General features: G+C 46.2%; 1 protein-coding gene across 1 annotated transcript; it reads left to right on the top strand.

Moving 5' to 3' along the window:
- The first annotated feature begins 11905 nt into the window (after positions 1-11905).
- LOC118771861 (receptor-type tyrosine-protein phosphatase R-like) lies at positions 11906-71295 on the top strand. Its single transcript, XM_036519987.1, is given in 15 exon segments — positions 11906-12186; positions 15559-15863; positions 36108-36221; positions 36903-37052; positions 41291-41401; positions 46385-46477; positions 46479-46678; positions 57833-58022; positions 58531-58615; positions 60508-60587; positions 64288-64425; positions 65745-65855; positions 67814-67971; positions 68349-68462; positions 70777-71295. Coding segments are annotated over 15 exon segments (2004 nt in total). The 5' UTR covers positions 11906-12125; the 3' UTR covers positions 70871-71295.
- The last annotated feature ends 794 nt before the right edge of the window (positions 71296-72089 follow it).

The following is a 72089-nucleotide window of genomic DNA, read 5'->3' as shown; positions in this document are numbered from 1 at the left end:
CATGGAACAAGTTAATGGTTATCCAGGGTCGTTCCCATGGCAACGTATCTCAGCTCCTTAGTGGATTGACTATTGGGCTCAGACCTGATTTTCTCCTTACAAAGAAATATAAATGATGTTAAATGTGATGCACTTCTGTTTTCTGACTGTATATTCCATTTTGACATTACATTACATGCACTTAGCAGACATTCTTAACCAGAGTGATGCTTTGAGAACAGGCCAGGGGTTGTGGGTTAAACCCCTAGACATGGCACTGCTGTGGTATTTTTGGGAAAGGTATAGTACTTTACCTAAATTACTTCAGAAATATACTCTTTAGGAATGGGTAATATGTAAGCAGTGTAAGTCTGGATAAGGGAATCTGTCCAGTCAATGAGTAATGAAAGCTATGTTTCCCAATTTGTTTGACATAATAATTACCACATTTAACACCCCTCCATGTAATTGTAGCTTAGCCATTAACTCAAAGCAGGGTGAAGCTTCCACTTCCATTTCCAGGAGCTTTCTGGAATGCATGCTACAGTCTAAAGTCTGCATTTGTGTCGACTCTTATTGCACACATAGCATGTTCATAAGTGCACCAACTACATCACAGCCACTTAAAATAATCATCATGTGCTGATACATGCTACAAAGGGTACATGGTGAATGATGTTTGGTAAACTTGATAGGTAGATGATTTAATGCATGCATAGTCCATTGTAGGAGTGCACTGAATTAAATTGTTGCTACAATGCTTCATATTTTAGTGGGGAGATTTTCAGTTAGTTTGGTGCATTACCACTACATGTTGTGGTACCACAGGGTTTGGAATGTTTGAAATTTTATGTGACATATTTTAGGTATGGTTTTTGCTTAAAAGATGTCCTTATCTTTAATAGTTTACCTTTACCTCTTGTGCAGAGGCAGCCCCTCACCTGAGAATCAAACTTGCAACCACACAGTGACACAGCCCAGTTCCTGATCGGCTATCCCACAATGTCATCCGCATACATGTGTGTACATATTCATTAGCATTTATTCGTTTTCAGTTTGCCTATGCCGTCGGAGCAACCACCATGGTCTTGTCAACTCTTGGGATGTACGGTGCACACGGAGAGAAGAAATGGGCGTTGGTTGCGGTGAGCTTTTTTTAAACCGCAGTAGTGAAGGGAAGGCAACAGCTGGCCAAAATAATGTGCAGCAGCGAGCAGCAATTTTAGCTCTGTTAAGAAGGACTTTAATTTACAAGTAATTCCCTCTGGAGCAGCTGTAACACAGCAGTCCTCATTTAACCAAACCAGTCTACCGCCACGACAACCTAACAAAATTACACACAGCTGGAAACTCAAACTGTGTGAATCTTGTCTTGCATCCTGTTTCAGCTGTTCAGCTGTCCCTTGACATAGACATTGAGGAAGAAGGGTGTTTTATGTACATGAATATGAATATGCTTTCTATACATGAATATGAATCACATCTATGACCTGGGGAAGAGGCATGGGTGTAGAAACTAACCTGTTCCTGTCTGTAGTTTTTAATAGGGATGTCACTGCTAAGTGTCGCCCTCCTGGCTCTAACAGTGCCTTTGGCTGTCATGCATCCCAAGGTATGTAGCACGTATTTACCCATTTATAGCCGTTTATATCCTTTATCTATGTACATTGAAGCATTCACTTTTTTCTCCAGTGGCAGACATGGTTATAGCGGCCATGTTGCAGTTCAGAGCGCAGAGGCATTATTTTTGGGGAATCTTGTGCGTGTGGGTGAAGATGGCTAGGCTAAACTGCATTGTGGTTCTCCTGCAGGTCAGCGCAGCTGTGAGCGCATTCATGCACACGCCGCTGCCACTGGGCGCAGCTGATCCCTACGGCCAGCAGGTGGCAGACATGCTCCAGTCTGAGGTGCCTACCGGATCCCTACCGATACCCTCACACCTTTCCCTACGCACTTGCTGTTGACTGCCGCTCACAACACAAAAAATGGTACACACAGGAAGACAGAGATTTTAATGATGATTTTCTCCGCCTTATTTAACCCTAGTATGGAATCACCGTTTGTATTCACTGGTTGGCTCCTCTCACTGCAGAGGTCTGTGCACTCACACAAGGGCCATGAGGTGAGATGAATGCAATCCACCAATACACTCGCTTACAGCCAATGGCTGTTCTCCACAAGTCACAACATACGGGGGGGTCGGCGCTCATTGGAGGGAAGAGCCCTGCTCCACTGATGTCATCTGAGTAACACCCAGGTGCCATTGACCTGCAGTCAAGGGGAGCACCTTAACCACTGGGCTACTTTTTGCCTTTTTTTTGGCTCATGCCAAAGTAAATGTGTGCTCAGGGAGGGATAAATAATGCATTGGATAAATTTAGACACAGCCCAACTCAAATGACCTGATGAACTGGGGAAGGCTAATTCCATCAGTCTTAGCTATTTAAGGCTGTTTATATACAATACAGGTCCCAGCTTGGATTCTTTATTCGGCTCTCATCTATCACTCTCTCCTTCTCCTCCAATTTGCATATGAAAAATGGATGGAGTACGGTTCTGCTTGGAGGAGAAGTGTTCTTTATTCCTGACAACCATTAAAAAAAGATTCAGCGCTAACCCTAATAATGATGACAAATGGTCGCAAGATGCGTGGGTGTAAGATGAAGAACATCTGTCTTCAGCAATTCACAAAATCGAATGGAAGCGTTCATTTTTCCCAAGGTCTCGAGTTTTCCTTGAGTTCTATAAAAATCTAATGAAAAGCTGTGCTTTAATTGAAGTGAGTGGCACTTGCATTCGTTTGACGGCTATTACCAGTGGGTTTGTTTTAACAGCTGGAGTGCTGTGGGTTGCACGACGGCCCCCGGGACTGGGGGGAGCACATTCCAGACTCATGCCTCTGTCCTGAACGTTACAGAAACTCCTCTAAATGTGTGAGTATGATGGTCTGCCTGGCCACCGTCATGCTCACTGCAGCATGGCCGGCAAATGTGTTAATAATGTGAGCCAACGGCCATCAAAAGGTGATAATCCATTTTTAAACTACAGAAGGGTAACAGTAATAGAGTTGCGTTTATCTCCGTCACTACTTTAGCTGGTATGTTAATAGCGGCGCGTGATGAAGTAGCTAGCATAATGATGAGTATGACTGGTTAAGGAAGAAGCCCCCATGATGTACCTCAGAGATTCTGTCAAGTAAAAGTTAACCTTAGGCTGTGTTTCTGTGCCTCCTTTCACACAACAATATATCACGGTAACACTTACTGTTGTGAGCTATGTAGTAAAATGAAAAAAAAAAAGGTTCTGTAATGTTACAATTGTTACAGGTATTTTCTGGGAGAAATGCACATGTAATTTCTGTGTCCTCAACTACAGAGCATGTTTGTGGTTTGTCCTTCTTCAGGTCGAGCTGGATTTGCTGAACAGTGAAAATGGCTCTGAAAAGCTGGTGTACAAACAGGTACATCCCTTTCTGTGGGCCAAATTCCATAGGTGGAAATAGGCAGAAAATAGTAAAACTCACATTCAAAACTGACATTTTATGCTAATGAACCCCTGCTTTTCATAGGACAATTGCAGTAAGCCAACACCTTATATTGACTTCAACCATGTACAATTGCCACTCAGTTTCTTCAGCAGGCTGATTAACCTGTATTGCCCAAAAAATGTCCAGATTTGTAAATAGATCATGTAAAATGTGTTAGTTCTGTAAGTTACTCTGGATAAGCGTGCCTGCTAATGTGATGGAATCTAACGTAGCTGTGCTCGACTGTATGTTCCTGATAAACAGCATATGTGTCCTCACTCGAGGTGACAATATTCCTTTCAGCCTTGTTCACCCGTCGTCATGCGTCATGTGATTGAGGTGCTCAACGTGCTTGTGGGAGCGGGCCTTGGATTTTCTGTCTTGGCGGTATGTGTCCATCTGTGGTTGTCATTCTGTAGCCCCGCTACTGTGACTCCCACTGTAAGGGACACATGCAATGAATATTCAAAAGTCTCTAGTAGTCATCATTGAGAAAAAAAGGGAAGAATCAGAGAAAGAGTTTGATAATATGTACTGTGCCTCTGTAAGCCTAATTTAAAGGGGCGTTTGATTGGTGGCAGTTCTGTACGTTCAGGTAATGAGCTTTTCATGTGGAAAGCGTTTTCGACATACTGACATACTGACAACTTCAAACTGATTTTAAGCTCCAATTACTTATTTAAATATAAAATTGTAAGCTGTAAGAGACACATCTTTTGCACAGAACAGCTTAAATGGATTTTTAGTGGAGGGATGTGTTTTGTGGATTAAAGTCAGAATAGTGCAGAATGTGTGTAAATCCTGTGGATTCAAGGACTTCAAATCAACAGAATGTTCAGGTGGAGATAATTATGTCACAAATTTTAGAAGAGTTTTCTTCCATGTGTTTGATGAAAGGTCGCTGGATTGGTTGGCATGGGCAGCCTTCCACGGTGATCACAGTGTTCATTTCCTTTCTTTCAGCTGATTGGGATGGGGTTGTCCATGGCCCTGCTTTGCCACGGCAGAAGACAGCCCCGGCGGTTATTTTCAGTGTGAATACCGGAGCGCCCAAGCACACTGAGCTCCGCCGCCCTTCCGCACACCAGTGAAGGGGTGCCACGGCCACTGCGGAGGTGATTGGCTGTTAGAATGCCTCTGTGAAAAGCGAGCATTCTGCTGCAGCACGGTTCTGAAGCCTTCATTGTGTTCTGATCTGTGCTGTTAAAGTGCAGGATGACCCCCTGTTTGTGTCTCCTACAGTATCTTTCAATGTTTTTTTTTTTTGTTGGATTCTATTGGTTCATTGTTCCGCAGTGTTTGTCCACTGAACAAAGTTTACAATACACTATACAATATACTGGCTGCCAAACTGTTATCCATTTCTAAACAACCAGTTCAGATGATTGATGTTGCCCATTCTCTACCAGCACTGTAAGGACTATGTGAATGGTCTTTTCACGATGTTCCTTTACAGGTATCAAGATTGTACTGTATAGGCGTTGTGCTTGTAGCATTCTGTGAGAGAATCGTTTAGTGCTGAATTGTGGTATTTTATCAGTGTTGTTATTACCTTTCTACAGAACATGATAACCACTCCCAGCAATGTGCCAAGTACTTTAATTTAGAGATTACTGCCCCTGAAAAAAGAAATGAGATTAATTTGTTTTCGTTTCATTTCGTTTCATTGCCTTCGTTTCATGAAAGGAAAATGGAAAAATGCATGCCATAAAGAAGACTAACCTTGAAATATGTTGGTGAGCATTGTCTTACTGGAAGAACCACCTGTGAAAAGAACTGAAAGTGAAATGAAACTGCACAACATAAGGGTACAGGTGAAAACTAGTCTTTTATCCCAGCAAACATCCCATGAAAAATGGTCCAGAAGTAGATTATATCACTCCCAGTGCATCAGTTTTCTGAGATCTGGATACACAATGCACAGTGAAATCAGTGGAGGACAAGGAGCACGACACCATTCCAGCCCTACCACAAGATGACTTCCGCTAAGCACTGAGGAGGGAAGAGAATGTAAAAAACAGTCTGTGTAGGTTAGATAGTGAGTTTTGAATTTTGGATTCGTAAAAGGAAGCCTTATCAGAAGTCACACGTGAACAGAATGCAGACAGGGAGTGCTTGATAGTTCAGCAGATCGGCGGAGGAGCTGGATTTTCTCCTCTTCTGAAGCTTGGCCCTGTTCTTACAGAGTGAATGCATTGGCCATAGGCAAGGCGGAGTGGGCCGTACGGGTCTAGAAGTAAGAGGACAAAGAGAATCAAAGGAAAGAGAGAGAGAGGAGAGAAAAGTGGATGCAGCAAACTCGGTAGAAGGTTTTGTGAAGGAATTAAGAGGTGGGAGAGAAGCGAGAGCTGCAGAAAAGAGAGCCGCAGGTGAGAAGCTATGTATGTTAAGGCAAGAACTGAGAGAGGCAGGCACAGAAAGGGTCTCTTTCTGTAACTTATTTTTATTTCATTTTTTTTTTTACAGGTGCCACTTCGTAGTGCAAATTGGCACAGATCTGACAAGAGCTCTTTCAAGCAGGTGTACAAGAATGTAAGCAAACATCACTGTAGATTGCTTAGCAGTCTAATGGCGTTGGTGCATAAATGTGAGAGCAAACAGCATAAGTGGTGTAAACTGAGAAGCTACCAGTAGGGTAGTAGCGTAGCATACAAAACTGGGACTCTCCTTTTCACTGTTTTTCTCTATGTATGAAGTGTAGTAATAACTGACCTTTCTTCCTTACAGCCTTGCTTTCCCATCTATGCAGAAAACATATATTGGGCATTTGGCCTTCTTAAGTATATCTTCATTGGATTAGTGACGATGACGGTATGCACCCTTTAGTTTTTTTCCACAGCTCTACCCCTTTGTCTTCTGGCACATGAAACAACATGCAGAAATATTCAGAGTGGCAAAACTGGCAGAGCTATATATAAGTGTTTAAAAACATTTGACGCAATCGTTTGTGTCGTGCATAAGGAGTAGAACATTTTAGAATAACGAGTATTACTCTGATGCTCATCTTACATGACCGCTGCTGACTGGTTTCATTGTTGCTGGTTCTGTGGTTTAGTGAATTGTAAACTTTCCCTACAGGTCATTGTGATGGTGATAACCAAGATTCTGCTGCACCAAATCAGCTGACCTCCTGTAGCCCTACAATGACCTTCCACTAAATCCCAGACCATGATTTTTCTGACATCTATTCTGTAGTCATTCTTGGGGGGACTCACTGTTGGTTGAATGAGTCAAGGTGTTGCAATACCTTCAACACACACTAGATGGAGCAAAATAGACAATAAAAATCACACCCATCTTCCAGAGCTAAATGTTAGCTTGAACTGCATACTGCTAAAATGTCTCTCTGAAATGTTTTCAAAAATTACTATAAACATATAGTCATACGCCGAAGTACACAAAGGACACAGCAACACAATCAACAACATAAGTATATACTGAAGCTTTTATTTTTGTACCCAATCTACTTTGAAAAATCAGAAAAGTGACATTTTTTACTGCTTCCTTCTGACATTCCACTAATTAAAAGTCAGTATTCTTAATAGCTGAAATGAATTTATATGCATCTAACTTCTATATATTATTCAATTACTGTAATTAAAGAGTGTGCTAAATGGGATTTCCAATATGTGTGATTTATGAGCATATTTTACTTTATAATGTATTGTTTATTCTATTTTTTTTTGTGGGGGGAGGGGTTATATTTGTATGTTAATAAACTGAAAAATGAGACTTTCAAAAATATCCATTAGAAACATGAATGCCATCCGTCCCCAGTTTATACCATATAGCAGCCTCTGAGGGCTCAGAGTCCAGGAACCACAGAAGCACGCATGGGTTATGCATGGCCGGAACAGGATGCGTTTATGCAAATGCACGCAGCGCTCCGGCGGGGGCATGCTAATTCCTGCGTGTGCGCTGCGGACGGGTTATTAAACCAGCAGGTAGGAGACAGAGGGCCCGCATCGACCCGGCGCTGTGGTGAGAGGCCGTATTAAAACCTGTCCTCGGCAGTTCCTGCTCATTACCGTACCGCGGTCTCGCAGGATCGCCGGGGGCCCCTCCGGCGTCAGGTGTGCATTATACCCCCGCTGCAGCATCGCTGCCATATTGATTTAACACTTCTTACTGGGGAGGTGCAGCACATTAAGGCACGCCATTCTTGTATTAAGAAGATTTTGTCTTCTAAGGGGTCGTTAATTTTTAATGGAGTGAAACACGGCTGTAAGTTATCCCTAACGGGGGGGGGGGGGGGGGGGCTAGTGTACAGTAATCTGTTATTGCAATGTCTTATGCTTTTTATGGTTACACTGCAGTAGCTGTAATCCATTATTTACCTTATGGTTAAAAACCATGCTCTGATAATCCATATTTGGAGGTGCAGGGCATGACAGTTTGATTGGAAATGAATGGAAAGAAACCAAATCTAAACCAGACGAGAACACTTGGTAACATGGTCTCAGTCTTTTTGACTTGGGAATTGGGCATCTTTTGAGTGTGAGAGTGTGAAAAGGACTTGGCTCCTGTACAAGCCGCCACTGTGAGCAGAGATTAGAGCTCTTCTCTTTGTGTGCGAGAGGCTTCAGACAGCTCGGTAGATGCCGTAGCTAGGTAACTGGATTTGTGATATTCTGGTAAACAGCAGCATACTGCACAGTGACAAAGGCATGAAAAAGCAAGTGCATGGCTTTGCAAACTGCTCTGTCACTTGGAAAATCAGGCTGCACATTTGTGTAATTGTGTGATTGGTTTGAGCTCACGTTTAGAATGGGGGCAATAGTAATTGCCTTGCTTTCAAAACAGTGACCCCCCCCCCCAGTGGCAGGGTGAGCATATTACCTCTACTCACCTGCAAGGTATTTCCAAAGAGCACTTGTGCCTATGGAAAGACCACTATGCCTTACTTTTTCTGTGTGTTATTTGGTGCCTTTGCCAATGACATACATATGAAATGGTACATTTCACATGCCCTGGGTCTGACTAAGATTCTTAAAGAGAAAGAAAGGCAAACCTCTCTAAGATCTTGGCTTTTCATTGTCTGGTACAGTATATAGGTACTGTAGTATACAGTACACAGTATATGGGTTATATGATATATGAGTATATGGTTTGTTGATATTATTCATTTGAACTTAATTATAAATAATAATGAAAAAATACAACAGCTTTATTAGGTACTTTCAAGATCTTCACCAAGAGTAGCAGAGGCATTTAGCATCTGAGGGGTGAGCATATTCTCTGCGACACCTGAAATTGCATAATGAATGTGGCATGATGTTTGTGGGTCAATTACTGATATCAGCTAACGAAAAAAGGAGTGACAGTGTTAACTTCAGGACAGCTGAAAGGGGTTTCATGATTCTGAGCACGTAGTCGTGAATGCATTCTGGATGGACAGACCAGTTTCCCGGGGGTGGTATCCGGCAAGGAAGTGTGAGTCAGCCCTAAGAGCCTCTCTCTCCGTCTCTCTCCCTCTCTCTCTCTCTCCCTCTCTCCCTCTCCTGGTCAGCGTTTTTTTTTTTTGGCAGGGAGGAGTGTGCCGTCGGCGATCCTAACAGAAGTAGGTCAGACCGGTCTGATCGGTGGTCCTCCTCACACTCCTGCCTGATTCTGCCCGCGCAAAACTCACCTCTCTCCTCTCCCCCGACAAAGAGAGCACATCTTCTAGAGTAGGGCAGAGTGAGGGCTCATCATGTCGGGATGGGAGGGGAATCCTTGCATGGCATTCACGGGGTTAAATAATTACACTGGTTTCTGTTGAAACCCTCTGTGAGTTTGGTCATCTTGCGCATCAATAACCAGGCTCAGACTTCTGTTAGTTTTCTCCTTTTCCATTCCCTGTGGAAAACATACTCTGTCCAGCACTTTGTGACAATGCACTTTGCAGATATGTGAGACAAAAAAATTTTTTTTCAATGTGCAACCAGTAAATACACAAGAGTTTTGGCATTTCGGTGAGGTGCAATAGGCAATATGAACACGGGTTACGGCTGCAAGCCTGTGCTTGGTGGCAAATGAGTGCTGTGCCTTGTGTTTATTTGGCCGGTAATCTGAAACCGGACGGTGAGCAGACAAGCCTCTCTCATGACATCACTCACGAATGTCCAGAGGAACTAATTAGTTATCGATCTAGCGCATGAAAACGGACCCGCCCTGTCATTTATATTGATATTGACTTTAATTAGAGATGCCACCGCCAGTAATGAGATGACATAGTGTCCCATCAAAGTGCAACGAAAATATTAACAGTGCCAAGAATGGAACTTTAATGAGACAATGCTGTGAAGCATGTGGCAGAGAGAACCTTGACACTTAACTCGTCCGGTCTTGCTTTGAATAGCCAGTGCCCGGCGTGATTGTGAGCTCTTGTTGAATTAGAAGCTCTTTTAAAAGCGGGAAGGACTTAATTAAGATCGTGCTCATTAGCATAGTCATTATGGGGGTTCTTTTGTGTGCTGGAACCAAGCCCTGCTAAAGCTTCCAAATGGCTGAAATACTTGTGTTAGGTATGCTATATCTGGAGAACAATAGCATTTTCTGTGAGAGTTAAGCAACCACATGATATTGCAGGAGGGGTTTTTTAAGCAGATGTGATCCTTTTATTTGTAATCTTCAGATTTATTAGTTATTTTTGTAATTTAATATGGCTCCCGCAATCTGTTTTTACAGTATGCCAAATACTCTTGACTGCAGTAGTGCTCTGGCAAATTCCATGTAATAGCCGAACATTAATGTTTTGTCTGGGCGAGCACTGAACTGTTACTGAAATATCATCACATGGTATCCTTCATTCCTGACCACTGCTCTGTAGGACCATGGCCAAAGTTTATCATAAGGGCTGATTTGGTCTTGAAGACCATGAAAACACAGTCTGGCTTAAGGATTTCAACTTCCATCATCACAGTTGAACTTACCCCTCATCTATACTATACCCTCTGATATTACTACCTTATCAGTGCTGTACAGACTCGCGTTTTTATAACAGCAATAATTATCCTCGCACACAGCCGTCCAAAATAACGGGACAGCGCTTCACCATCAGGGTTGAAAAAGTGCCAGCCAGTCACAGCTATGATGCGCTGCGCGGAAGCTTGAGGGAAACTGCCGCGAAGCTCCGGCTTGCCAAAGTTACCATTAGCTCAGATCCCATATATCACAGTGACGGCTTCATCTGTAGATAACGCGGACAAAACGCATATACGGGGAGATAATTAGCGGCGCTGTCTCTGGACCGGCGCGAGACCCTTACTCTCCGTGCCATAATGGCATTTTAATGAGGGCTGCTTCCTTAATAGCAACACAAACGCGTCCGGGGGAGTTATGCGCTGCCTTCGTTTCTGCGCCGTTAAATGTTGTTACTCCTCTGGCGCGCAGATCTATATTTGCAGCTCCGTAGGAGGATACGGTTGCACAGCAAACAGGGGAGAATGAAAGCAGTGCCTCTCGGATCCTGCACTGGATCTACGGTCTACAGCAGCGCTGCAGGACTGTTCTAGTTTTAACCTAAATCCTGCAGTATATTGCAGCCCTACAAATGCATGAAAATGCATATTATTATCGACTTAATAGCAATATATTCAACTTCCTGCAACCAAAGTTGCGTTGGCCTAATGACCCTTGGGCTCAAATAGCAGGTTGTATGTAAGCATTGTACAGCAGAGTTAGATACTTCACCTGTCGTGAATCCCAGGGCATCTGCAGCATAGAATAGACAGCAAGGTAAGCTGCCTTGAGTGTAGGTGGCGGCTGAACACATAATCTCGTTGTGTCTCGCAAGTGTTTGTGCGTTGGGCCGCACCTTGCGGGAAACTTGAAGCTTGGAAAGCTGTCGCATTCCTCATGAGCAGATTTCGGACGTGTCTGTTGTTGCTACCGGTCCCCACTCATTCAGTCTTCTCTTGGAGAAAAAAAACTTCAGACTGCAAAGTGCAAAAGAGAGGTTTGCATATTTCACTATAATACTCATAACGCCAGTTTCAGCCGCAGCTATGAATGGCCTGGGTTCCTTGGGGAGCCCATGTGTTGCTCAATCAATAGCCTATCGTTCCTATGAAATTGCATTCAAATACTCACGAAATGCATATTCCCCCTCAAAGTACAACGAGGATTAATTATTTGCTAGTTTGCAGTGATGGAATGTTATCATCACATACCTAAACTTTATAAACCTCAATAACATGCATTTATAATCGTATATGTAATGAGACTGATTTGATTTTGATGTAACCTAATTAAGAGTTTAGCAAACAAAATTGACTAAAAGGGCAGACGCACACCAAATGTTGAGAAAGCCCTGCGTCTAGAGGAATCTTGGAGTGTGCATATGTGTGTGTGTGTGTGTGTGTGTGTTCAGTCTACCCCCGTATTAATTATGCAGCAGTCCTAGCCCTCCCAGACTAGACTCTCCAAGTAGCTGCGCGAGCCACTATAAACCGATATGACTGATACGTAGCGGAAACGCCATTTCGAAATATAGCAGCAGCATCGCTGGAATTCGCGCAGCAGACAGCGGCACACAGCCCAAAATATCAGTCCTTCATCAGAAACTCTGATCGGAAAACCCAAACGTTCTTTCATCGTATTTTAATGTGAACGTGGAAGGGGCTAGCCTCACTGAAACATGCGAGGGAGAGGCGGCTTCTTGGTGGTTGTTTACGCGTTGCTCCAGCTCCAGACTGCAGGTAAGGCTTCGCAATTGATAACAGGTGCAGATGCAACCGTATATCTGCATTTTGTGTCCTAAAATCTCTAAGGCGTTGATATGAGTCATAGTTACCGGCGTGCTCGTTTTATTGACATGAATGGCATACGATGCAAATACGAGGAGTCTATTGCCATTTTCGTGCATAATTACAAAAACCGATGGCTTGCAGTTTGACCGTTTTCGGTGCCTAGAATCAATAGGCAGGTTATATACAATACGTGCTGTTCAATATACGCATTTCTTTACGTGTCAATATATGATATGTCAATATATGATATGTGTTTCTGATCCTGTATCATTAAATCAGCGTAGAAATATGACAGTGTAATTTCCTTTGTGAAGTCAATTCAGTGAAACAGATTGCATTTCAACCTGTGATTCGCGTTATTATAAACGCACTTAAAACACACAGCTAAACGAAGGTTAAAACGCCCACTGCCAAGACAAACAAGGAAGAAGCGAAGTTTTTTGCCTATTTTTGTTCTGCATTAATGGGAGATTACGGTTGCCAATCATATCCCTTCTTCCAATCCAATAAGAAGGCTTTCTTCAGCACCAAGGCTAGCAACCGTCCGAAAACAACGCTGTCGCTGGGGGAAAACGTGGAGTCGCTCCCCTGGAAAAGGAACTATTTCGTAAATCGCTGAAAAATAAATCATATTGAAGATACCTACATCAGGCACACACAGCACGTAACTTGTTAATATGATAATGTCTTGCAGATATTATTGTATTCAAAATGACTCTGGCAGCCAGTAGTTTCGATTACCTCTTTGCTAATTAGTTATAAATTCACATAGTTGGTACACCGATAAATTAATATTGCCTACAGTTGATTTATTTTATCAGTGTGATGCTGATTCTGCCCCAGCCATTCGTCAGTTTGCTGTTACTTGTTAATATGTCCGTCAACTGTAGCACTGAAATGATGACGACGCTTGTTTTTCTTATTATTATTGTTATGATTATACTCTTATATAAAGGGTGCTAACTAAATAAGCATTCATCTTGGATAGTCACTGCACTTTAACTGCAGAATAAGACTACACTACACTATAATCACAAAACTGATGTACCAGAACTACTTCTAATACTTGTCATTGTGATGGCCATCACTATCACCTTTGTCATTGTCATCATCATCATCATCATCAATATCACAGTCACACAAACTTGTTCTTCTTAACTGGTGTATATGGACCAGAGATCATCCATTAGAGAAAGCAAAGTGCTTTGTCTTTGCAGAGTCCCTGGAGTCCGTTGTGCCTCAGAGATAGGCTGCAGAGCGTAGACATATTTAGGTCATGATACCAGTAGTCCACTCATCTTCCTTTGGCTCTAATCCCTCTCACACCCACTTTCTCTTTTGAACCACCCCTGGCTAAAGGTCAGATAAAATCCTTATTTTGAGGTTTTGTCTGCTGCTTCTTCAGTACAGACAAAGGGGGCTCGAGCATACCCCCGCTTGCATAGATTAGAATGGAGGCCAGGGAACATCGATGGGCGTATTGACGTGCGATATCGGTCTGGCTGAGTGATAGCTCTTGGCGTTAGCGTAGCAGAGGGCTGCTTGGTATGGATAGAGACTGTCTCTCCCTGTCACTGTGGGGGCAGCAGATTTCAGGCATTGGGGGCTCTGTGTGCTGCCAGGAGTCTGCTCGGAGAGGGGGGCGGGGCGCCCTCACTCGATGGACGGTTATTTGAATGATTTTGGCCTACCTGCCTTTCCAGGTATAAATGACCTCCAAATTCAAAGGTGACTAAAATGTGTAGGAGTCATGTCTCCCTTGGTGACAGGCTTTGGCATATTTTATTATTGCTTGCAATGTCTCTTTAATGCTTTTTAACTACCTGTCTGGGGACTGCAGATGCAAACTAGCCTTTCTGGCTAATTCTGGCACATTTATTGAAATGTTGATTACAGTGCACTGTTCCTGTCAAATGAAGCCAATGAAGTAAATCAAAGATGCCTGTCTGTCCTTTGAAACTGGCCTGCTTTCAGCCAGTATTTCACAGAGACCTGCATAGGAGTGAATGGGTGGAAGATTCTGGAAGAAGCCTCATTCATATTTACACAGTTTATTTAATTTTAATCTGTTGCTGGTTCTCTTTTTTGATGTCTCAGTAGTTTCTCATGAGGCTAATCACAGAAGTCAGACGCTGATGGAAACCGATGCCTCATTGGTTGAGCACGCCCATGTGACCACTATGCTTTGAGTCTCTCGATTTCACATTCAAAAGGCTCATGCAGCACTCAGCAGAGGAAAAAGGGGACAGGTTTCATTGCTCTGGGCATGAGTGCATGAATGAGCAAGTTAATTAAATAGAAATACCAGAATGCGCACTCTCTCTCCCTCTCTCTCTCTCTCTCTCACTCTCCCTCTAAGTACATATATTGTTTGCTAAGTTCCTCCCAAGCACACAGCAACAGATAAGAGCTTCGCTCAAAGTGGTTTAATGGCCTCTTGTTCACAGGCCAGAGCCAGCTGCTGAAATGAACGTGGGCCCACATAGTTGCTCAGTGGAATTGAAACTGTGACACCTGTGTGCCAGGCTTCCTCCATGTGTTCTTGTAGCTTAGTGAGGAACGGCAGCAACATCGCTCCAGTGGTTGTTCGTAGGCTGTTTTTTCCTTCCACATGAGGGCCATTTTAGAGGTGCTGGTGCTGGCTTTTGAGACTGTGTATCTGTGATTCTGTGAGAGAGATAAGCAGTGCTTTGAAAATAATGTCTTCGTGTGCAATGCGAACACACTCTGTTTAGCAAAATGCAGGCGTTGGGTATAAACCTCAAAGGGCCTTGCTTCACAAAGGTGTGTAGTTTTTAGATAACTGTGGTGAATCAGATTTCTTTTCCAAACCTGCTCCCCAATTTTGGGACAGCTCTGGGATATTTTTGCAAATTTAGGAGCAAAGCAGATGATGTTGTGCCCTGTCTTGGTGCTTGCCTTTCTGTGAAACTGCCTGAGAAAGATGTGCACTGAATCAGGAACTGATGGAGAGATGAAAGTACTCCTCAGATTTCATATTTTCTCTTCTGAGGACCTGAAACATCCTTGTCCACCCATTCACAAGTCAATGTTCAACTTGCTTATAACATTGTGAATGTGAATACATTCATCAAGACCATTTCTTCATGAGCCAACTTTGCCTTAGTAATTCAAAAATCATGAAACTGAATCCATTGGACTGTGTGGGAATACTTGTAAGATAAAAATCTGAAAGGCTCCATTTTGTGTCATAGTCCCACCTTCAGTATTAAAGCAGGCCTCAACTAGATGTGCATATGTTTGCCTTTGCAGTAATGCTGGGCTGTGTGCTTACCATGACCGTGCTTACCTCTCCACCAGGCTCTTTCTCTGGAGACCATGACCGCTTCATGCCCGTGCAGCGTAGACGGTCGGAGTGGCCGTTCGCGGTGCGCAGGCACGCAGACAGCCCGGACAGGAGCTTGGACGGGGGATCCAGAGAGCAGCACAGGGGCCCCTTCCATGCCCCGTCCCACGCCAGGATGGCCAAGCTGCGTCCCGCAGCCATTCTTCAGTCCCGCTTTCTCCAGGCCCCCGGCGACCAGGGCATCAGCCTGCTGGCCAGCACCGACCACGAGCTGCATGTGGAGAACGCCCCGGTCTCCGCCCGCCACATCGTCACTGTGGTAGGTGCAGGAGTCTTCTGCTGAGCTGGACTGTAAATGCTTCATACACAATTACACATGGACGTATCAGCATTAATTACTGGGGAGCAATGTATACAAATATGTAGCTACACATTCAAAGTAATTATGTGTTCATTTCTACTATTGCAATATGCATATTTGTGTGCATATATAGGTGTATTAAATGTTCTGATCTTAGCTGTGCTATCTGTAGATGTAAACTTAAACTGGGTGTGTGTGCACCCCTCTACAGCCCGTAAAATTGCTTTTTAAAGGGATCAGTAATAAAGCAAAGGGTCATATCAGCTTCTGGCTACTCACACCTGCTCCCAGCTCCCAGCAGGGTGCGGTGTTCATGAGATTTGACACGCCCTCCACCACATTATTCAGCATTATGCACACACACACACACACACACACACACACACACACACAGAGCTACAGGCTGTTCACACCCTTCTCCCAGGAGAACCTGTGTACCTTTCTGACTGGCTTTCAGCCATGCGTGCAGACGTTGGGTGCGGTGCCGGAGGAGGTTTCGGCACGCCGGTTGGGCGCGCATCTCCAGCATCTGCTATCTCTGTCTGAGCACCGATACTCCCACAGAGCCCTGCTGCCCATCTCAGAGCTCCAGAGACGTGAGACGAATGCCCTCCGCCTCTCAGAGACGGAGCGCCCGCCTCGGGCTCCGACCAACACCCAGAGCTGTTTTCTGTCAGGACACAGAGATACGTGATTCATCTTTCAGCAGAGAATCAGAGGGCATTATGGGACAGCAGGACCACATCAAACTATTCTTCCAATAATGTGCTTTACCTCAAGGGGTGGCAGGATGGAGAGGGAGGCTGTTTGACCTTGGATGTGTAGTTGGATTGAATGAGTATGAAACAGAAGAAGATAATGTCGTACAGATTGAAAAAAACACACAGTCTCGCAGGTTTTAGTTTTGATGAGTCTAAGAGCACACTCGGGGTAGCACACTTAGCTCTACAGTGGGTTTTCACGCTGGTTATGTAAGCATTCTGACCTTGAGTATTCCTACTGTAAATAACAGATGTAGTTCACTGCAGGGCCGGTTGCTTTGTCATGCTCCTGCGATGCCGTCTTCTCCCCTAGCTGTGGCACAGCATTTCTGCCCTTTCTTATTAAACAGGAAAAAAAACAGACGTTTTAATGGGCCGTGAGATATCCGATGACTGAGTGCGTGGGCCATAAACCTCTGTTGTTGCAGCCTCCCAAAATATGGCGAGGCAATTAGGGTAATGCATTCGCTGAGAGGTATTCTGGAAGGCGCTTCTCTCTTGGGCGAAGGAGGTAATCAATCACTGCAAATGCAACACAAGGGAGCGTGCAGCCCCAGGGCAGCGCTATGGACGCACTTGTCAACACTGAGCTGGGTGGATTTCCCTAATTTGCCCACTGACCCGCAGAGAGAGTGGAAATGGAAGAAAGTGCTCTCTGGACTTCTTATTGGCCGCTGATGTCTGTCTGCGGCCTTCCCATTGGTAGATTGAGCTCAAGCAAATCGATGGAGGTTGATGCACTTTTATGTTTGCTTCAAGTGGCCAAAGGCAATTTTGGATGTCAGTCAGCAAGTGAAATAGGAGTTGTGAGGTTTGAAGTTGCGGGTTTCGCGCATTTGTTGTAAGGGTTCCCCTGTTATACCACAGAGTCATCACACGGCTGTGCAGTTTGACCACTTGTGTGTTCTTGGATCAATCAGAAAATATGACTTTAATCAAACAGTTTAAGAAAAGGGTTGGTGCACTTTTTTCATACACTGAGCATATGCAATAGTAAAAGATGCCTGCAGTGAAGGTCTAATTGTTAAATTCTGATAATGCACACGTGAGCTTGGCAGTCTTACAGAGCATATGATTCATAGTCACTTAGTCACTTAACCATAGCTGTCCCAGAATTAAACAATATCCACGTATCAACCTGTCACTTTGCGTTTTTTTCCTCAGGTCTGATTAATATTATTGTCATAATTTAAATTCAATTCATTTCACTCTCTCCAGTAAGAGAGGTCTATATTTTCCCAGCACTGTTTTACCGTGAAAGCTTTACAGAGACGGGGAGAGCCAAAATCGTTAAACTCTGACTTTTTCACAAATTGCATTGATGGCTCCGATTGACGAAACGTCCCCCCCGAAAGAGAATTAGGAGCTAACAAGCCTCCAGATTTCAGACGTGTGTCTGGATCTGGTTTCCAATCGATGAACCAGGGCCAGAGCACACCCCTGCTTTTCCGCGGTGTTCATCCGCCCAAGGTCAGTGAGGAGGGGCTGATTATGATGTCAAGGTAAATGGATGTCTGAACCATTTCCAAAATCCAGACCTGCTATTTGCTGGCAAATTGAAATATTAATGCCATTGATCTTGTGATCTGGGTGGTGCTTCCAGCACTTTGCCTAAGCAAAAACGGGAGATGTCCGAAATATTTTAACAGCGGGATGTCTGCTGTGCTTCAGAATAATGTTATCAGAGCGTATGCCTACTGCAAAGAGTGTTTGCAGTGGTTGAATCTGTGGCTGCTGTGCTGTCTCTAAAGACTAATGCACTATAAATGGAACTGTTTAAATCAGTGATTTCTCCAAGAAAATTCAGAGAGCTTGACTTTCACGGGGGAGTCACAGTGTATCCTGCAGAATTGTTGTTATGCTTCTAGAATATTCTGCACATTCATATTTATATCTTTGGCTGCGCCTAGCTGATCACAGTGGTAAATATATTTTGCTACAATAAGGGCTTGCTTTGTCCCCATCAGACTCACTGTCCACCCAGTGTATCAATGCACACAGTTCAAAGGCTATAACTAAAATGTCACCCATGTTTGTTTGGAGAGATACATTTACTTTTACATTTATTCATTTGGCAGACGCTTTAATCCAAAGCGATTTACAAGTCAGGTACAATACAACACAAGCGAAAAACATATAGACTCAACAATATTAGAAGCAGTGCATGACAAAGTTCCAAAAGTTGGCCAGGCAAGGTACAAACTAACAGGTAAAGCTAACAAGTGCATTCAATATTGTGGCTTGGCTCAGAGGGATAGTGCTGGACTGTCTGAGGTTTAGACCTTCCAGGGACCTGTTTTCATAAGAGCTCACCAGAAAATTAAATGGCAGATTGTCGTTTTAAGAAAGGACTCCAGTCAAACCTTTAGAATGAAAACAAGTCTCCATGCATAGGTCCATGTGCATTGTGGGTTTTCATATCGGTTTGCATTGCGGGGCTTAACAATCTATCTACATTGTTTGTTCATAGACATGTCTGCATCATGGTTTGATATCTACGTATCTGCCGGGGAGTTTTATTTCCGTTTGCATCAGCCATTTCCGGCTCCGTGTGCATTATGGGATTTCGTTTACCTGCCTGCCGTTGGTCCAGACTGATTCCTATCACCCACAGCTGTCCATTGATGTTTTGTAATCTGCAGGAAAGCACTTTCATTACGGGAGCAGGAAATGAAGAGGGATTATCTCACCCGGCTCTTATCTCTCTGTGAGGCCAGGTGGGAAGTGGCTGGCAGGAGGCGCCTTTCCTTCTGAATTAGTGAAGAGCTGCCACTGTTAGCATCCCATCTCCCCTCCCATACACTTGCGAAACACCATGTTCTTTCAAGGGCTGGAGTGAGAGACTCGAACCTGGACATTCTTGGTTGTCTTTTTGGGGGTTGCGGAATATATACTGTACAGGGCTGAACGGCCCCTGTGTCGACAGAGAAGGGGAGATTTTGGGTTTGTGCTCCTCAGATCACCGCCTCCATGTGAGGACACAGTCACATACCCCAGGGACAGCTGTGGTCATGCTGCAGATCCTTTAATTTCCTGTCTGAAAGGTCAGAAAAGGTGAGGATGATGATACAGTTTGTTATTTAATGAGTATCATACCTCGACCGAGGAAGCCAACACTGGCCCTATGGTGCAAGATAAGCAAGGAGTATTAAAAAAGGACCTAACTAGGATAAAAAATCGGTGATTGTGGGACACATAATGTCAGTGTTGGAACTTATTCATCATAAAACACACAGGTGCCCTTTGACCTTGGGGCGTGATTGACCACACCTTATTCAGGGTGTATTCTCCTGAAGAATAATTTGGGAGAATTCTGTGTGCATAAAGGGTGTGTGAGGCCCTGGCTGCTGAAGCGACGCTCAGCCAGTGAACTCTGGCAGCATTCAGAACCATGGATAGCTCCTCCCAGCAGCTCACCGCAGTGTGTGTGAAACATGCATACGCGCCTGAGACCCATGTGTGTAGAGACACGTAGCTCCTTCACTTCACTGTCAGATGTTCGGTCTGCATGGTAAGTACCATCGGTGCTACACCAGAGGAGTGGATTGCTCTAATCCCTTGCAGCAGAATGGGGTTGACGAAGTAAGTCTCAGTGATAGCGGTGACTACTTTAAGACTCGCTCTTGGTTCAGTGGGGATTAATGTACATGGGAGAGAAATGACACTCCACCTCGTGCTTTTTTAATTCTGCGAATTTAGTATGGAAATCTGCGAGACAGATTGTGAGTGGGTGTGCAGGTTTCGACATAGGGCTGTTCAATAAAGTCACCAGGCAGAGTCGAGAAAACATGTTTGTTTATTCGACACATACTCTATGTGGCAAGTCCTGTGCTGGGACTACGTTCTCTGCAGATGCACCACGGCCATGGAGAATGTGGGTCACTTTGGAAAAGTGTCGCTAGGGAGAGTAGTCTCTACCATGGTCTTCCGAATAACATCTTGGAGAATGAGTCAAGCTTCATTGTAGAAATGATCCGACTTACACAAGAAATCCTTTACTGATTCATCCTGTCCTATTGTTCATTTTCTATATGGCTGATTTAAATACCAAATGACTCTCACTTCAGGAAAGATTTAGCAACAGAGCCCTGTAGGTTATACTCAACATGAGCATGCTAACGTCAGGCATTTCCCTAGCACTCGTTAGCACTGTGTGGACCCTGTGGGAGATGAGCAGCAGGGACGGGCTCCAGGGTCCCGCCGACGCCTCCATGGCGCTGGGTGGAGACGCAGGGTGTCTGAATTCAGCAGGGGTCTGTGCAGGAGGCTATCATTTATTCAGCGGCAGACGGAGGTGCTGAATGCCACCCTGTCACGAGCTGCAGAGGTGCCTGGGAAATGGATTTGGAAATGGCCGTGGCACATCACGAGTGGGCGGGGACGTTCTTGTGACAGGGGACGAGCTGTGATGCGTGTGGACTACATTCCGAGAATGCCTCACATAAATGGCTTAGTCCCAGGTAGGCCTCTGCTGTAGCACCCTTAATCAAGGTATGTTATCCCAACTGCTGCAGCTGGAAATTCAATTCCATAATGAACTAATGTGTAAAATCTAAATTATCTGCACACTGCGGATGAGAGCTTCTGCAAACACATTAAGCATTAATATGTAATATATTAAAATGGAAACGATTCAGTAGTTACAGCAGAATAGGCATTGAGTGCAATTACCAATATGCTTCACAGCACTTTCATTAGTTTGAATAATGTAAAATTGAAAAGTCATAGGTCATTTCAGAGCCATTCTCTTCCCTATGATTTTGCATTTGAAGAGGATGTGAAAAAACCATGTGACAGTTCATGTTGTTGTTGAACAATTGCTTATGCTTAATATAATAGTTTCTGGTATTTCTGATATTTCTTGTAATTTTTCATCTTAGGAGTGCTGTAACAATGGGGACAATTCCTCTCCTTTATGTCTGTAATTCAGAAATGTACGGCTCTGCGGTCAAACGTCCAAAAATAGCAGTTGTCCGTGGCCAGTGGTGCGAGCAGAACATGTGACTCTTCTGTCCAGGAGAAGCTTCTGTTGTGACAAACACGGCCCTGTGCGTCAGGTTCGGAGAGGCGCGGGCACGTGACCGGTCCCTGCGGGGCACCCGTCGCCCTGGCGATCGGGCAAATGGAAGCAGAGAGGTTTGTGAACGGAGGGAGAGAGACAGTGAGAAATACAGAGGAAAATACTGAGAGAAAGAAAGAGGGAGAAAAGAGGGAGAGAGAGAGGCACCGGGGAAGATACGCAAAGAAAGCAAGAAAGAGAGAAAAAGGGAGAAGGAGAGAGAGATGAAGCGGCATGAGTGAAAGCAGAGAGAGTGGTCTCACCGGCCTCATGTGTTTTATCACATTTCAGACCAGCTGCCCTTGCGGTTGGTGTGGGGGGGGGGGGCACATTAACAGAACACCAACCGTAGGGGAGGGGGTGTGCCTCCGTGGCATCCCCTCTCGCCGGCAGCGTGACCTTTCAGAGGCGGTGCAGCCTGCAGATGGTACGCACTGCTCCGTGGCCTCTGAGTGTGACCCCCTCGGGCCTGCAGGGAGCGAGAGACTGGAGCTCTACAGCATTACTTACGGCTGGGGTGGCCTTTCAGCACGGTCAGGTCCTGTACACACATCCGTAGCCTCCCTCCCCAGACTGACCCGTGTGCACCTCCTGAATTATTCAGACCAGCGGTGTACGTTTCAGCTACAAATCAATGGTATTGACCAGCATCTTTACACCAGTGGTATTTCAAAGCGTTATTTCAAAGTATGAATTCGCATTAGGGGTGTTTGTTTTGCTCTGTAGAGTAGGTGAGCTGTAGTAGACTGTAGGTACGTTCGGATTAAGGCTCGTTTGGTCGATCAGATTCTGAATATGACTGCCTCACTCAAACTGCTTCAGTAGGGTGTATCACATTATTTTAGGCGTCTCATATCTGCTTATGTGAGTGAAATCCATGCAAATTTTATTGCATCTGCTGAAACATTTTTAAGCACACCCTCTTGACTTTCAGCATTGAGATCACTCACCATATAAGCCTTTTAACGTTTTACATATTCCACTTGGACCAATTATTCTTGAACAAAAAATGTGCAGCACATTTTTAAGCTGAAATGGCACGTCGCTCAGCATTAGAAGGGCTTTTGGGTGGAGAACAGCCTTTTCAACCTGCACACGATTTAGTGAAGTTTATCTGAAAAGCTCAAAGAATCCTAAACGTGCACTAAAGACAAATGGACAAAAATCTAAAGGCACAAGATGGACTGGGGTCTGACAGAGCAGTGAGTGTGTAATACCTTTACCCGCCACCAGATGGCAGTATCCCCATGCTCTGACAAGGGTGAGGTCATCCTGCCGGACATTCTGCTGGCGTGCTGCAGGTAGAGCTCTGAGAAAGCTCAGGCCATCTGGCTTTTCAGGAAAGCCGTCGGGGGGTGATGGCGTTCCGCGCTCGTTTCCTTTTCAGACCATTTCTGCGAGTGACGAAATGATGCAGTGGGGGGGGGGGGGGGGGGGGTGCTGATGGTATCAGCTTTTGTATCTGAAAACAACTGCTGATGGATACCCCAGTGTACGTAAAGCTAACAGGTTAGGGATCGGGGGCATTAATGGAAGGTTTTGGCTCATACTCGTTGTGTTTACCGAGCCATCGGCATCAGGCGTTATCAGGCACCCAGATTGTGTGCTGACATGGTTCGCTTGGCAAAGCGTCATCGGGTGACCCCTCTCGGCTTCCTCTCCGCTCCTCGCAGCTGTCTGGCTGAGTTACCCCTTCGAGGAGTCTCCTCCTTTAACGAGGCCCCGTGCGGCCGCAGCAGAGCGGTGAATGGAATCGGAGTGACAGCGGTGCGCGGGACGGGGGGGGAACGCAGGCTTGTCTCTGAGACCTCGCGTCTCTCTGAATGCCCGCCGCAGGCTCTGCTGGGATTGGAGTATGCGGTGCTGGTGTCGGAGGGCGGGCCATTGTTCTGGGCGTGAGGCTTTTCTGCGTGCCTGCTGGTGGCTGGAATTTCCTGCCATTCTCAGAAACTATTTTCAGTACAGTCGGCCATGTTTGTATCCTGTCAGAGGCCGTCATTAAAAACATAAAAAACAAACAACAATGGCCGCATCTCTTAAATACGGAATGATGAATAAACTCATACGTATATGGGCACAATAATCATACACAAAGACATATTTTGCCTCCTTTTCAAGTTCTTTGTGACAATGATAGCATATTTTCTCATTTAGTCACACGCAGGCAGTAGATTATGGAATGTCTGAGTAGAGGAAGCTGTCTGGCGTGGTGGTTTTGGGCCTGGATTTGAAGCTACAGGGCTGTAGGTCATGCTATCTGGAAGGACACTGCAGTTGTACCTTTAAGCAAGGAACTTAACCTGAACCGCTCAGTAAATATCCCGCTCAATGGACGGATTACACGCTAAATGGAGGATAAGGTTTGTAGTCCTCGGCTCTGTCCTCGGCTCTGTCAGCACCCGCCAGCTCAGCGTGGCCAATTCGGCGATCGCCGAAACGAATGAGCCAAAAATCGCTTGCACTGAAAAACAGTCATAGATTTGCATTTAAATGTTGATTGGATTGAGACTCAACTCACCCTGGAGAAGGGCATCAGTTAAGCAGGCATTATCAGTTAATAACAGTGTAATGAGATTAGCACCAATGACTTTTGCTTTTAACTGCATTCCATACGATGGCCTCTGAGCACACTCATTCGAAATAGAGGGAAATAAAGTCACAGATGTTAGCTTTCCCTGCTTTTAAACTTTTGTGGAATCGCTCATCCCGTGCTGAGCAAACGTTGCATTTTTCCCTGTGGTTTGGCTTGCGGTCGAGGACACCACTACTGTGGAGAGTGGCTTTAAACAGAATGTCACTTTAACAAAAGCAAAAGCTATCGGATGCTCGCTCCAGAAGCAAGCACCGGCCTACGCAGTGAAATCGATCTTTGAATCGATGTTCCGTTTGCTCGATGTTCAGATGCCTCGGGTTAGAGTGTCACTGCTGTATCCTGTGGCATAACCCCTCTGTTTTAATCTTCTCCCCTCTTTTTCAAACCAAATTTTGAATAGGCAATTAGCCATACCCACCACTCATCCTATGCGCAGCAAAAGAGCATGTGGAGGAGCAGAATTTCATTGAAAAGTGCTGACCTATCTGCTCCTGGTGAGTCGCTGCTACACTGGTGCACAGACCCACCTTGCGATCACCTCTTATAAGATATCCTGTGCCCTCCTTCAGTTTACTCCTGGTCATAGCTACCTGGTGGCACAGCCCAGACTGGAGCTAGCCATGTGTGGGTTATAGGAATCAGCCTGGACTCAGCCCAAAGCGAGTGCCTTCTTCCCTGCTTCAGCCAGTACTCTATACTCACTTCCTCATGTGCGTCAGATCCATAAACATGAGACTCAGGGGCTGCTCTCTGCGAGCCAGACCACTCTGCCTTCCCTTCACCACGGCCCGTCCCTTTCATTCTTTCTGGAAGGTGCCGCATCGCGCTGTCGTTGGCATGTGTGTCACTGCAGGAGTGGCGTTGTTTTCACCTGGTTAATAATTGCATGGCGCCTGATGCCGACTGATGCCACATGGCTCTTGATCTAATAGGCAGCCTTCATGCCGCGTCTGTCAGCGGCGGGAGCTAAGAGGGCTCCACCAACAGCACGAGAGCGAAAGAGTTAATGCGCCAGCTCTCTTCAAAGCCAGCCCAGCACCACCGGCCGGTCCCTACGCGGTACCGCCGCGTATTATTTTTAGTGACAATGCGGCGAAAAGCTCACATCAATAAAACATGACAGGAAGGCTCTGAGCGCCCTCCTGCTTGCAGAGGGGGCAGGAACGCGAAGCTCTGGGGTGCCATTCCCGCCACGCCCCACCGCTGAGCGGGCCTATCCGTACCCGAAAACGCCACTCCGTCGGTTCTGTGGCTCCGCATGTAAACGCCGCACACAGATAGGACGAGAAACGGAAAGAGGAGCTGGAAGGTTTTCAGCGGCGAGCGCGCCAGCAGCACAGTCTAGCAGATGGTGGGAAACCTTCAGGAATGTTCGTTCGTAATGCTAATGCTAATGACTGTATCCTCAGAGACATTTCATTTCAACACATGCTATACCAGATGGAGATTTAATTTGTCCATAAAATGTGTCATTTTCAATGACATTATGTGAGCGGCAGTTTCTGTGTGGAGCGTGGAGTGTGTGAAAAACAGCTCTGTACCATAAGAATAAAAATAAAAATCGTAAAATGCGAATCCAGATAGATATTAAAGTCCAAAGTAGGACTCATTTTGTTGTGATGGGACTAATTTAATGGTCGGTTACCATGTGATATAATTTATCTTCCACCCTCGTTTAAACTGCCAAGACAGAAATGGCTCTTGTCTTTGGCCAGTCAAAACACTTCCTTTTTATGTTCCTTTCTGTTGCGTATATTTAAAAAAAAAGGGTTCTGAAAATAGACAAACTCACAGAGAGGACCTGCATGAAATCCCCTCACGTTCTCCACGACTGTGAAGCATCCCCGCGCCTGTGCAGCGTACCAGAAGAGGGCCTGTGGGATCTCCCCTCCCGTCTCCACCAGACACGTCAGGCCGGATCCGTCAGCCGCGGCCGCTCAGACGGAAAGCCTCCTCTCCATTCTTATTTCTGCTGCAGAGGCGAAACAGCTGCTCCGAGGGCATAATTACCCACAGACGCAATGTGCCGAACCGCCCCCCCGTCCCCCCCGCCTTCCTCCTACACACGTTGCCATCCCGTGACTCCAGTTTGACTAGGGATGCCCCTCCTCTCACGTTTCATCTCGTTCTTAAACATCTGACCAGGTTTTTCCACAATGCGCGTGTCCAAGAGAGGCATATTTCACAGGTGATACTGAAACACTAGCCAGGAACCAGTCTACCTTTGATGATTAAAGACTTTAAAGACTATGGAGTTTGTCATGTGATTCATTGGTCATCATGTGTCTTGCCGGTGCACCTTCAGACATACCATCATCTGTACATTTGTTTCCACTTTTTTTCCCCAATAATATCACTGTTGAGAACACACTTGCATTAGATAGAAATCAATCACCTTTTTATGGTTTAGATTGTTGGCCCTTGGACCACATTTCAGAACCATGTGACCATCATAAACATCCACCAGATGTATCCTTATGTTTCCTGGCTATTATCAGCATTCCCATTGGTCACTTCGCTCCTGTCATTCGAGCCACGCCCAGCCCCATCCCCGCCCCCACCTCACCCCCAATGCACTTCCCTTTCTAATCGCCCCGGAGTGCCATTGTCTTTAGCTCTCCCTGTGCTACGTCGTGCCCAGGAAGTGTAATTGAACTAAATTGGATTCCCTCTGATGTTAGCGCAGCTTGCAGCGGTATAGCCGTCCTGCTGTCATCCAATTAGGCTTGATTTCCTGTCCTAAAAGGGTCTTAAAAGCTAATTGAGGCCCAGCGTTGCTGGCCGGCTATTTCGGGGTCTGGCTCTAATCAGGAGAGGGAGCCGTGTCAGGTCTGTGTGGATTTTTAACCAGCTGACCCCAAGAGAGCAGGGGTCAGCCCCTATAAAGAGTTAGTGCTATCTAACACATCTCTCTGAGACATCCGACATCCTTGATATCTCTCTTGGTCTTTTTTCCTAGGAGCAAAGGAACACTGCAAAAGAATATCTCCTCAGATCCAGAACCTAGACTTGTTTCATGCTCGGCAAGATTAAATTGCCTCTATCAGTTGGGGGCTACAGTGTTATTTTGGAGGTTCTATCTGCTTTTAAGTTGGTAACATAATGAAAAGGTTAAATGTTCTCGTATGTGACACCCATCTCTGTGTAAACTGGTATGTGCACCTATGGGAGAAAAGACGAGGGCAAAATAAATTCACCCTATTGATTAGGCCTATATTTTGCACTTAATGAGGTGATTGGCTTCATGACAATAAGAAACATGTACCTACAAGGCCGATGCACAAATTTGTAACAGTTATTTAATTTCAGTTTAAATTCTACATGCAGTTGTCCCTTGTGTCTGAAAAGGGCTTTGACAAATGAACCCTTTGAAAAAAATGTGTGCATTTACCTCAGCAACATGCGAATTAAATAGAGGAGACCTGAGCACTTTGTGTGCATTAGCAGATGTGCAACAGTGATACACAGCGCCCACAGTCACGGTGTCCTCTGGAGCGGGGAAAAACCAATATGAGAGGCGACCAGAATAAATACATTACCCCGATGAGATTATTCACAGGTTCCCTTTGAAAGGAGTTAATATCCTGTGCACGTAGCTGGCTAGGGAGATGTCCATAGCTGTCTGAATGCAGCGGGCCAGGGTTCACTGAAAATCACTACTCTGGGGCGGTTCAGTCAGTCAGGCCTCTGCTGTGAGCTGACAGAATCTCCCTGCTTGTATCCTTCACGTTGCTTGCAATCTGTCTTCCAGCCCCACAGTAACATTGTATGGCCATGGCCTAGCTCAGGTATTAGTCATCATTACAAATTATGCCTTTGTATAGGTTATTAAGTAATCTATTTATATGGTGCAGCTCTTATGAATAATTGTATGGAGTAACATTGTTGGAATTGGAACAGCTTTTTAACAAAAGATGCATTAGGGATTATAAATGGAGCTTTGGTTCCTGCTGTAATCTAGTTCATAAGGCATGTTTAAGATTTCGTATTAAAATATATGTGTTAAAAATGTTTTCATAGATCCTTTATGGGATATCATAAAATAAGTGATAAAAAGGTGAAATTGGTAATCAGGTTTGACATCAGCAGTAAAGGGATACGAGGCTTGCTTTAGGCCTTTGCATGCTATGAGTCTTTGGATTTGAACAGTAGATTCATTAAGTATAATAATCAGCCATACCAGTTACCAGCATGTGCTATCTGCTCTTATTTCTGAGTTCCATTGGTCCATCTCACACCATCGTACCTCTGTGACACGTTCTAGTATTCCCCCACAAAGTAACAACTGTGCCTCATCGATTGGTGCAAAGGATGATGGGATTATGCTTGATCCGCCCTGCCATTAAAGGTAATGGAGCTCTGTGGTCACTGTAGATCAGATTTGGTCTGTCCCGCCCAGGAATTGGCGTCAGCAGATCAAGGTAGATGCTGTTGCCCTTTTGAGAAAAAAAAAAAAAAAAAAGACGAAGCAGATATTGGTTATTGGCAGATGGGGGATGCACTGTTTCATCAGGTTGCTATGTCAACCATTTCAGAGAGAAATGTTACTGTGCTAGCTGTGATTATTATCAATTGTGGTAAAGTGGGGGGGGAGCAGTAATGTGAAGTATGATCTGTAAGGTGCCAAATATATATGTTTTAAGTGGTGATGCTGATAGCAGGAACACAATGACAGCAACACGGAGGCCAAGCAGAGTAATGACTTTAGTGCTCCAAGTCCCCACAGCAGTGATGTATGAAGTCACGATCATTGTGATAGAGACCATGGCAACAGCTTGTTAACACGGCTGCACAGTCGTATGATCAAGAGATATTTCCTAGAAATCCAGGTAGCGGGGTTCTGCATCATTACAATGATATTTGGACATGTCGGGCAATACTTTTCTGTGAAACAAAGGGTCTACTGAAGTCTGTAATGAGAATGTGATGTTTTGTAGAGCAGGGGTGGGGAAACCACTGCCCATGGGTGAACTACAAACCTGGTTTAACAAACCAGTAACCTCCAGGAAAACAAGAAAGTATCTGATGTAAAAATGATTTTATGCCTAGTTTATCTTTGGTCACCTTTGTCCAGAGCCTTTTGTACAAGTTGACTTGATATGATATAATAAGATGATATGAGTATGATATGGTTTTACACTTTTACACTTTGTGTATTTAGACCATTGAAATGGAAGCTTTTGCCAATGTTCAATACATTATTCTAGATGCTGTGCAGGTCTCCAATTAATACCTAAAAATGACAGCGTATATGAAACATAAAATTATGGAAAACGGGAATGCTGATTACTCTTTCCCCGCAGTGTGTTCTTCTCCCGTTTGGAGAAGGTTTCCAGCCCTGTGTGTGAAATGAGCCACCTCACTTCCTCCCGAAGACACGGCAGGTGACAGTTGCCGGGTAACAGGCGTTGTTTATTTTCTGAGCTTCCTTGGCAACCCTCGGTACACACATATGGGTACACACGTCGCCCGCAGTCAGGCATTACAGAGTGCTTATCCGCTGTGCCCTGGACACGAATCGGTGCCGTTAGGCAGTGAACTAATCTATCAGCGTCTTGGGTTCCTGTAACTCGCACAGCTGATCGGCTGCCTGGTTTGTCGCGTTCGACATCCAGTAGGGGGCAGCAGGGAAGGGCTTTCAATGTGATATTTGCCCCAGACAGGACCCCTTGCACTGCACCAAAGGCAAGCAAGATGGTGTGGTACGGTCATTAAGGAAATGAACTTGCAACCAGAAGGTTATAGGTTCAGGTCCCAGATGGGGCACTGCTGCTAATTCCTTCAGGAAGGCATTGCCTCTTACCAGTGGCCAGCATTGTAAATACTCATAAATGGCGCAAATAGGCATTGTAAGCCATCCTGGATGAGGAGGGAAAAAGTGTGGCCAAACAGAAAAGGCATCTGGGCTGGGTAGCGGTTCAGGAGCTGGACTTGTGTTGTGTTCACTTTCCCGGTGTGCGCTGCTGTAGTGCCTTTCAGCGACCTTGCTTACCTCAGACTTCCTCAGTAACTAGACAGCTGTATAAATGGATAATATGTTTCATGCAAGTTGCTGTAGGGACGTTACCCTGCGTGCAGGTATCTAAGAAGGTAAATTGTTACAATGACTGATGAGTTAAACTGAACATGATTAACTTCGTCTTTATTTTCTGTGCTACGTTTCCTGGCTCTAGTGAGACTGAGGATTCCAATCAAGGGGTCGATATTAACTTGGTGTTAATTATTGACAAGCCGTGAGGAGATTCCCAACAGGAGGCTGGGCTCCTCTGCTTCATTAGCTCAATTAAAACTCTAATTGATAAGACTTCTTCCTGGCTTATAGGTCATTTCAGGGGCTGTGGGAAGGCAGGTCCCTGGGGGGGCCCACTCCAGCGGGGCCTCAAAGCCACTGTCTTCTCCCAGCAGCCAATCGCCTTTCACAAACTCAAGCCTATCTCCAGCCATTCCTCAGTATAATTACCAACTGATCCAGGGTCAGTGCTTCACTGCAGAATCTATCTCCTCTGGCTGCATGGAGGCGTGGTAAACTGGACTGAGCGTTCACCGAGAATCCTCTGTGAGCCACCCTAATGGCTACTGCTGTATAAGGGTGCACTGTTTAATTAAGAGACCGCATTACAAATTGATCTTATGTTGCTCTACGTCTTTCTTATTTGAGTCTGTGGACTACATGGAATATATGCCTTATTGCTGTAGCTTCTTCAGTTATACTCAATGATCTGTCCTTCTCTATCTGTGTTCGGTCTCTGCTGAGACAAAGATGTTTTTTCCACATCTCATTTTCCTGTGAAATGGGTTATGAGGACAATTTAGTGGCAGGAATGCTTCTGTGGGTCAAGTAAAGGTTATTGAGATGAAGAAGAAAAAGGACAATATGATGATTAGAGCAGCCCCTCCTTTTGGAAGCCATTCATTATTCACAAGAATCCTCTTAGTGCTTCCTGCTTCTGGGAGCTGTCTCCACTCATGATTTGCAGCAGGGCAATTAGCGCACATCTCAGGGAGTTTGTGTAATTGTTATTAATGTTGACTTTTTCATATGCATAACAACCTGAAGTACCCAGCATGCCCTGTGCTCCATTATGAGTCCAGGAGCTAATTCAGCCCTAATGGAGCCCGGGATTCAATTACCAGAGCGCTGTAGGCCTCGAAGCCTCCCGCCACCTGTTGCTCATGAAATTGTCAAACGCATTTGCTACCTCTGCTAAGCGTTATTCTCGTAATTATTCAACCCGTTCCCATTTTCGAAATACGTGGCCTTCGGGGAGGTAGAAAATGTCAGTGGCTACCGGAGCGGCGGGAGAGTAGCAACCCACTCACCAGTGAACGCGAGGAGCCACTCATCGTGGGCATGGAGAGGGATGACATAATCTCTCACAATAATTGCACCTGTGGCTCAGTTTAGCCGCCGTCATCCGGAGGGAGAGATTGCTCGGTACCGCGGGGGAATCAGAGGGGCCGGCGGATTCGGACGGGACCGTCAGCTGTCGAGAGCAGTTCCTGTTCAGCGAGTCAGGCCACGCGGGCCGCCGCTCGCGCCCAAAAAAAGAAGCACCCGGCGCGTTTCCTGTTTGCGGGGGAAAGGCACCCGGGGCTTTGGGGATACCCTAGAGGAGACAAACATTCAGTCCCTCGAAATAGACCGTGGAGCGCAGGGGTGCTTATTAGAGGCGAACGCAGACGCCGTTTCACTGCGAGAAACGCCACCACGCTTCCATTCAGCAAGAGCGCGCGCACGCGATCGTTCTGTTGAAATGTGATCCCGCGTGGCGGCCCCTGAAGATGCGCTAGAGACAGGAAGGATGGCGGACAGTGCAGGGGCGGCCTGCCTCTGCGTCGCCTGGCACGTTTACCAGGTGAGTTCTCTGGGACGCCCGGTTAGACCAACCACGTGTATGCAACTGCTGCCGTGCGGCTTTATTCCCTCGCTCTTGAGGAAGAAGCGTGTGGTGCCGGTAGGTGTGAGGTTTTCTCTGTTTGTTTTGCGAATGTGTGAATGAGAAAGACGTAAATGACTGCAGTGTGGTGTGCCAGATTGCTGTGAAACGCTTCCTCCTTTCAAACGTGCCAAATGAGAGCAAGTTGCGATCAATTCGCAGTTGTATCGGAGTTGGGAAGTTTTGTTTTCCTAATGGTCGCACAAAATGAAGAGATTAATAACTTGATGTGAGGATTTTGAATGAAAGATGCTTGCTGCATAATATCATTCTTGACATTTAGGACAGGTCTATGTTGAATAATGGCACTCTTTTGCAAAGAAATCTCAGTGTAAAAAAACCCTGTTTAAACCACTATGAGCCTTTGTTCATGTTGCCAGAGTTCGGTCTCTCCATTGTGGTGCTATCTGGCCAGCAGCATCATAGCGGTGTAGCGTCATGGCACCTACACGCCGCCGCGCCACGTGCAGCAGGAGAGGGCACGTTGCAGGGCCTGGGCCGCTGATGGGCTTTAATTACCCCGGCTCCCTCTCAGCGAACAGCCCGCGGCTACATCCTGTTTTCCTCCCGCTCCGAGCCTGTCGCTCGGCAAACAGCCGCCTGTCCCTCTTTCCCCGCGCTGCACAAACAGCTCCCGCACCCTGGTAACTGCCAGGTCTGTGGGGGGGGGGGGGGGGGGGGCTGTCAGGAAGTAAGCCTGGTGGGGGCACTCGTTCTGGGTATCCCACAGCCCTGGAAAATCCTCTGAGAAAATTTCCATCCCACAAAAGACATCGAAGAGTCAGTCGTGGAAAGTGCTCAGGTAGCCCAGCAATCTTAAGGTGTCATGGAAAATCCACCCTCTCCTCACACACAGACGGTTCATTTTTTTCTTTTTCTTTCACACCAAGCTAAATGCAACTATCAGTCTTCTTCTTGGTTCACTGGCTTGTGTAATTTGCTATCAAGTCAAGGCATGTGTGAGTGCAACACATCGGCTCACTTGCTGGCATCGACATAAAACCTACCAAACACAATTTATGACTTGTATCTTCTTTTTTCTGAGCCAGGAGCATCTGCAAGTGTGTGTACCCGTGTCGGCACAAAATATTTCTGGAACAGAGCATCTCATTAAGTATTTTTTTCCCCCGATTCCATCTTCAAAATAGCCCAACTTGGTGGCAATTTTGGTTTTGCCGCGATTGGAAAAAGCGGTTGAAAATCTCGCGTCTCCCTCCGAGGACGTCTTTGAAAAGGAGAGCGCGAATCTGAGGCGAGCGGGAGCTGTGAGTGGATGGAAAGAGACGTGATCCAGCTGCCCTCACCGGACCCTCGTCCTCATGCGCCTCTCCTTTGAGTAGAACTGACAGCGGTCCATTCTGATTGCACAGCAACATAGGACGCATCTGTCAAGGTCAGCTCAAAGCATCCCTCCTCTGGGGATCTGAGTCTGTTAAAGAGTTTGGCTCTTCCCCTGGAAAAAAAATGAAGCAGGTGAAGAGTTTCTTTGGACACACCAAGCATTCATCAGCCAGACTTGTAAGGGCTGTGCCTATGCTTGGAACATCCAACCAGACACATTCATTTTTCACAATAGTTCCCATTAAATTCTGCCAGGAAGGACATTTGAATATAATAAACAGTCATTTCAGACCCCTACTGATACATAAATGAAAAAATGATAAAGCACGCTCCAACTATAGAACATCTTTAAAAGAACTACCCCACATGCAATTTAACAGTTCATAATGTTGACTTGAAATGGTTTATTTTCTCCCTCTCTAAAAAGACCGGCCTCTAGACATAATCGACAACAGGGAAGATGAGTCCTGTCTGAATGCAAACAAGATGCGGGGCTTTTGTAAAGCTGAACATTTTTGTCGAAGAGTTTTTTTTTCAGCCATATGCTGGCAGCCCTTCTATGTGCAGAGGGGGGGGAAAGAATGAGTCAGAGATGGTGGGCGTTCTTTCAAACGCTTCCTTCGAAAGTCGATTTTGAATGTGTCCGTAAAAAAAAAAAAAAACTGAACGGCTTTGGCGGTGGAAAGAAAAACAAACCTGCTGAGTGCTTTTCAGTCTATCGGCCGGTGTAATCGCTGTTTGTTTGCTCCCGTTAAACAGAGCCCGGGGGTCCTGTGAGCCAGGAGAGCGTGCTGTTTTCGGAGGCGTGGGCGCTGAGAGCGTTGCTTTGTTTATTGCCCGAAACGCGAGAGGCTGTGCCCCCCCCCCCTTTCCCCTTCCCCCTTCCCTCCTGGTAGTCGAGCGCCGCTCCCCGCAATACAGGCCTTTAGTTATGGGAGATTTTATTGTCTCCTACTGTCAGGTGCTGCCCCACGGCTTCAAACAAACCAAATTATGGAGCTGTAACGGTGGGGGGGGGGGGGGGGGGGGAGGTATTCGGAGACGACGAGATTGGAGGTGTAGCTCGGAGGCCTTACTGGGAGAAGGAGGAGAATCCTTTTCGGTTGGTCTTGTTTGTGTCGAACCTGCACCCCAGCACTGATTCTATTGGAGGGAATATTCCAGAAAGAAATGAGGGAATTCAGCTGAACGTCTTTTGTGTTAACAACACAACATGTCAAGTATCAAGGTTCACTGTCGAGGGTAACAGGGACACGGTGGTACTGTGCAGGGAGATGTACAGAAGGGCTTTTTTTCAGTTTGAGTGCATTAGTGCCCTGGGTCACAGATTGAGTGAAGACAGGTTTTTCTTCGCTTCGGGGCTCAAGAGGTAATGACCCTCAAACGAGCTCAGAATAGATTGTGCTCTGCCTCTTGCCTCAGAGACGGTGTTTCGGGGTGGCACAAGGGCCGAGAGATCACTTATGCGCGTCTCATTGGCAGATGGATGGAGAGGGAGTGGGGTGTCAGTTTCACGCCTCTCTCAGATCTGTCAAGCCTCCACTCTGTCGCCAGCCTAAAGCGCCACGCGATATCGGGTGAGAATGCTAATGTCCCTGGCAGCTGTAGCTGCCCGGCACTGTCCCATCCCCTGAAACATGGATCGAGAACAATCGCGGAAAAGTCTTTGTTCCTCCCCGCCAGCCATCCGAGTCCGCGTCCTCGCCACGGCCCTTTCAACCCGAAACATCAACGGAAGCCATGCACTGCCTCACCTGCAAGCGCACGCTTTGATCTGTGGGGCGGGCAAGACCTTCACTGCTTGTTGAATGTGAATTCTGGGTACGGACACACACTACATTTCAGCTGAGCTCTTTCAAGGAGCACCTGGATATCTGACCTGAAGCCTGGCCTTATCTGACTCTGCCCCTTCTCCGGTTCAGCTTAGAGCGTGTCATCCAGGAACCTTTTAGATTTCCCAGTTCCCAATTCCATGCCCTCTAGTTGCTTGTCCTCTGCAGATGCAGCTATGCAGATGGTATTCATTATTTTGCAATAAAGAGAAGTTTAATAAAAAGGGTTTAGTAGAATGCCTTTTCACTTTTGAAGGCGCATTAGCTTCTAATGTGGCCCGCATCCTTGTTTTTCTGCAGTATTAAAAGTTTTCTTGATCTATTCTCATGAATATAAACACTTACCATTATCTCGGAAACATAAAAGCCAAGTGGAGATTGAAATTATTTGAGTCATCTGGAATAATTGAATCAAAGTTTGACAGTTACATCCTGCCTTGTTTTGATAGTAGAGAGCAGTCAGAAAATGTGAGGAAGTGCTTTGTACAGCATCTCCTACTAAAATATACTCTGAGATTATTTTTCAAACATGTGGAGGGTACAGTACAGTGTGTGTTGTTTACAGGGTAATGGTGGTGCATGGCTGATTTATTTTCAGCAAACCGACAAACGGTTCATTTTCTTACTTCAGCAGGCAGCGCGGGTTTCCATGGCAATCTTCTCTCTGTGTCGTCTCCAGGCACTGCAGGTGGACGTCCGCAAGCTGAACATGACCTTACTCCGTGCGTTCCGGGAGGGGGTGGCGGCCGCCCTGGACGTCCCGCCCCGACAAGTGCACATCAACCGCCTCAACGTAAGAGCCGGCGACGAGCGCATATTCAGAACAGGCCAGGACCTAACCAGATAAATGTTTAAAAAGCTGTCTGTAGCGAACACGTGGTCTTTTGAGGCTATGTCACTTACCCTCCCTACACACACATTTTCTGAGGTCATGAACCATAGGCACAAGAACTATGGTGACTAAGAACTGCCTTCTTTTCTGTGATTTCACTGGCTCATTTTGGTTCATGCAATGCAATAGAATTCAATAAGCCTGCACGATACATGAAGCTGGCACAAAGAAGCTATTGGATTGTTTTGTTTTAAATTATCCTCTAAAAGCAAGCAATCACTTTTACTGATCCAAATGGAGCATCAGGATCAGTGGATGGTGATCGTCTGGCAGTATTGATTTCAATTTATTGCACATTGATAATGAATGTAATCCATTTGCTGCTGCCAGTCGCTGTTGGTGGAGATTGTGATAGAGGAGACATCTGAAACTAACGGAGACAAATTAACAAAAAGCATCGTGTAGCATATGGCTACAGAGAGAGAGAGAGAGAGGTGAAGGACAAAGATGAACCAAGCTAAGGAAAATCTACGGGCTGAATGTTTGGTTTAAGTGTCAGTAAGTCTGAATGATGCCACAGTAAACGGCATTGGTTTTTGTAATTCAGCGCAATGAGCTCTCATTGGCTGTCCTCCCTCCCAGGAGAGGAAGAACGGCATCGAGCTGTATGTGTCGTCGGACAGGCCCGGAGCCTCAGAGCCCCTCCCGTCGGAGGAAGTGATGCGGTCCCTCAACGTCAACGTCCTCCACAGGAGCCTCAGCCAGTTCGGCGTCACCGAGATCACACCGGAGGTACGTGCGTGTTCCCCCCAAAACATACACACATGCCCATCACTGCTGTGATACCGCAATGGTGATCTGTCTCTGATTCAACAGCTACAGTTCTCTGGACCAATAATATAGTTATTATACAGATATACAATAATCATGTAGTTATTATACAGATATATAGTTGTTATATACTTACTGTACAGACGTGTAGTTGTTTTATACTTAGTATGCAGATTCTCCCCATGTTTGCACCCTGCAGCTGAACAGGGTGAGGGTTTACAGCCCTTGTTATGATGAAGGAGAAAGCGCAATGCTTGTCACAGCAGCGGGGGGGGGGGGGGGGGGGGGAGGCTGTGTCGTAGTGGATACGCTGCCTCCCCAGCGGTCCGCCATACCGTGACAGTAGTGTATGTGGCACGGGAGGACCGGAGGTGTCAGACACCCAGTCTGTCCCGTACCTGAGCGGCCTCTCTCCGGCCACCGCGTCTCCCACGGCGAGCTCTGCGGCTCCCCCCGCGTGACGCCTGTTTAATTAGAGCCGGAACGCTGGGCAGGCCTGCCGCCTCTCCCTCCCTCTCTCTTTATTCATTCAGCTTTGTTTTTCCGGGCTCCTCTGGATCCCGGATCCTCAGGGTATCTGCTCACTGCACCGCCAAAGCAAACAAACAAACAAGCGATGCTTTTAAAGGGCTGTGAACATGTTAACATGAATTATAAAAGCAGTACCAAAAATTATAATCGGACCACGATTGGTGAACCATAAAATAGGTCATATTAAATGGATTATATTTGCATTAAATTCTAGGAACATGTGCCGTCCATTTGCCTGTAGAAGGTGCCCACTCGGTGTCCCTCAGGCTACGGCAAGCTGGTAGTCATTGTCAGCCAGTGTTGCTATCTGTCCCTCCATAAGCAGATCTGTCTTCCTCTCTCTTCTCCATTCATCTGTCCTGTTCTGTGTTACTTAGAGCTCCATGTTATGTTTATTCTATTATCTGCCTGAGGGATGGGGGGAGGGAGGGGCCCCTGTTTGGATGCTCCAGCCAGTTGTGTTTAATCCTAACAGGATGATAGATGAGCAGAGAAAAGGTGGACGGCATTACAATATCAGGCACCGGACGATTAACTTTGATGTCTAGGGCGCAGCCCCTGCCAAACCTGTCCTGCCTTTGTTGTGCTGAAAGGCTAAACGAACAAAGTATTACTCCCAACATGAGCCGGCGTCTCCAGCTGACAATGCGCCCTCCTTTGTAGTGGAAAACTGGTTTTTAATATTAATCTCTGTGTAAACACGGGGCTGCGTTTCGCCTCCCCGGCCGCACAAAGGTCGCGTTATTTTGGTAGGTGTGACATTTGTTTACCTCAGTTCTCCGCGGCGGTGTCATGAAATATTGAGTCAGCACGCCGTTCCCGAGTCACACGGAGCCCCCTCGTTAAAGTGCATTTGTGAACGTGTGCGCACACGCCCACGCGCTCACGCGGTAATGTAACGCAGACACACTCTCACACAGGTGCACCCCAAAGCGCTCAAGCATGCACCTGCAAAAGTACACACCCACGCAGTCACGCTAACGCACACAATCGTACGCCCCCTGCACGAAACGGAGTTACTGTGCTGTGTAGCTGTAAAAATCAGACCACTGTTTCGCGGCGAACCGTCCAAAAAAAGACTCTTCTTCTGAAAGTAATGCAAGAAGATTAATCAAACTTTAACCACTTTGTGAGGATGAATATCAGGGGAATTGTCTAGCAGAGTTATTTCATGTTCCTGAATTAGACCTGAGTGAGTGTTATGATAGGAATCAGGTAATAGGTTCATCACATCCTTATTGTGTGACTGTAAATAAGAAGACACTGATATTCTTAAAGAATGTAGTGTCCATCAGTACTTCACAATACACTGAGAGGAGGGCACCTTGATGGAAGAGCCTGTGGTGGGCATTCAGGTGTAAATGAAGTATTTTACCTCCCTGTTGAAGAAATGAGATAGTGAAGAGCTTTCTCTTCCTCTCATTATCTCTCTCTCACTCTCAATCCCTCGCTCTCTCTCAAAGTCTCACTAAAATTCAAATTCAAATGCTTTATTGGCATGTTTCAATAATAGCAATATTACCAATGCAGTCATTCTTACATTCAGGTGTATAGCATGTATAAACATCAATCAATGAGATAGAGACAAAAAAACCAAAAAACAAAGCAGACAGAAATAACATTTTAAAAATACAACAGTAACACTAACAACAGTGATATTGACAGTATGGAGATTGGTCAGACACCGTCCCTTTGGCTTAGGAATATTGTTGCTGTCCATCCATCTCCTGGAAGGATGGCCAACAAATCTATGTCATCCAGTTCTTTGAAATTAGGAATGGCTCAAAGGAAAGTGTCCGTATATCTTTGCATTTTTCACATTCAAGGTGAAATTTCTGTCTCAACCACACCTGTCATACAGTGACCACATTGCCATGATTTTTTGTCAACGTCACTGAGCCTGTACTGGGTAAGGATTTGTATTTGTATTTATTTTATGGCCAGGTGTCTAAGCTAACTTGGTGGTCTGGTTTGGTTATTCCACTGTTGCGGTAATTTTAGTTTGTTTTATGATGTACTTTTTTCTCTGATTGTAGATCAGTGACGGTCTGAGACTGGGGAGCATTAGTTGTTACATGATCTCACATGGTTAGTAAGTCTTAGTACCAACTGACTTAGGAGGGCCATTTTAGGTTCAGTTCTTGAGTTTGAAGTGCCTGAAATTGTCACGTGTCTTGGGGACTTCATCTATGATGCATCCATAATATAAGCTCTCTTTTTTGAACATTGATAATCATTGGGAATCTGCCTAAATCTGCCCTGCATGTATTGGTTGGTGTTTGTCTCTGGATGTTAATTCTTCCTCCTACTTTTCCTTTCTGTATATTTCTCTCTCTCTCTCTCTCTCTCTCTCTCTCTCTCTCTCTCTCTCTCTACCCCACCCTCCCTCCCTCCTTCTCTCTCAGTTCAGAGGAGCTTGTATTAATAACCGCTGAAAAATGGAGAGCAGTTAAACAGTGTTTTAGTCTGGAAAGGAGGGATGGTTTTTCTAATTAAGATCTCATTCATTACCTCAGACACGTTTAATATCTTCATTTGACACTCAGCTTCTCATCAGACTGCACAGAGAGAGAGAGAGAGAGAGAGAGAGAGAGAGAGAGAGAGAGAGGAGAGATTGAGAGAGAGAGAGAGCTTATTCTAAAGTCTGTACATACGCTGCCAAGTTCTCCAGGCAGAAGTGACGCTGCTTTACAATGCTGTGGTGGCATTTTGAATCCTTCCTCGCCCCTATGTCCCGCAGTTCAGCTGTAGCTGTGTGCTGTGCGGCATTTTTGCATGAGCAATGTTTGTGTGCACCCATGTGGTGCGGCGCTAATGTTGCGTGAAAACGCGTGGGCTTTCAGTGCTAGAAAAAGCAATGCCATTTTGCAATACTGCACTGCACTCCTGCCTGCCACACCCCCCCCCCCCCCCCCCCCCCAAAACGCTAATAGGGGTTTACAGTTTGCGGGGCGCCTCTTAACGGGTAATCGACTCCAGCCTGCGGCGGCAGAGCGGCAGCGGCGGTCCAAATTGACCAGGGCTGCATCTGCTCACGGAGCTCCGCTGGCGGTAATCTGCGCTCTCCCTGCTCGGCCACGTGGCCCCGGGGGCTCACCCCCCTCCCCGCCGCTCCACCAGTACGTCTGCTGTCAGCTGGATAAACAAAGAGGCCGCATCCCCCCCCCACCCCAAATCCTCCTTCAGATGAATGATCTCACACCCCCCACCCCGAGCTCTCTGAAGGCAGCCCCTCCCCTGCTTTTCCCGCCTTAACTCCTCTGACACCTGTTTGGCTGGAGTGCGGGGAGGAGGGGGTGGAGCTGTGGGCGGGGTCAGCGCGTGCTTGTGTGTGTGTGTGTGTGTGTGTGTGTTGTGGGCGGGGCCTGGGAGGCAGCTGAGCCGAGTTGGTGCGTGGGAGAGCCTTCCGACGGCACCACTGCCAGCCCTGCTCACCTGTCAGAGCTCACCTCCTAGTTCAGGCTGCTGCAGCGGAGCTAGGAGTGCTGCGCACCGATTGGCTGCCGGTGCCGCGTTGCAGGTGGGCGGGAGGGAGACGAGGGGGGGAGGTGGGGGGGCGAGGTGAGAAAGGGGGGGTCCCCCCAGGGGCACCGTTTCCGGATGACGCGCTCTCTGTCCAGCCTCTCACCGTGTTCTGCGTTTTTTCCCCCCACCTCTGCTCTCCACAGAAGAACGTGCTGCAGGGTCAACACGAGAGGGACGATGTGTGGACCAAAGAGGGCTTTTACGCCGTGGTCATTTTTCTCACCATCTTCATAATCATCGTCACCTGTTTGATGGTAAGTCCTTATTCCTTCCTTCCTTGCTATCACTGGCTGCTTGCGGTGTGTCATTCAGAGAATCTTCTGGGCCGGCGGGTTCAGCGGTGATGTCACTTCAGATACATGGTTCTAGAAGGCGACGAGCAGGAGGTGCTGTCACCAAGGGAGAAGCTGTGACCGAAAATTTCCCGCTGACGGCGTTCCTGCTGTGCTGTCTGTGTTAGCTCAACTGTGGATGATGCTTTGCTTGGCCAAAAACTCACCCGGCACTCTTGAGGGAGCGCGCATGAAACACGACCCTCCGCCAAAGGCAGTGGGGTGATGTTACCTAACAAAACGGCGGTGTTGTCGCAGTAACGGCATACACCGGCCTTGGCAAGTGTAACGTGGGCTTTCTGTAAGCACCGCGCTAGAACTCCGTCTCCAGTTGCATGTGTACACATGGTGATCTCTCACTGAAATCTGTTCTGCATCTCTTGTTACCAAACTACCTCAGTAGTGACTACTTGCTCGTTAGTGTGCGACCATGATATCCTTTTTATTTACCAGAACTGCGTTGACAGCTTGTGCTCACAGATCCAAATGTAATAATTCCAGTAATTAACCCATATGTTTGTGTTATAGCCAGCTGATTATGATATTTCTCTTTGAAGTGTCTGTGCTGCGAGGAGAATAGCTGGAGACCAAATTAGTTTCTTTAAAAAAAAAAATTGAAGTGAATTTTGAGTGAATTCTGACTAGTTGTTACTGTTCCTGCGGTAAGTGAAAGATCATTTTCTTCACGTATGTAATACCTAGCAGGATACTGTGTGTGGCGGTAGCTCAGGTGATCCTGGCTGAGTGAATATGGGATGCCGGCGGAGGTCCCTCCTCTGTTGGGATCAGGGATCTCTGCATGTGTCGATCAATGTGAGGCCTTTTCACACGTGTCCCCCTGAGCCCTCCCGATTAGTCAGAGCGGACGCTCGGAAAAGCGGCGCGCTAAGCCCCGCGGTAACGAGCGCAATCTCTGACATCACCGGCCCTGCGAATAACCCTTGGGAGGCGGGGAGGGGGGCGCCCTGCGGGTGCGTTTCTGCCAATCGCCACGCAATTAGTAATCTAACCCGGAAAAGCCGGCACAGCGGCCAGCGAGGGGTACAGAGGCCTCCCCCACCCCCATGACTCATTTTGGTTGTTTTACCCCAAGAGGAGCATGCTAGGGACTCGATTTTAATTAAGACAAAGGAGGGAAAGCGCCTTCGTCCGGCTCAGAGATGGCATCAGGAATCCCTGCACTGAGCAGCACCAGTGATCTGGGCTTATTATAGCAGACAGCTCCTGAGAAAATAATCTTCTAAGTAACAGCTTTCCTCACGAGGGCTTCGTATACAGTGTGTTAGTGGAGCTGGGGAGCTACAAGTGGAGGAAATAGGCCACTGTTTATCACACTATTTTTATTTATCATTTATTTGCTTACACACTTGTCCTGAGCGACTTATATAACTCTCATATTGTCTGTTTATACAGCTGGATGTCAGCTGAATCAATTTGGGTTAAGTGCCTTGCAACAGCGGTGCCCCAACTGGGAATGAAAGCGATAATCGTATTCCAAAACTTCCTCCTCGACACTCATTCATGTACTTATGTCCTTATGCATTCTGCTGAATGAAATATCAATGTGCTTGCTTTGTCAAAGTCACCTTCGCTGCGTTCTCCTTCTGAGATTTTTATTACATCTATCCTGATGCAGCACAGTTGCGTCATGACACGCAGCCCATATGTCATGATAACATGCACTTACGTCACAATGTAATACATATATATCATGATTTTACACCCTTGCGTCATGACAGAGCACATTCATATATCACACAGACTGCTCAAAGACAACAAACACCTTTAGTCCAATATTCTCGTTATTCAATGGTAGGGTGGGCAGGAAGGTCATATCAAGCAGGCGGTAAGTCATTTTCATGTGACGTGGTTTTAGATGGAATTGCCTCGGCCTTCGTTGTAAATAGTAATATCTTCACAGCCATCGCAATGAGGATTCACAACATGTGTTTCCACTCTGCACCACTGGTAGTGAAGCCTGCTACTGACACACTGAGCCATACCAAAATACAGGGCTCATGCTGTTAGGCCACATACTTTACTACTGAATTAAGCTACAGCACAGGAGGTGTACTTTCAGTCATTTTCACTATAGCATTCTCACCTGCTTAATTCTACCCTTACCGAGGCAAACAGAGTTATCTGTGTGTTATCTGGCTCTGCCTCCGGTCAATTTCATTAAAACGTGAGGCTGCCCGTATCATGGCCTATGTTAGGTTGATCTGTGGTGCTGTGTGTGGTGTTCTGTCCAGACATTTGCATTGGCCATAGCTAATGTCAGGTTAATCTGGCCTCCAACAGCTGATACACGTACATATGACCACAGCTGCCTTGTGCTTGTTACCTGTAAATGCACAGTGGAGACCCGGGGGAGGTTAGCCAGAAACGCTGGCTGAATAGGAGAACACCCCCGTAAACACTCTCATTTATTCTCTTTAAATGGCCAGTGTTTGTTTGCGCTGCAGCGGTTACATAATCTTAATGGCACTCAGAGAAAACAAAGCATTTTGAAACCTGAAAGGCAAATAGCACAACTGTGGAGTTCAGGCTCTGGTCAACACATTTCAATTCCATGTCTACGTTTCAGTCAAATGCCTCCTTTTTATGTTTGGAGTACCTCTGAGAACAATTACAGCTACACTTATGTAACTGTTAGATTTTAAATAAACACTGCATCTTAAAAATACATAAGGAGAATATTATCATAAAAGTGTATTATGGGCTCTCCTACCTCCCACTTTGGACACTGCTGTTATACCATTGAGCAATACATTTTGTCTGATTTATTCTGGCCAATTCCAAATGGGTAGTCTATTTTTAACATATGAGCAAGGTAACTGAACTTGAGTAGTAGGTGTTTGTGAATTAAAGGACATTTCTCTTGGCAATATTATCATTCTCCTCCATCCAGACAAAGACGCCATATCATTACTGTGCCATTTAAATAAATGAAACAGAACTGCAAGACTTTATGGTGAGATCACGCACACACAGCTCCAGTTTTGGCAAGAAGTTGATGACCTTCACTGAGAAACCCATGAGCCGTGCCTGAGGCAGCTTTGAACGCTCTGTGTTCACAGGGCCTAGAGTGACACAAAAGATCTACAGTGATAGGAGAAGAGATGGCTGGTAGTGAGTAGTAAAGCCATTATAGATAGGGCCCAACTCTACTCTGCAGACACACAACTTTCTTCCAACTTTCATATCACCTCGGCACTTTCATTTCATATCACCTCGGTGCTGTGAGCATGTACTACGTACAGCTGGGTAGAAATCATAGACATAGTGCCAGTTAACCGTGACGATGCTGTGAGGTCATCGGCATTGTCCTGGAATGCTCTGAACTCATTCCTCGGTCTCCTCCCTGTTTCTGACAGGGCGAAACCCAGTTCGTCCTCCCCCGCAGCTCGACGGAACATCCAGGCCATTGTTTCTGAAACTTGCTGCTCTGCCCAGATTGAAACCAAATAAATCAACAAGGCGTTTTAGTTTAGTCTCACTGAGGGGAAAAAGCCCTGGCGGCCAGCCAGAGAGAGCCAACACAAAGACACAGCCTTTGCGCAGTCGTGTTGTCTTCTTCGTTGATGGGCCATTGTTTTTTTGACAGACACAAAGCATTCTGGTCTGCCCTCACTGGTGTTACACAAGATGCAACTGGACGGCTTTCTGTGTTTGGAACGCAAACCAGTTTGCCGCATTCGCCATCGTTCAGGCAACATGCGACCTCGAAGTCTGCCTGCAAACTCAAGCCGCCTATCACACTGCGGTCCGCTGAGGGCGTTAGCGCCAGGTCATTCTCAGTGTAGGTTTTTGCTGACTGTGAGTTTGTTTGCTCAGGGATTAAAATAAGGTGCTTTGCCACTCCACATTCAAGCGCCAGGAGAGAATCAGACATCTTGGAATGGAATGAGGCCGGACCTTTTGCCCAGCTCCTTATCACATTCAAATTAGGAAATCACCTAATAGCAACCTTTTGAGCAACACTGCATATACGTTTATGCATAACTCTATTTGAACTAAACATACGCAGAAACTGGTGTTTGAGTCCCACTGTCAAAAGGTATTCAAAGATGAAACTCCAGAATAGTCGGTGGTTGGCCATATTGTAAGTGCGAGTAACGCACCAGGTGTACCACTCCGGTTCATGCCTGCTTGTTTCATGTTTGGTTTAGCCAAGCAAAGACTTTAGCTGGGCTTCTTACTAAGCACTTGTAATAACACCTGCTCCAAATAGATATAGATCACCGCACAGCTGAAATTGCATTTTAACCTTATTGTTTAACAAGCTGCCCTCATAAACAGGTTCAGCCATAGAGCAGGGCTGGAAGTGTGTGAGGTAATGGTGATTACTCTAACGGCGATCACACACGCTCAGGTTCTGGACCAGAGCTCACCGGGTTATAATGAGCTCACATAATTAGGTCATGTCCTCTTAACGACTTGATTGGAATCCTCACGTAGGTCAAAGGTCAGATTGTTTGTATTTACCGAGCCTTTATCAGTTCCTGACCAAAAAGCATTGCAGGAGCCAGTTGCCCAAATGCAGAGAGCTGGGATTCCGTGGTAAGCCCACAGACATGGTTATTTTCTAAGCAAAGAACATTTGAGCTAGTCATGTAGCACAGGTCCGCCTGTGATAGCTTTCTGAGAGAAGAACTGGCCACTGATGGCCCTCGTCTTTCAGTTTTGGATTAGCATTGATGCTATGCTAACTGTAGCTTTCATTACAGAACAAGCATGTATTTCCTCTATTGCACTGTACTTGAGCCCGTAATAGCCTCCTTCCTGCTGTTGTGCTAATGTAATGTACAGCATCTAATGTAATGTAATGTACAGAACAGTAGAAAGAAGGATGGACCCTTTGAGTTTTTCCCAGTGACCTTAGTGGACTTTTTTGTTGGGCAGGTTCTGTACCGACTGAAGGAGAAGGTTGAGTATCCGGATCGGCAGCTGAAGGAGCCCCCCGGCCGGGACCTCCACCTGGCCCCCGTCCCGGTGCACGCCGCCCCCCCCGCAGGCCCAGGTGAAGATCACCAACAGCATGGTGCAGGCCGAGCCGGCCCCCAAGCCTGCCAGCGTGTGCGCCATCGCCGAGCCCCCCTGCCAGCCCCCGTGCCCGCCCACACCCGAGATCAAGCCCTGCCTCTCCGCCAGCCCCTCCCCCTTCAGGATGAAGCCTGCGGCCGGCCTCCAGGAGAGGTGAGAGCAGCCCTGCCCACTGCCAAACCCTGCCCAACTCTCAGCCAATATTGGTGTCTGTAGTCCAGGTTATTCATGCGGATTAGTTTTTAGATCTTTGTGCCTGTAGTTCTGGTCAGTAATGGGATCTCTTTGTGGCTGTAGTTCTTTTTGTCTGTAATTCAGGTCAGTCATGCCATTCAGTGATTAGCTCTCCCAGGATAAGACTCTCAGTATAAGACAGTATAAGGGGCAGAGAGGGGCCCTGTATGATAGTGTTTCTGCACAGCCCTCTGGTTAAAAAGGAAAAGCTTTAAAGAAGCACAGGCAAAAGGGTGAACCTTACTCACTTCCTGTTAGATTAATGTGCTTCAATACCCCCCACAGACAGATGTGAATTCAAAGGCTTTTCTGCAATGAATCACCAAATCATGATTAAAAATGGAGTAAATACCTCTGGACAATTTTGTAATGAATGAGACCTCGATTAATCCCCTTTTAATACAAAATACAATGATATAAAATACAATTAATACAAAACAGAAATCCTCTCTGATGTCCAAATATTTTTTCATAAAAACATGTCTGCAAGTTCAACAATATCAGGATGAATTTGGTCTGTAAGCAGCGCGGCAGTCTGTATTATAGGGATATTAATATATGATAACCAGGAGCAGTGGTTCAGGAGCTCTGAAGCATCAGTCTTACTACACCATGCTCTCATTTACACTATTAGCAAGACAGATCTGCCCACACAAGCCTCTTCATTTCAGTACAACTCAATCAACTCAATCCAAGTTCATATACTCCTGTGCGAAAATAGTTTTATTTCTATTTATAAATGTGTGTAGGCATGCTTTTATTTTACCTTCTCATAGTCTGTTTGCAAATGCATGATTGTAAGATGGCTGAATTTAGTCTGCATTGACCTGCAACCCAGGTTACACACACAGAGCATGCAAATGATTTCTCTGGCACGCCTTAGTAATGTAATTACGTTGCCATAACATCACAGCAAGCTGGTGACGATGTCACGTTGTAGATGGGTTTTTATGAGAACATTATGCGTGGGCTGGACGGGATGTTCGCCAGCGCTGTGCATCGTCCCTGTGACCGTGGTGACAAGATGTCAGTTTACACAGCGTTTACGCACCTGTGTGTGTTGCGTCGATAAGGCGCGGATTTCTTCTGCTTCGTGCGTTTGTTTTTGCCGATGCTGGTATGGGCGATGCTCAGGTGCTCAGTCAGCTCCCTGTAGGTGCTGTCAGCCCTCGCGGCGCACGGTCGCCTCGTTCGGGTGGGCCGACGGGGGGTTGCCGCGGTTACCACGGTGATCTCTGAGTCTCTGTGACAGAGCCGGGGGGGGTGGGGGGGGGATTACAGGATCAGCACCCTCTGAGCCTCCAACGCCATTAAAGGATTCAGCGCTCGTCAGGAAGCCTGCGTACTTCCTGAAGGTCCGACCCCCCCCCCGCCACACACATACCTCTCTGGGATTAACCAGGCATAATCGGCGTGTGCTTCCGCCCCCCTCCGCCACGCCCGAGGCCGACTCAATCAGCCCTCACACGTGGAGCAGAGAGAGCAAAAGCTTCATCAGCCAGGGGTGAATGGAGCTGTCGTGTGCTTTCAATGGCCGATTGATTTCGTCCAATCACAACGTGTTGCCATGGCGCTCTGTCGTATGATTGGTTCGTGACAGCATGTGGTAGCCCTTCCCATATTGGGGTTCCTGAAGTCTTGCTTTCCTATCACTGTGTTAGAGCTGCAGAGGCTGGCTGTATGTATTTATCACAGTCCTGCAGTGTGTAAACCTTACTGCAGTGTGGTAATGTTACTACAGTGTTGCATTGTCATTGTGAGGATGTTTTTGCGTCAGTTGGATGGTGGCTGGTGGAGGGGACCCTGCCAACATACCCACCCATTCGCTGAAGAAGCTAGGCCAATTTGTTGCTGTGGGATCCTGGTTTTTGTCAGCTGCTGACATGACTAGGCTCAAACCTGGGGCACAGAGCTATTCTTGTGCTTATAACAAGTGTCCTGACTGAGCCATTAAAAAGCATTTTTTAAAGTATTTTTTAAATGACAGTGGTCTTTAATGTGTGTCTGGTTCGCACAGAGGCCTGTGTGTGCTGTTCAGCTTGCAAAGACTGATGATTAAAAACTTTGTGTGAGCTGTTGCTCCCATTGCCATACATATATGTACTGTCTAATGCTCTGGATTGTTAATGTAGGCCCGATCGTTCTTTGGTGTTCATTGGCTTTTCGTTTTGATTTTATTTTTACATAGGCTGTAGGCATTGCTAATATTGTTCCAGGCTAATTTCCTGCTGATAACACTACCAAGAGTGGTCCCTTTGAAAAATGTATAGCCGCTGAAATCAGAGAACATTCTACGCAAGTGTCAGAAGCACAGATAAAACAACCAGCAGTGAAAGCCAACAATAAAAATCATCCATTCCTATCTAGGCCAGGCCTGACATCTAGTGGTAAAAAAGGGGATTTCAGGTGATGAATTCTACAGTCTGAGGGACACAGAAGACGATTACTACATTTCCTTTCATGTGAATAAAGAAAGCTTTCATTCACTAGTTCAGCCTGGGAGTTCAAAAACCTAAACATGTGAAAAACAAACTGTAGATATCTCCCTTTCCTATACCATTATTTACTTGATATTGACTAGAACATGTCAGATACATCCATTTGTCAAACATGTTAATGTTTGATTTCATTGCAACATCCTTATTTATCCTAACCCGATACCTCAGTATTGCAGTGAGATATCCACCCCCAGTAAACAGTAAATGAAAGGGTTCACAGAATAAACACATTTTCTGATGGAATAATGTCTGCTTTAACAATATCCCATAGAGTAAACATGCTGTTTTTATAATAAAAAAGACACTGCATTCAGAACCAGGCTGGCGAGATAATCACAAAATGAGATTATCTGTATTTTAATTCATCTCTTAATACTTACTGTAGGATTGCATTTGCACTGTATGTTGAATCTTGTTCAGTAAGAAATTGCCTATTTGTTGTACTGGCAAACATGCATCAGTTTGGCAGTTCATAGGAATATTTCAAAGCCAGCTGCGCTGTAAGTAGTCTCCCTTTAAAATTAGACACCACCCTGTTCGTGCAGTTCATTTTAAATGGCCACAGGGCATTAAATCACTTCTCATCAGACAGCTTCATCTCTTAGTTCAATGCCCTGTCACTTAGGAATGATGTATTTGATATACAATGCGTATCAGACGCAGCCAATGTATACACGAGATTGAATGTGCACTGTCTGTACGTGGGCACTTCATTTGGAATATCCTAATTGATTTCCTTGTCTCAGAGCAACCAACCCCCGCACACACACACACACACACACACACACACACACACACACGCACAGACTCTTCACTGGCGTTCCCTGGCATTTTGCCTCCCGCTTCCCGCCCTGAGCGTGCTCTTCCTGAATCCACAAATCACCCCGGCGCCCCTTTGATTTGCGGGCCACCCTCCGGTCCGCACGCTCATCAGGGCGGCCTGATCCCCTGACCCCCTCGGAGCACCTCGCGAGCAGGAGGAAAAGGAGAGGGAGCTCGCCCCGGTTAGGTCAGAGAGAGCGGCACGCTAGCCTGAGGAACAGAGAGACAGAGAGCATGCTCATTCACTGCTGCACCCTGGAATAGAGGTGCATGAACTTTATGATGGATAACTTGTTCATTGGATAATATGGAAACAATGTGCAAACCTGTAGAATGAATAAGAAGTAGTTTTAAGCTGAATGGAAGGGGATCTCCCAGAACTCCCTGCGGCTCAGTTTGGGGTCGCAGGGGTTTGCCGCTGGCCCCCGGCCCCGGAGTAGGCGGCGGTGGTCCGTTAAAGCCGTTGTCGTGGTGACAGGAAACCCAGGAAGACAGGATGTTAGTGGACACCCCTCCCGTCACATGCTCTTCCTGACCCCGACATGAAACGAGGGGCTTCGAAGGTGGCTCTGTCTGTGCGGACAAGCGATGCCATTGGCTGGGCCCGCAAGCTTCCTCGCGCTTTGAAGGTTTTAGTGTGAGAGGAAGATGTGGGCTGAGGTCAGACCGAGCCCTGACACTTTACGGCCACTTAGCAGTGGCCTCGTTTTCAAAAATTCACCCACAGAAAGAGGCAGTGTTTCACAAAACCCATTTTAGACCAGTTTTAATCAAAATATAAAATTGCACGTACATTTACCTAAAACAATTCTTTTACGAGAGCCACAAATTTTTCATGTCATTCTTTCACACCAAAATTGTCCAGCTTGTGATTTTGGGGAATGTCAGTGGCTCATCTCTGAGGCTTCCTAATGACATGACAAAACTAGCACAAACCTGATCACCACATCAAACTATCACCAGATGCAGTGTTACCCCAGTAGGGGGCAGCATGGATCACAGACAGTCACAACACACTCTGGTAATGGAGAGTGGTTCCCTTTCCAGCACTGCCAGTGTCTGACCCATGATGATTATTTTTGATAACTGTACTATAGTGAGGGAGGTAGCACAGCTGGCAACAGAGTATTGACAGGCTCTCTGTCCCGAAGAGGTTGAGTTTTTGTTATGGCCGTGGTGAGAGAGACATGCAGCAAGGTAAACAGCTACAGCTACATATACAGCTCTCAAATACCCCTGCCCAAGGTGCACAGGTGATCCGTATCAGTTGGGACCTGGACAACTCCACTGCCATGGTAACGCAGATATACTCAGACACCGCAGAAAACCAAAAACAAACAAGAAGGATAGGGAGACGTACATAGTTTTAGACAGCTTTGCACAGAAACAGTACTAACAGATCCACCATGTTTGCCGCAGGATGTGTGAGGCTGAGTACACGCTCAGAGCCACTAAGATACAGACACACCTGCCATCTTCTGCAGGCAGGTGCTGCTGTGGGAGGAGAGATGAGTGCTACTCTTAGAGCAGTGCTGTCCTCAGACCTGTAGCTGTGAAAGTGCAAGTAATGATCTACTGATTATTTCCCCTGACCATGACTCAGCGAGTCAGTTGAAGAGCTGATCCTAAATCAGTTTCCTAAATCTCGCCTAACTCTTGAAAAAAATGCTGTTTACACTGTTGAAAGCTTACAACTTGTCTTATATAAGACAAGACTGATAACAATGCACCCATTCAAATAGCATTTTAAAACAACGGGAATGAGAACATGCAAACATTAAATATTTACATTTACATAATGATGCTAGTTGTGTTCAGAATACAAATGAGAGAATATTGCTAGTCAAATGTAATGACAACAAATGCTGTCACATCCTTGTGAGTCTAGCGATGTAGCCAAGGCGTAGGTGAATATCTGCCAGGAGCCCGACTTGCTGTGTTGGTAGGAGCGTATGAGGACTCTTCATCGTATACGTTCGCTATAAATAGCAGGTGCAGTGTATAGAAATGCCAGAGTTCTTCTGCTCACTCTCAGGCAGCAGATACATACTGCAGCCACATCCTTGGTGCTTTAGACTGATAAAATCATCACAGCCTCCCATAACATTTTTCTCCCAAGCTGCGTTTGTCACGTACTGTGAGACTCATATTACCTGACGACGTGCAGCCGGCTCTCCAAAGTCTGAAATGTTAATCCTAATAGTAACTTTTTATAGAATTCTTACTTATATTTGCAGACGAGGCGATTTTTCTATGGACCCGATCGTGCCAGCATCGAGCATGATTTGAGGAGGTAGGATGGGATGGTCGCACGATCGCGGCGCGGCGGTCGCGCGGGTTCGGCTTCAGGGCCAGGGGCAGGTGCTCGGTGGCGTACGTGCGGACGGAGGAGTATGCACAGAGAGGTGTGAGAGCGTACGCCTGCGGTGAAAACCTCAGCAGGACAACAATGACCCCGATGCTGATGAGGAGGGGGTGGGGGTGGGGGGGGGGAGGGGAGAATCAGGAAGGGGCCTTATCAAGGCTGTGCTTATTAAAAATAAAATAAGCACGGCCAGGCAGACTGAGGAAACGGTAATTCTCTGTAGGATGTCGGCCCAGGAAGCCAAGCCTGGAAGCCAAGGAAGGTGATCAGGTCCAGCGCCGCTTTCATAACTGTATTAAATCTATTTTCGAGTGGTTGTGTAACTCAGGTGTCCGAGGAATGCCGTTTATCAGAGAAGATGGATCGACCATAGCGCGGTGTCTAGTGTGCGCTGACACCTTCATGGAAACAGCCACAAGGCCTCCTAGGCTGCTGCCTTTATGTCCGATACTGCCCTCAAAGACAGGGAAGGATTTTAAAAAAGATCAACTCTGATATCATCCACAGTAATCCCTCGATTACCTTGTTCCCATTCTTTGCGACAACTTTTTTTTTTTTTTGGTTTGCAAGTGCCCAAGTCCAGAATGATTTGCACAACATTAATTTTTTCTGCCGATATGTTTACAGAGCCGGGTAATTTACTGATGCGATGCAGCATGTTACAGGATACAGCAGCAGGACAGTACGAATGATTTCAACCTGCAACTACCTGACTAGTCGTTTTACATTCAGTCATTTACACTGAGTCAGTTAGCAGACATTCTCATCCAGGGCGACTTAACAAAGCAAGGGCAGAAAGTTGCATCTGATAAAGCCGCAGGAATAACAGGACAAGCAGAAACAAACAACAGGCCAAGCTGGAGCCAAGCTCCTTAAACTCTGCTTTGTTTTTTTCAACAGCACAAGCCAATGTTGTGATTGAGAATTTTAACGCCATTGCAAGTCATTTTTGTGACAGCTTTCCCATCCTCGTGGTGTGTGTGTGGTTTAAGCAGCAATTTCATCTGTATGAAAGCTCTATTAGACCCAAGTGACTGTGTCTCTGTGCCGAAGGGTTAGGCGGGCATATCAGTGTTGCTGGGTCTCTCGCTCTGTGTGCTCAGCCCAAAGAGCCCAAAAGGGACCGTGGAGCGGGCCTGGGAAGGGTTAGTCAGAGCCGCCCGGTCCAGCGCCTCCCTGCTGGGGGCCTGTAGGTGGTGAGCTTCCTGGATTCCTGTGACTTCAGCGCCGTGCAATGCGTTGCCATGTAGGGACAGCGGGCCGGTGAGCCAGCGCGTGGGAATGAGCGGCGGTCACCTCGCGCGGGCGTGTCCGTCGCCCCGCTGTGGAGGGCCGCCTCACAGCTGCGGTCTGACCGCGTGAGTCAGAGCGGCGACACCCAGGGTGCATCCTGACTGAGTTTTGCCACAGGGGGCGCCAGAGGGACTGTCATCAAAATGAAATACCAGCTGAATGGGAACACATGTCAAAGACGAGGGGATCTGATTGTTAGACCTGTGAATTCAGCAATTCATGATTGGTTTAAGCCCATTTCTTTGTCAAGACAGCTGGCATCTCTCTCATGTGTAGAATTGGGGCTTATAAAAATTCAATTAAAATTAAAATTCATTTAACCTGGGCAAAACATGGACTTAATCACTCAGCATTGCTTGACACAAGTTCACTGCCCCAAACCTGACTCGACACCACTGCACCAAGCATTACTGTATGGGTTGCAAAGGTGATGTAGGCCTGGTGCTCCCCCTTGGTTATATAACTGCAGTAAAAGATGAGAAAGTGCAGAGTTGCAGACGTTTAGTCAAAAGCGTGTGTAAGTGTGCAAATCCGTCACCGGCCTTGGAGAGCCATGTTTTAAATCTGCCCCTGGAGCCGTATGCATACTTCCCTTAACCCTGCTTCCACCGCCCATCACTAAAATTAACCCTCCACCCTCGGCCACCCCACAGTGGGGAGCCTGAGACTGGGACACCACAGAGGGGTACGGCCTAGGTCAGGGGGCTCAGGTCAGGGGACCACTTTATAGCACGGGTACATACCCCTAGTCCTGGATTGCCAGAGATGGTTTGGGTTATTGTTCCATCTGAACTTTCAAACACGTAATTGAGCCAGTTATTCCCCTGAATGAATGCGGATGACCGTGTGAAATTAGTGAGATGGCGAGTGCCTGGCAGTTGGAGGACAGGCACATCTCTCACACAGGACACAGGAACAAATTATTGTTTGATGAGTGGCTGGGAGGCTCTGTTTGGCATTCAGGAACACTGGCAGATGTAAGCCCACCTATCCCAGTGTGATAAAGCCAATCGTGTCCCACCAATGTGGACTCCTGGTCATGGTTGGCCAATGACACGGCTGACACTCGAATGCGCTGTAAAAGCTTAATGGAGGACACTTCTCTGTGTGCATAGCTGATTGACCAAGTGAAAATCCATAGCCAATGTGCAGCTATGAAGGAAAAGCTCTCACATTCACTTGCACTGAAGTGCAAAGCGGTTCATTTGGGACAGCATGGCAGCTTGTCGTTGATTTGTGCAACGGGTGACAGAGAGGTCCTTTCCTCCCTCCCCGTCCTCACACGCTAGCAGTCCATCAGAGCAGCCCCTCAGTCCCCCAGCGGTCCCCCCTGGACCCCCAGCCCCGGTGTGTATGACCCGGTCCTCTCTCACAGCGGGGTCCTTCAGACTCGCAGGGCTGCCCTTATCATGGCCCGAATAAAAGGGAAAGGCTGGACCAGGCTGCATGTCCCCTGCCTTCCTGCACAGGATGCTGGGTACTTCCTGCCCCCGCAGCGCACTGATTGCTGGAGGGCTCTGGTCCAGGGTAGTCTGTCAGGGTCACCACCCCCCCACCCCACCCCCAGACCGTGAAGCCTGGAATGTCTTTGTTAAACACAGCAATATAGGAGGAGAGGAGGTCTAGCAGTGACTGTTTATGTTTTTAGTTTGGTGGTTTTATGTAAAACCATTTTTTTCCATTTCACTTGCTTTGTTAAGCTTTCTGACAAAACCTTGATATCAGTAAATTCAACATCTTTCATAGCTGAGCATTTCCCATGAGAAATGCAGCGCTTGTCATTGGCTGGTTAATGAAAGGACCAGCCTCAGTTCCCCTGCCCTGGCTGGCACCCTTGTTTGCTTTGTAGGGTTCCAGTGCACTGCTCCACCCTCTATCTCCTGGACAGCAGAGTATTCAACATGCAGGATCAACATCTTTAACAGGCTAAGGGCATCATACTAATGGCTCCATATGCTGCAAGCAAAGCGCACTTCCTCCAGAAATACATAATATATGGAAAATGTAAAGCTTCAGAGAACAGACACGCTGCATCGTGAGAAATTATGCACCGGGGGCCAAAGTAGCAGACCAGCTGCTCTGCGAAAGCAAAAATGACTCGGCTGAATTGGCTTGTAGCTTGAGGCCAGAGCTTGAGAGCGATCTGCTTTGTGAGCCAGTGTCATTAAAGATATGGGCATTAATCCTCCCCACTCCCGCCGCCGCCTCTACAGCTTTATGCATTATTCTGTTATGAATCATTTTTCACTTTACATACTGTTATGACACTGGCTCTCATTTCTTAAACCGGCTATGAATAACGTTGCACATGAAATATTATGGGAGAAAATTATTTTTTTAATTTGAAGACACTTTTAATACATTTTTCAAAATATGAGTTTCAGTAACCAATAAGGAGATCTGTACATGTGGTTATATTAAGCATTTGTTCCTAGACTAAGTTCTAAGGGCCCTTGTGGAGACTCTGTCGGTCAGGGCAGGTTTGTGAAATGAGTGCAACATCATATTTTAAATAAATCATTATGCATTAGCAGAATGCAGTGCTGCAGCCTGAGAAGCACACATTCGTAGGAGAGAGCGAGGGAGAAAGGGAGGGAGAGATGGAAGGACAGAGAGAGAGGAAGAAAGTGAGGGAGAGATTGGGGCGTAGAGAGAGAAAAGGAAGGAGAAATTGAGGTGGAGGGAGAGGGAGTAGGGAGGGAGAAACTGAGGTGAAGAGAGAGAGAGAGAGAGAGAGAGAGAGAAGGAGGGAGTGGAGCAGCGTGAGGGCTTGGAGATGCTCTTTGTGTTCCAGTCCCACACTCTCAGCCAGCAGTGTTCTTTTCCACTAAATTAATGTCTTCCTTCCCACCCTGTGAAAGCCGGAGCGCACTGGCAGCTCGGCCGATAGCTCAGGCATCACCGTGAGACCGCCCCTGAGGGAACGGTGGCGGGGGGGGGGGGCTACATGCGTTTCATGCTGGAGGTCAAAGGTCGGCGGTTGTGAGAGGGTGGCAAAAGCCCAACCAGGGCGGGGCGTGGCACAGGAGGCCTGAGCGAAAACAGATCGCGTATTTTAAGCTCTGATTGGGCCTAAGTAAACAAGTGGAAACCGTCTTTGTGGACGTGCTGATTGTCAGCCAGAGGTTTTTTTTTTTAATGTACTTATATCTTTTGACCTGCGGCTCGGGAATGGGGCCAGCTCATCATCATTAATTGAGTCTTTGGGTTACGTGCTGTCAACAGGACATGTGGAGCTCTACTTAGACATCTCGCAGAAATGTTGTAGGTCAGCACTTGTTACAGTGCTGGCAGATAGTTGACGGATGTTATACTGTGTAAGGGTGCATGACATTGATGCAAAAGCAAGGTCAGTATGAGCAGGAATGAATGCTTTGAGCATCTGCAGTCCGTGAGTCCACTGTAATCACAGTACCAGCATTAACATCACAGTTATTACTGTTACAACTGCTGTGTACAGTGAAGAACTGTACACCAGAAATTATTTTCGGGTATTCAGTAGCAGATTTGCTTTTATCAATATTAATAATACAGTTACACTGTAGAGGTTCTCACTCATATAAGTATTAGTATTACAGAGTTACAGTAGCGATTTTTGCTCATATAGGTGTAAATATTACAGTAATGCTATGGAGGGTTTTACAGATATCAGTATTAATATTAGAGTTATACAGTAGCAGTTTTTACTCATATCAGTGTTAATGTTACAGTAATACCGTGGAGGGTTTTAGACATATCAGTATTAATATTAGAGTTACACAGTAGTGGTTTTTACTCATATCAGTGTTAATATTACAGTTATACAGTAGTGGTTTTTACTCATATCAGTATTAATATTACAGTTATACAGTAGCGGTTTTTACTCATATCAGTGTTAATATTACAGTAATACTGTGGAGGGTTTTACACATATCAGTATTAATATTAGAGTTACACAGTAGTGGTTTTTACTCAAATCAGTGTTAATATTACAGTTATACAGTAGTGGTTTTTACTCATCAGCCTTAATATTAAGTTTATACAGTAGGGGCTTTTGGTCTTCTGAATGTTAATGTTACATTTAGGAGGTATATGTTTGCGGTTGTGTCCCCGTAGGCGTGGCTCCAACGTGTCCCTAGTGCTGGATATGAGTGCGCTGGGGGCGGTGGAGCCCCTGAGCAGCGTGGTGGCCACCCCCCGGGAGCGTGCGGCCACGGAGTACCTGCAGTCCGCCGGGCGCGTCCTGTCCCGCCAGCAGCTCCGCGACACCGTGCACAACACGCAGACGCTACACGCCGAGTTCGCGGTGAGGGGGGGGGGGGGGGGTTTGGTCGCCTCGCCGCACCGCACCGCACTGCCGCAGTGGCGAAGTGGCATGAGCAGGGCTCCACCCACGCGCCCTGAGCGTATCTCCCTCCTATTCAACATTCAATTATGTGAATTCTTTCATTACAATATATTATATTGCAATTACATTACAATAACAGTTTTTATTACATTACCCGGATTGTGTCTGTGGATCACTTAGGGGGCACTCCACAGTAAATATCTCATTAGTGCAAAATGCCCTCCAGCACCATTAAAAAATTCAAAACAGCATTGAGAATAATACAGTGGTTATTGGTTACAAAGCTCTGGACGTAATATGTTCAGAATTATTTAGCTATAGTATCTATAGTATAGGCGCAGTCTTGCCCATCTATATATTATGGCTTTGATTTTAAGACTCCTACCATGGGAAAGCCTATCAGTTCTCTTGGGTAACATTTGTATTCTATGTGTTTTCACTGAAAGATGTTTTGTGTATTTTCCAGGAAATCCCCATGAATTTTGTGGATCCCAAAGAGCTGGATATTCCCAGTCATGGTACTAAAAACAGATACAAAACCATTTTGCCAAGTGAGTATATTTAGAATTTTCCAAAAAAGCAAAAGTAAATAGTTTGTAATGTCACATGATTGATGATTTTGGATAAATGATGAGTCAGTCAGGAGACAGTACATCTGTATATGCAGTATGCTTTATCTGAGGGGTATTGTGGTTTAATAGATAAGGGCTACCTGGTTTTTATGTGAAAAATATTTTACACTTTACTACCAAAACAAATCGATCTGCTGGGTTCATTCAACATTTTCTTGGTTCATAAAATCAAACCCTCCCCAAAGAACTTGAAACTGCCTTCATGAACCTCCAAACATTTACTGTACATGATAAATGCTAACAGTGGACTGAAAACAAGGTCTTTTCATTGGAAAGCATGAGGTACTGTTTAATGCAAAAGCAGTGACCTGCAGATGAAAGTCAGCCCATACAAATGTTATTAACGGTCAGCCAAGTTCCAAATTCTGCACCATTTCAGTGATGTTCATATACGTTCGGTCAGATCAGGCAAAACCCACAGTGTGCCATTGGCCAGTTTGGAGGGTGTAAAACGGATATGTAATCAGTGCGGTGGCAGTGCGGTTCCCACTGGATGGACAATCTGACGTTCAGTCCTCGGAAAGAGCTGGTGTTGACCCAAGGAACATTCCGTGCCACAAAGTACCCCCTGTGCCCCCTCCCCCAACTCTCCCAAGCGGTCAGGCGTGTGTGTGTGTGGGGGTCCTTGTCACACCCACAGGGTCGAGGGGCCCTGATTGGTTGGGGAAGCGGCTAATTGCAAAGAAACGTGGGGGGGTGGGGTTTCCTGTCCGAAACATCGGTGACCAACCGCGAGCCTCACGGCCGCTGAAAGACAGGCAGGAAGAGCTTCATCACGCCCATCAGTCAAGAGCGGCCGGGGTCAAGGTCAGCTCGCGCAAAGCGTAGCGTAGTTTCCATTGGCTGAGGAGGGCCTGGGAGAACAATGCAACACAGAGAACAAACTGTTCCCACTGCAAGGGCCCGTTCTGAGGACGTTACTTTATTATGTAAGTAGCCCTCCGCTGTGCCCGATCATTATCGGCTTCCCTTCTGTCCCCCCCACAGCGGAAGGGGAGCTCCCTTATCAATATTGGAACAGCGGTGTTCCTTCCCCCCACAAATTTACAGCGAGGAAGGGAACACGGGCAAAATCCAGCAGAGGACATTGTCTTGGAGGTGCACCAAGCACGGACCAAGCCTCGGCAAACACAAATAAAAGGTTGAGAAATTAGACGTCTCGCGTGGGGCTGCGGCATTTGTCTCCCAGGCGGAAATCGAGGATCTTTAACTGCCAGCATTCAAGCACCAATCACACCTATCTGAACTTCAGCCGCGACACGCAGGAAATGCACACTGTCTCTGGATAAGTGATTGCAGAGCTTTGATTGGTTGATAGCTTCGCCCTCTAATGAAGGCCTCCACACCAGAAATCAGATCTCAGGGTACTGTAGAGCATCAGTTCGGTTCTGATCGTCTGGCCCCACCCCTCTTTTCCTGTGCCTTTTATTTTTTTGCTTGGGAGTTTGGGGGGGGGGGGGGGGGGGGGGGGGGTCTCCATGGCCTCGTTGGCTGGGGGGGTTAAGCACCATGTCTTCCTGTGTTGGGTGTAACTTCCTCCTCTCAAATCTGCTGAAGAACATTTGAAGGTGGTTTAAAAATACAAATAGGATCCAGGCCAACTGAAGTGAATAGGATTGAATTGAATAGGATTCAGTGTTACAGGTATTCTGTAAACCCATGCTTGAATCACTTGAAAAGGCAAAATAAAGTTTGGGCCATCTAATGCATTGCCATTGTTATTTGCATTAGAGAGAGAGAGAGTGGCCAAGAATTAGTTGCTTGTGTGTAGTTCATCAGAGAAACAAACCATGCTTGTTTGTCGTTCATAGACCCCCACTCCAGGGTGATCCTGAAGACCAAGAGCACTTATGATCCACTCAGCAGCTACATCAATGCCAACTACATCAGAGTGAGTTACAGCCATTTTAGTCTTCTCAAACGGATCGCTTCAGGTGCAGGTCAGCAGGCCACGCAGCAGTGAGCACAAGACAAGCTAACAAATTTAAGCCGGTGCAGTTTGCATTTTGTCAGTACTCACGCAAGCATTTCCATTCATTTTCTTCAGTTGGAGCAAAGTAGTGTAAGTGGTAAGTTGCGTGAGTTGTCTTAAAATTGATTTCGTCTGAACTAGTGTGACCATTGCAGTTGATTTGTTTGTTTACATTCTGAAACATTGACACTAGTGTTAAAATTCAGTGCTGGACCACTGATTCAGAATGATTAGCTCAACACCTATCAATTATTATTCTCACCACCACAACACACATCAAATACCAGTTAAAGAATAAACTACCATTTTGAATGGTTCAGAGAGTGCTGAACTGTTGTTCCCTTAAAGGCACCAAGCCAGGTTCATCTTTATATACTTTGCATAGTCAAGAAGTTTAACTCAAGTGAAAGAGAACTCAATTTTTTTTAAATTTTTAAAAAAATTTTTTTGTTTTGCTATAGGTATCAAGGACACGTGTTTGAATGTCTGTGCATTCAAAATCATGTCTGGTAGGCCTTAAGCATTACCCACTTCCAGGAAATAAAAAACAATGTCAAAAACAAAGTACAATATAATACAATACAAAATGCTGTCATGCACAGCAAGACATCATCCTCCATTGAAAGGACAAGGATGAGTGCCACCACCAGTCTCATTGTGGCTGTCTAGAATCTTACTTAAACACTTCATGAAATTATCACTATGCATCCATTGTAGATTCATTAATGCACAATAAGTTGTTTTCCATGAGAAACCTGTCCAGTAAAACAACCACTGGGCTTTTGTTTTTCTGTTGGACCAAATGAAAAAGCTCTAGTCTCTGTGTTTGATTTTAGGATGAGGCTCAGTTTCTGACATGGTTCAGAGTGCTCAATCTTGCAAGTGTAAGTGCTTGATATGTATGATGAATGGCTTAATTTCTTTTGTTTTAATCAGTAAAATAACAGAAGAGGCTTATATTTAACTCAGTAACTAACCCTTTGCCAAATGGTACGTGCTGTGTTTGTGTTTCTTGCATATCAACCCCTTGTCGCAACCAGACATTATTTATGACCGGAACCATTTTCAAAAGCGTTGCTGAAATCACAGCTTGTTGGCCCATACGTAACAATAGGCTTGTTTCCTGATCCAGGAAGTTTAAAAAGCAGTTTTCTCTTTTTCACACTGAGAGCTAAGGATTGTGACACAGAGCCTGTCTTCCTTTTTGCACCTCTGACAATGGCCTACCTGTCCCAAAGCGGGCAGAGGTAACTATGGTTACAGACATGGTTACCGTACACAAAAACATAAACTCAGTAATAGAATCTGTATTCACTGCCTTGTAAAGTGTGTAGAACGGTTCTGCTGGTGTTACTCATACAGTGCAATGAGCCATTCTCAGATTCCCTAATGAGTATTCCAGTAAGAAAGTCTGGGCAGGGTGGGGTGGGGTGTCCAATATGGAGCTTACCCCTATGAGACTGGCTGAACTTGCATTCTGACAGAAGGCTAGAACGCGATGCCTGTTTTTCATCTCTTTCATTTGAAATTTAGACTCGGATCATGGGAACCAGATTCATGTAAGCTCCATCTGTCTGGAACGAATTGGTTCTCCACATCTTGTCACCTGTTCTACCAGCTTCTGTCTGTCCGCTCCTCATCTGTCAGTGACAGAATTTATCTCAGCCATGTCACTTGTATGAGAATATGCACTCTAACTGCACAGTCCCTTACAGTCCTTTGCATTATGTATAGCAGTGTTTCTCAATCCTGTTCCTGGAGGCCCACTGTCCTGCATGCTTTCCATCTTTCCCTGCTCTACCTACCTGACTGAACTCATCAGTGTCACTTTTGATTAGCTGAGCACACCTGATTTAATCAAGAGCATGTTAATCACACTAATCAGGTGTGTTTGGAGCAAAGACAGATAGAAGATGTGCAGGACAGTGGGCCTCCAGGGGTAGGATTGAGAAACTGTGACGTATAGCTTATCAGAAAACTATAATCGACATGAAGTGTATATTTTGAAATCCATAATTACCACCTCAATATTTTATTGGACATTTTCTATATGGACAACCTTACCCACATAGTTTACAGATGTGCATATTCGGCAATCTGTGAGTGCAGGGCTTTAACTGCTACTCCACCCGTCTTTCCTATGACCGCTCACCGCGGTCATCGCAAAATGAAAAATGGAGTTACACAAGAGGCCCCCCGCTTACATAAAAGGCCTGCTGTGTAACGGAAGGGTTTATCTGGACCAGGACGGCATGCCACTGAGGGTGCGAGCTCGAACCTCCAAAGGTTTGTTATGGCAGGCCGGGGAGGAAGGCGGGCCCCCGAAGCCGTCGGAAGCCGCGGGGCAGCTTCGCCCATTGTCTCTCTCGCTCCGCACGGAGCGCACCTTGCTGGGCTGAGGTGCGAGAGGATGTTTTTGCAGGATAAGGAGGAATGCCGAGCCAAGAACACAAGCTTCTCTTCTTTTCCTCTGGCCTAAGACATCCCTGATTGCACGCTGGAGCGGGCTGGAATGTCGTGTTCGAAGTAGGGGGAGGATGTTCGTCTGAAGGACAGAACGTCACGGAAGGCCCAGGGCACAGTGGCGTGCTGAAACACCATGCCACCTGACTCAGTCACGTCCAGTCCGTACCTGCGACTATGTCAGTCCGAACTGAACTGTCTGTATTATAAAGATATACATGAAATATCATGAAACAGGTGGTCTCTAGGTTACAGTGTATATACAGTAAGAACGAAGGTACCACTCAAGTCAGAGATCTGGACACATAATTAAACTGCAAACAGTGATATTTACAGGAAGTCCAAAATAACAGGACAAAGAATTCATCAGACAGATTCCGTTTCAACAAATGGCTCATTAATTGCCTTTGAACAATATTGAGGGCTTGCCAGGATAAGGTTATTATTGCTGTGTGGAATATTTATAAGACAAAGTTGCATTCACTGCAGAAAGGTCACAGTAACACACTGGCTGCTAAATCAATCTGAGATACATAATAATTAATTACTGTACAGTGTAAAATTGGGTTTATTACTTTAGGTTTGCTTGTTAGCAAAGTCAACGTAGGATAACTGTAAACTGACACAGAGGGAAGGGAGTGTAGGGTTATTGAAAGGTAATGAACAATTAAGGTCAGCAAGAGCGCTGTGATGTCACAGTAATGTAATCAGAGAAAGCGTGTTTTAGCCACTAGCTGGCATTGTGTACAATGCCACAGGAAACTTGCCTACAGTATATCATGTTACAGAAGCAAGTCGGGCTAAGCTAAGTGTGACTCTCGGAGCCTATCCAGGGGTTTCTCACACCACTTAATGCTCAGGTCTTGGAGTTAATTTAGGTGAGATAGGAAGAGGTCCAGGGCAGGGATGAATCCTGAACTGAAAGCACCTGTAAATGACCTCGCCACTGTTCATTGGATTATGTACAGAACTGAGATGGTAAATTCAGTAAATGGGTTATTGCAGTTGCTGTTGTGGCCCTGTGTGGACATACACAGTGTAGTGAGTTGGGACAGGAGGAAGGGGAGTTTGAGAGGTGGAACTGAGGAGCTCTCAGCTGTGATGCGTTTTTGGGTGGACGCGGGAGCTCATGGTTCCTCTTTCTGTGCTGGGACAGGGTTACATGGGAGACGAGAGGACCTACATCGCCACCCAGGGCCCCATGATCAACACGGTCAACGACTTCTGGCAGATGACCTGGCAGGAGGACTGCCCCGTCATTGTCATGATCACCAAGCTGAAGGAGAAGAATGAGGTGAGGCGCCCCCTGCTGGTGGGCTTTCCCACTGACACACACACAGTATATACACACCTTGGTTCAGCCGGTTCACCCTTTGCGATATACTGTTGGTATAGGAACCACTGTTATTCACTCTTTTGGGTGTCATCCTGGAGCTATGATATTGTTTTGCGTACATTTAAACACTCAGTTCAATTATTTGCATAATGAATGTTTTAGAAATACGAGCAGAACCACGTTCAGGCTTGGACTGTGTGTTTGTGTCTGTACCTTATCTTACAAAGGCCTTGGTAGCAAATGGATGCAGAATGATATAAAAAAAAAAACAGTGAACCATGCAGCATTGATAGAGGCAGGAGCGTTGCCATGGAGAGGAGACTTTATGAACACAGAAAGCGGCCCCACACAGTGCCAGAGGCGTAGAGATATCAGCATGAGGGGAGAGTGGCCTGCTGTACAGACAGCGCCGGGCACACAGACCGACAGGGGCGATGAAAATAGCTCACAATGGACGGGCCAGCAGGAGCTAGGCTGTGACAGAGAGGGACTCATGGGACACACCCAGGTCAGGTTGGGTCAGCACCAAAATCAACACCCTCCCCAAGGGGGGGGGAGGTGTAGGGCCGTACCATTCGTCAGGTCTGCAGGGACCGAGCCGGCCCTGGGTGCGGGTCCGCTGACGTCTTCAGAGAGCGAAACAATGGGAACAGCAGTGTTAGTTTCTAGGGAGGGGCGGGTGTGGCTGGAGCCTTTGATCAGGGCCTCTGATAACACCCGGCCGTTACACAACAGCAGCCCTTCGTCGCATTTAAAGATGTTTCCCAGAGAAATGGGGCTGTTTTTGCTGCCTAGCCCCTTGAAAATACACACCGCGAGACGAGACCGCCACTCAGATCAGAGGTGAGTTAGAGAAAGCGGTGTCTGCTCCTCGAGTGCTGGTACTTCCTAAAGATTTACACCGTGTGTCTCAAACAGGAACAGCAAGTGAGAGTTAAGTAGACGCATATCTAGGCTGTTGAGAACTTCAGCGAAGCAATGTGTCAGATAGTAAGCCTGTGGGATTATAGAGAATGATAAATGAGTCATGTTCTCAAATGTAGAGTTGACATTTAATGTTTTAAGGAGTATTTGGCAGTTCGTTTTGAGAACACAATTTGTCCTGCAATTCCTTGGACGGCTGGGGTAATGTCAGTGGCTGAAAATGCATCAGGAGATTCTCTCGGTGGGAGGGCAGGCTGCATGTGGGAGAAGTGTGGCGTCCACACTGTAGAAACCTTAAAGGTCACCGAAATAACGGCTGCGTTTTTTTTTTTTTTGTTTTCCCCCTCCCGCAGAAATGCGTTCTTTACTGGCCGGAGAAACGCGGCATCTACGGCAAGGTGGAGGTGCTGGTAAACAGCATGAGAGAGTGCGAGCACTACACCATCCGCAACCTGACCGTGAAGGTAAGGCCACCCGTGATGGCGTCTGCGGACGCCCCCCTTTCCTCATAACCCATGAGTGAGACGGTACCCGCTATCACCGGCTGTGGAGCTGAAAAGGCAAGTGGCAGTTGTAGTGCTGCCAGTTCACGGATGTCAGCGCCGTTGACACCAAAACGAATCGCACGATAGTTACGCCAAAAATAGTCACTGGCGTTAAATTTGGCGCTAACGCGCCTGCGGCGTGTTCTAAATAGCGTGGTTATTGGGTAATGTTGCTGGTATGCGGAGTGATGGTGCACAGGAAACATGTAGAGGAAGCAGGGCTGTGTAGCCCCAGGTAGTCCGCTCTCACGGGCCGGCGGGGTTTGGCAGTGTGAGCGCTGCTGTTGATTTGACGAAGATCTGGAAAGACAATTCAGCCTGCGATGCTGGCAGGACATCTGAGAGACGGCGCATTGTGATTCATAATGATGAGCAACCGCTTGGACAGGGGCAAAGCGAGGAAACAGCACCTACCCTATCATTAAAACCACATTATCACTAGCAGCTCATAGGTTGCAACTAGAAATAGAAATGAGCTGACATGTAAGTACAAATTTGTAGCACTTTGTTTAGGAGAGCAATTGCACACATAGTAGCCTTGTCTTAAGAGAGCCATTTCACTCACAGTTTCAGCTTTTTACAGTCAGCTGCTGATTATTTTCTCTTGCACTGTTTAAATAATGCTATTGAGAAGCAAGTGTTTGGATCTGTGTATTGCATCCCTACTGTGTACACTGTGGTGTGGGGAATAAGATGACCATTGTGGTGTGTGTTATAACGGCAGCACTAATATTTGTCACATTGGATAAATGGAAGAGATTTCCTGTCTGCTCAAAGAAGGGCTCTATGGTCACGAGCTTGTGGGTTTCAGTTCCATGTGGCAGCCTATTTTGGCTGTACAATTGAGGAAGTTGTAAAGTTCGCTTGAGTTGAGACCCAGCTAAATAAAATGAAAACATAAATATATGAAGTAACTGTACTGTTTCATGGCTAAGCCAGAGACACATAGAAAGTTATGATTTAGTCCTGAGACTCAGCAGACACCCTCTAGAGTGTCATACATAAGTCATAATCCTTACATTTATACATCTGGATATTTAATTTAAGGCAGTGGCAGTTCTGGGTAAAACACCTTGTCCACAGGTACAACAGCAGAGCCCTAGAATTGAATCCTCAACCTTTGGGTCATGAGCCCACTGCCTTAGCAATAGCAGATCTCATATTTATAATATACCAGTCTAGCAGGCTGGCCACAGTGACTGTGAGTCCATAGCAGCGGAAGAGATTGGTGTATTTCCACCAGAGGCAGGGGTCTGTACGTCAGCCAGGGCTTCCTCATCTCGCTACTCTCAGGCACCCTGCGGGCTGTCACCCATCTGCAAATTGCTTGTATGTTGTCAGTGTTCTCCAATTAGCACCCGCTTCACTGTGGTGCACCGTGGGACTTTTAGTGTAAAAAAAAAAAATAGCCGCTTCTGTCTGTGAGTCTACCAGATCAATGCATTTGTCTTGCTTCAGCACTTTACGACTGCAGAGGTGCCGGTTCAAAAATAGGGTTGCATAAAGGGGGCAAAATATGCGTTGTAAAAATAATCAACTCAAAGGTGGAGAATGAATCTGCATTCAGTTCTAAGTCTTTAGAAGGTGAATTCTGCGTTTCATATGAGCTTATTTATCCTGGGTGTCTTTGGCCATGGATGGTCTATATTCAGTTGAATAATCACAGCTGCTTCTGTTAGGATCATTCCAGTAAGTTTTGGAGTATGTGGATTTTACTTGTTCTGGTTCACTGTGGTATTTCTGCACTGTGGTTATGTTGTGTCTGTGTGTTTTTGGGTTTGTGTGTGTGTGTGCGTGTGCATGTGATGTATGCATACATTTGGGTGTGTGTGTGCGCGCATATATGCATTCACGCATATGTGTTGTTTGTCCTTCAGCAAGGAGGCCAGAGCCGCAGTGTGAAGCATTACTGGTACACCTCGTGGCCAGACCACAAGACCCCGGACAGCGCCCAGCCGCTGCTGCAGCTCATGACGGACGTGGAGGAGGACCGGCTGTCCTCGGGCTGCAGGGGGCCCGTCATCGTCCACTGCAGGTGCAGCACGGAGCCCACGCACACTGGCCTGGCTTCCAAACACACCAGCACTACCCTCTTCTCTTCTTTAGAGTGTCTGTCACCACACACCACAGGGCTGTGCTGCCAGCTTATACTGCCTCAGTCCGGGAGGCCCCCCGGGCCAGAGAGTGTTGACAAAGAGTCAGAAATCTGCTAAACCCATTGGGCTATGGCACTCCAGGACCAGGGCTAGGTAGCCCAGATGTACAAAGACTCACACCAGCACCTCAAATCAATCCTGCTGTCCTTTAATATCGAACGCACAGTATAGCTGTGACCTTCGACCTTTGTGGTCCAGTGGTGCTTGAAAGAACCAGCTGTCCTCATTACTAAGCCCCCTGTCCTCTTTTGCGCAGCGCTGGGATTGGACGGACCGGCTGCTTCATCGCCACGACAATAGGATGCCGTCAGCTGCAGCAGGAAGGGGTTGTGGACGTCCTGGGAATCGTGTGCCAGCTGCGTGCAGACAGGTACGACGTCCCTGCATGGAGGCGCCGGTACTGCTTTGCAAACTGCAGACATGGAACAGAAGGTTGTAAGCTATTGTTTCCTTCGGGAAGGGGGAAGAACCTCAGGAGACGCACGCTGCCTTTTTCCGTGCCCAATCGGCTCAGGGTTGCCGCTCAGCAGAGCGATCACAGGCGCCATTTTCAGACACATAAAACAGTTACCTTAAAACCGTCACAATAACAAGACTGCAGCAGGAAAGCCTGCCCTTGGTGCCGCCCACCTGTAGGAACACAGAGGCACAAACAGCCACATTCACTAGGTAGCCTATGACTGCAGGCAGGGTAGCGTCACAGAAACTGCGAGAAATGTTCCAACCCTGATATGATCAGGGGTCTCTTTTTCTCAGTATCAGCATCACTGAAATCTCAGTTGAAATAATCCTTGCACACATCTCTTTTAGTCTTCTGACGTAAAATTTTATATGGAAACCAGTCTCAATAACCTTTACCAATTGCAGCGGTTATCTAAAATGTTTGATAAGAAAAAAGGACAAAGGAAAACCTCTATAACAAATAGGTCTGATCAGCTGCTGCAGCAGCACTGGTCAGACTGTGTGAGAGAGACCAGTCCATTCTCAGCACCACTCTCCTGCAGTGGTTTGTGAGCGTCGCAGGTTAGCTGGGGCCGAAGGATGTTTGAGGGTGGAGGAGATGTCCTGCCTCGAGCGGGCCCCCTGGGGGGGGATCCTCGGGCCAGGACAGGATGCCGGGGGTGGGGTGGGGGAGGGTTCCGCGGGGGAGAAGGACAGGGCCGGGATGGCTTCGGCCTAGGCCGCTGGGAGATAAGGACAGGAAAGCACTGGAAACCTGCCCGCTCAGAGCTTTGCTGACTGGAGAGAGTCGCTTGCACCCTCGGAGCTAACAGAGTTTCTTTCCCAGGCCTTTCTCCTCGCAAACCAGTGAGTCAAGAGAACTGAGATCCAAACACAGTGACAAAAGCGTTTAAGTGTTATATACATATGCCTTTTGAAGTGTTATTTAGTCTTATTATGTGCATACATACATATGTACATACTTAATTTTTGTAGTTGTTATATGCTTTTGTCTAAGTGTTTTCAATTGAATTACAACACGTCATTCCTGGAAGGAAATGGTGACAAGTTCACCAGATTTCATAACAAAAGTAACTGAAGTAACTGGAACCACGATAAGTTAAAAATAAAAAACAGACAAAGGAAAAGAATGAACAAAACACCACCTAAACGAGGTTAAAGAACCAAGGCACGCCACAGATGCAGCAAGTTCAGACACGGAACAAACCAAATTGGGTGGGGAGTAGGGACAGGACAGATGGGGTAGGTAGGGGTTTGACATGTGGGGGGGTAGTGTCCATTCAGAGCTGGCCACAATAACCAATGATGATCTTGGCCGTGGTCTTTCTGCTGGAGTTGCCGTAAGACTCTACATTCTTCACAACGTCCACCACCTTTCAGAACACAACATGCCTTCTGTCCAGCCAAGACCTGATAACTGTGCAAGAGCCAAGTACAACAGCCAGTCGAAATGCCCCTCTCTGTCAAGCAACCAATCTGCTCATACAAGTTAAGACATCAGTAATTATGTTTTTCAGTGGTATATTTGCTCATCTGAATTCTTACGCAGATTCACTGCGAATATAATAGTTGGGTAGTCAAACACTTTGTATACTAGTTAAATAACACTAATATTATCCTCAGATATAAGTTTCATTAATGAATGTGAAGTACTGTAAATGCTTTTCTGTACTACATTGATAGAGGTAGAAACGGAGGAGACACATGTCGTGTGGTAGCCTGGGAATAATCTCTTCACAAGGGGACTTGTTCTTAACTTTGGGACACAAATTGAAGCCAACATTTTTTGGCACCCTGCCTTCATAATGATGAGTAAGTAGTGAAGAGGAAGTAACTGTTAGATTACCTTAGATGGACTTTTTCAGAGTAAGGGACGCACTCACTCACTTTGAGGTGAGATTGACTCCAGGGAAGCAGAACATTCTTCCTCAAGGGGAGAAGTTCCCTGTGTATCACTATTGATGCACACTTCTGTGTGCACCACAAACTTCTTCAGTCCAAGACACCCTCTGACACTGTGTAGCTCTGTGAGATGATAAGCAGTGAATTTACAATGTGTGAAAAGTGGTCTGTTGATCATGTCATTTAAAAAAAATGGCACAGCTCTCCTAGTGTGTGTTTGACCCGGGAGCTGCAGTGTGAGATGGGATATATTATGGCTAAACTGGACCATGGTTTGATATTGTGTGTGTGTGTGTTTGTCTGTGTGTGTTGGTGTCCAGGGGAGGCATGATCCAGACCGGCGAGCAGTATGAATTCGTGCACCACGCCTTGAGCCTGTACGAGAGCCGTCTCTCGGCTGACGCGGGCCAGTGAAGCCGTGACGGCCGCTTTTTCCCCGCCGCTCCGGGTTTACTGGAAAGAAGAGCCCTGAGGTAATCTCGTTACCCGGTAACTGTCACTGAAACTGGTAGAGGGACCCTACCAGACCCTCTGGAATGAACTGGTATGGCTTAGAATAGAGGGGGACAGTTGCCTGTGAGAAAAGGAGGGAGAGAGAGAGAGAACGTCTGTTAATGAATGTAGTGTGTCCTTTCTCATCTTCCTCTTCCTGTGCTGTGAGCAGCTTGGCTTGCCTCTTATAAAACCCTGTGAGCACTCGGCCTTGTTGTCATTCCAGTTATTCAGGCTCTATCCATTCTGACAATTGTACTGTACCAGTAGAACCCCTTACTGTCTTTACCTCTACCAGCTATTATGTGTTCTTGTAGAATTTACTGATGGCTGTTTTTTTTTTTTTTAAGTCCATGTGTCAGGTATTGCAACCTGAGTTTAACTAATCAGAATATTTTATTTTTATTTTTTAACGTGTTAACATATAAATGAAATAATGGGATAGCTTTTAGAAAATCACCATTGGTTAGCAATAGGTGGAATATATATATTTTTTTTTAAAAAAAGACTGTTAATTGCATTGTGTTGGAAGCATTAGTAAGCAGCTTCCACCAGCTGATGCTTTTGCTGAAACAGTGAGTAAATTGATATTTGTTTGGTGGAAGCTTCAGCCAAATTTGTCAAATGTGTGAAAATGGTTGCACCTGTTTTTTGGAAAGAGTGGGAGATTGATCAGGCAACAGGGTGACACTTTCAACACCATAGTGACTCATGTGTGTCTAAGTAAAAGCATATTTAACTCTTAACAGTTCTATGGGTTAGGTGCTATTTCCCTCTCAGTACAGGCACAGTACAGCAAAGTACAGTTTTAAATACAGTACCTGCCAAAGGTCGCTATGTACAGATTCATGTTGTTCATCTGCACGTACATCATTACAAAGAATATTAACCCTAATATTATCCTAAAATGTAAGGCGTTTTTAAAGCTAGGTGTGGAAAAAAAAGCTTTAGATTTAAGGCATGAGCCAAGTGTTGCTTTAATGCAATGCCAGTTATAAAAATCCTCTCCTTGTCATTTATCAAATTCATCACTTCTCTATATTGACTGTTACATGAAGCCTTTGATTTGGAGATCTCACCTTTCAAATCAAAGGGCAACTGGCCACTAGCTTATACCTTACCTTGTAAAACACCAAAAAAA

The sequence above is a fragment of the Megalops cyprinoides genome, chromosome 25 (genome assembly GCF_013368585.1).
Source record: "Megalops cyprinoides isolate fMegCyp1 chromosome 25, fMegCyp1.pri, whole genome shotgun sequence".
NCBI classification, from domain to species: domain Eukaryota; kingdom Metazoa; phylum Chordata; class Actinopteri; order Elopiformes; family Megalopidae; genus Megalops; species Megalops cyprinoides.
This window is presented reverse-complemented; position numbering and strand designations above follow the sequence as displayed.